The 72,089-nt window shown below is 40.3% G+C and overlaps 2 protein-coding genes and 1 non-coding gene across 3 annotated transcripts in view; 1 reads left to right on the top strand and 2 right to left on the bottom strand.

Annotated features, from left to right (window-relative positions):
* The window catches only part of LOC131251630 (universal stress protein A-like protein), a 10,453-nt gene extending 5,479 nt beyond the window's left edge, over positions 1-4,974 (top strand). The window contains exons 3-4 of the mRNA XM_058252469.1: positions 3,503-3,621; positions 4,785-4,974. Coding sequence (XP_058108452.1) covers positions 3,503-3,621; positions 4,785-4,875 — 210 coding nt within the window. The 3' untranslated portion in view covers positions 4,876-4,974. The remainder of the gene's footprint in view (positions 1-3,502; positions 3,622-4,784) is intronic.
* Positions 4,975-21,073: 16,099 nt separating this feature from the next.
* Positions 21,074-38,282, bottom strand: LOC131251631 (glutamate decarboxylase 1-like). The gene is made up of 7 exons (XM_058252470.1): positions 38,127-38,282; positions 37,582-37,786; positions 25,334-25,534; positions 24,888-25,102; positions 23,291-23,544; positions 22,890-22,942; positions 21,074-22,097 (listed from the first exon to the last, which is right to left on the bottom strand). The coding sequence occupies exons 1-7, from the start codon at positions 38,210-38,212 to the stop codon at positions 21,630-21,632; spliced, it is 1,482 nt and encodes a 493-aa protein (XP_058108453.1). The 5' UTR covers positions 38,213-38,282; the 3' UTR covers positions 21,074-21,629.
* A 12,051-nt stretch (positions 38,283-50,333) lies between these two features.
* LOC131252353 (small nucleolar RNA R71) lies at positions 50,334-50,440 on the bottom strand. Its single transcript, XR_009174378.1, has one exon. It is a non-coding gene; the product is annotated as a small nucleolar RNA R71 (small nucleolar RNA).
* Positions 50,441-72,089: the final 21,649 nt, after the last annotated feature.

Consider the following 72,089-nt stretch of genomic DNA (forward strand, 5'->3'; position numbering starts at 1 on the left):
CATGAAATCCCGAATGGTCAAGAGGGAACTCCCCTCCACTTTAGAGGTTTCAGGGTGGTTCTCTGGTGCCATAGGGGCAAGGATTATTTTTCGATTATCCTTGACGAATACGTAGATATTATTTCATCCTCGATGGGTCGCATTACGGTCCGACTGCCAGGGTCGACCGAGTAACATATGACAAGCTTCCATATCGACCACGTCACAAAGTATTTGATCCTTATAATTTTTGCCAATTGAAAACGAGATAGTGCATTGTTCAGTTATCTTGGTCTCATTCACCTTTTTTATCCAGCCAATAGAGTATGGTGAAGGATGTTTCATCGTTGGTATCCACAACTTGTCCACCATTACTCTCGAGACGATGTTTTCGCTACTACCACTGTCTATGATCACATCACAGACCTTTCCGTTGACGGTGCACTGAGTACGAAATCTAGTGTCGCTGCGGATGTAATTCCTTTCGTGGGGCATACAGTAATTACCTCACAACTAGAAATTCGCCACGATCCTCGCCCGTCACTTCATCACCACCTGCTATTTCTTCAGTGGTTTGTTCATGTTCATCAAAGCGATGGTCTTATTCTGCGGCCTCATCTTCAGTGCCCCCTTCGTTTATAGTCAAGTGCGCTGCGGGACGTTGAGGACAAGTGTTCGATAAGTGGCCTGGTTGGCCACAGCAATAACAATTGTTCGACCTTGGCTGAGTATAAGGATTTGGAATCCTACTCGGACCTGCTGTTATAGGTGTTGCACATTGAGGTCTGGATGAGCCGTTCCCCGTATCACGGTTTGCGGTTGTAGGAAGTTGAGGTACTGGATCTTTTCCTCGTGGCAGCACTGGATCCTGCGTGAGACCCGTTATGGGGGGTCAATTTGAAGGATATTGACGAGCAGGAGCTCTTGCAAGTTGTGTTTCTACCCTACCCGCCAATTGAACTGCTTCATCCACGGTCCCGACTGGGTACATCTGAACTCGATCCTGAATTATCGGTCGCAACCCACCTATAAATCGTGCCACCTTCTGTGACTCAGATTCTGACAGATCGTTTCGTGTAGCCAACCGTTGAAATTCTTCAGTGTAATCTGTGACAGTTCGATTTCCTTATCTGCAATTTTGATATTGCTGGAATAATATCTGCTCATAATCACTGGGGAGAAATCGTGATCGAAGAAGACGTCTCGTCCATGGCCATGATGAGATGGGTGCCTTGTTCTGGCGGGCTCGTGAGAGTTGTAATTGTTCCCACCATGCAGAAGCACCAGATTTTAATTTAAATGCTACCCATTTTACCTGTTTATGATCTGGCACGTCCATGTAATCAAAATATCTCTCTACTTCGGCTAGCCAATTGAGAAAATCTTCTATACGTAATAAACCGTTAAAACTAGGAAGTTCAGCCTTACCTCGATAGTCTCTTTCAGCACGATCTAGATGATCACCTCCATGGATTGGTCGTCGAGCAAAACCCTCATTAAGGTCCTCGTCGCTAGAACTTGAATCATCTGGTGTAGCCCTATGGTTTGCCACTGGTAGTGCTCTACGAAAATCAGGGTTGTGTCGTACAGCAACCATGGGTGGTGGAGCACCGCCTAGGGCTCGGGGCGGAAGTAGCGCATCCGCAAGACGGTCAAGAGTTGCCTGCAGCCCTTGCATTGTCAACTGACTCTCCCGGTGGAAAGCTTCCATTCTTTCCGAAAGATAACGAATCTCTGGATCACCGTTCACAGGATTTTGATTTATACATTCGTTGTTTGCCATCGGCCTGAGGGGAATCCTCGCTTTGATACCAATTGACACAGGGATGAACATGATGAGGATAACTACTCCGAATCCACGGAGCTTCTATGGACTCCTCACAGAGACTTCTCGAATCCACGAGGAAAGAAAGCAGAAAATAGAAATAAATTCTAATAAATTCGAAATTGATTAATTGATGAATGAAAACGAGTTTACAATCCTTTAAATAGGGGTACCAAGTAATGGGAAAGAAATTAGAATCAAACTACAACTCAAACTCTTAGAATCCGCGACTTACTATAAATAGTAAACTTACTATTTATAGACGGTCGTGATGTTTACTAGTGCGCAAGGTTTTCGGCCAAAAATAGTAAGTGTCCTATTTGGCTTCACCAAACCATTCTCCTAATTATTCTAAGCTCTTTTCACGTTGGGCGCAACTCCTAAAGCCCGATGGATGAAGAGTTATAATCAAATTAAAACTTACTATTTATAGTAAAAACGAAATTAAAACAGGGAAACGACCGTCGATCCAGGGGTTTTTCGTAATTCCGAGCTGCGCAACCCGGCATATCAGGGTTGGTTGGCTTCAGTAGCTCGTTCTATCCCAAAATCATATATTTTACGTCAGATAATTCATTCCAGATTGCAAGATACGCCCGATTTAAGGTTCGATGGTCTGGATCACTTCTGTCGTCGACCGGGCCTTTTCTGATCCATCTTGGCCATGTAATTGTCCGCGACCCGCTCTACATCAAAAACTCTTTGGGCCCAACTTTTACTCTGATACGAAACTTTAGTGGGGTTATGTAGCTCGCCCATTACTCTTAGTGCATGAGGAAAGGCACGAGGGACTTACTTGGGGTAAGATACATGGGTGCAAGTGGAGAGGAAGGAGAGATGGCAAAAGGGTGTGGCCATATTCAACTGTAGGTGATCCATTATCAACTTTTTCAGTGTTGTGGCTTACTTGAGGTTTAGACCTATTTTATTTTCAAATGCACGTTTTAATATAAGATAGAGCACTAGATATACAAAATGAAATTCATATCGTCATGATAATAGACCCCATAGCTTTCATTGCACTATTCCCTCGTAGTATTATAAGCATTAAACCAATCATTAGATACTGTTTTTTGCGAGTAAAGTCTAACCCAAGTCTCTGGCCTGTGAAATCAGTGGTGGATCCCACACAAAACTAAAGGTGGGTTTTATATCCAACTATTTCTTTGGACCTTATGATCAGTCGTACTTAGTAACTTGAGCAAAATCAGGGAGAGGGAACCTAGATTTTTGAGAGAGAAAAGAAAAGTTACGATACCATGTGACGCTGGATACATAGGCACTAAAATGGTACATGAACAATATGTTATTGTGTAGAGAATCCTAACCCTTAATTCGTGGGCACTTATTTTTTGTTTTTCATTTTTGACCGTCCAGTAAATCTCCAGCAATCTATCAGTCAGGATACAAAATTAAAGTAGGCTTTGGTTCATGAAACATCGAAGCTGATACACATAAATGAACATAGACATAGATAATACACAGCTTGGATAATTATTTTGAATTACTTGATGCTTGTATGCAACTTTTCAGTAATTTCTAGATGCATGCATATCATCCATTAGACTTTGCTACTTTAGACTATTTCTCCAGAGAAAAAAGTATTTGGGTAAAATGCAAACCATTGACTTGCTTTGGTGGGTGGCCCACATGAATCATTTTAGTCCCAAAACATTTAAATAGATGGTGTTGGAACAGGTGAAGGTGGTGTCCAAGATATATTGGGGTGATCCAAGGGATAAGATTTGTGATGCTGTTGAAGACCTTAAGGTAGACTCGCTTGTGCTTGGGAGCAGAGGTTTGGGCGTGATCAAAAGGTAATACACTAAATATATGTTGTGTGTGTGTGTGTCTATATATATGTTTGGCATACGTCCCATTTGGGTGTTGCAAAACATGGGCCACACCATGAAGATTGCCGTGCACAACGAACATGATTGGTTAACCCACTAGGTGGGCCACACTGGCAAAATAAATGAAATTTGATGGAGTGAACGGGTGTAGTCTACCTAAGAATAGATAGACTTGATTTTCATGCTAGGTGATCTTCATGGTATGACCAATTATTTATATACGTGAATTTCCTATAACCATAACTTACAGGAATCACCGGTAGCCCTAAGTTTTATTGAGCCCACTCTTATCTAATTTGTGCTATATCTACTCTGTGCTGTTCGCTCATGACAGTAGATCCAAAATCTCTAAGTGGGCCACACAATAGAATTAGTGATGATGGAAACACCCACTATGGAAGAATCCAGATTCTCTACTTGCCACAAGAAGGAAAATCCTGCTTGTTGCAATCTAATTGGACCACATCATCACACATGACATTTAATGCAGCTGCCCTTACAACATCAGTAATGATGTGGACCTATCACAATGCATGAAAGCAAGATTTTCTTGCTTGTGGCAAACAGAGGATCCGGATTCACCATCAAAACCTCTCTACGGGCTATAATATTTATGTGTCATCTAGTCTGTTCATAAAGCGATATTTCTCACCGGGGTGAAGTAAAAAAACTCAAATATCATCCAGTTTGGAATCTTTGGTGGCCAAAGAAGATTTTAATGGAGAGAATTCAGTCCCCATTGTTTCTTATGACATATCCCACTTTTACTTTTGAATATGCATGATTTATGAGAAAATGTCCTATGGGTGGACATTGGACATAACACAGATACCACGGTGGGGCCCACTGAATTTAGAGATACAAGCAAGTGGGTCCCTTATGCACTGCTATATATCCCATATGCATGAGATGGAATGAAAGATGAGAAATGCCATGTACGTGATCATTCCTTTCATGTGTCTACGTTTGCTAACCAACGCTTTTCATGTGACGTTCTTAACCTACACATATCTTGTGGGCCTCTCTTCTTTTCTTTTTTTCTTTTTTTTTAAATTTTTTTTAAATTTCTTTTTAATTTTTTTAATTTTTAATTTAAATAACTAAAATGGGGTCCCTGTTTTATGCAGGGTTTTGCTGGGGAGTGTTAGCAACTATGTTGTGACAAATGCGACGTGTCCTGTAACAGTTGTAAAGGGGGCGGTCATGTCCAAACCCTAACTTAATTATCTTGTACTACTTCTCTGGTATTGAGAGGGAAGTAATCTTGACGGTTTATCAAACCTGGTGTTGCGTATGTATGAACTTCTTCTGGTGTCCTCTTTTGGGCTTTTATTATCTTTCACTATTTTAAGTTTAAAGGGGAGTAAAGAATTGAGATGTAGTGGGGAATTAGCTCCTGACGGGTTGATCAGCGAGACTTGCTAATGAAGTTACGTCACTAAGTTCTGTGGGCCCCACCCTCTGTGGGCCCCGCATTATATATATATATATATATATATATATATATGGAAAAGGTACCATGCGCTCGACCTCACAAGACCATCCCATGAGGTTGAGTTGTGTGGGCCCCACCGTGATGTGTTTCGAACATCTACCCCATCAGTCAGATGCACCATTCCATCGTGGGCCTAGGTCTCAAAAATCAAGTCAATCCATGACTTGTGTGGGCCACACCACATACTGAAGTGGGGAGGGGCTGTGCACCATTAAAACATTCATAATCATTTTTTGGGCCCACTGAGATGTGGTTTGCAAATCCAGCCCATCCATTATGTGTGTCCCACTTGGATGAGGGTTCAGACCAAGTTTCAGCAGCATTCAAAACTTAGGTGGGCCCCACCAAGTGCTTTTATATGTTTTTGGCATGTCTTTGCATGATTTTAGATGGTATGGCCCACTTGAGTTCCGTATAAGGCTGATTTTTGGGATATCCCGTAATCTAGAGGGGACCCATCAAATGCACAGTGTTAATGGTTGAAAAGGCCAAGCTATATGTCCTAGAGGGGGGGTGAATAGGACAATGCCAAATAAAAACTTATAACAGCGGAATAATAAAGAAAATGATAGCCAAATTAAATAATAATGCAGGAAAGAAAAACAACCTCAAAATTCAGATCTTGAGAGGTTAATACAAACGTTATTCTAAGGACAACCTTACACCAAAAACAGAGTTTATGGTAGGACAACCTTATTTCTAGAAAGGTCTTTGTATCAAGTCTCAAATCGAAGAGGAATACAAAAACAAATATGAACTGAATTGAAATAACTTGTAATTAAAGATGTATTGTTCTAGGGACAGCCATACACCATAAAAATGGCAGGGCAACCTTGCTGGAACAACTTTCAAATGAAATTGAAAAACAAGCTTATAAAGGAATAACAGAAAGTAAATTCTAAGCTATTACAACATTCTCACAAAGCTTGAAATAATTACAACATTCACCACCATACATACATCCCACAAAAAGAATAAAAAAAAATTAAAAGAATAAAATAAACAACCACAACACAAAGGATTTATAGTGGTTCGCCTGTGTGTTCACCAACTGTTATCCAACAGCCACACAAAAAGCTACTCCACTCCTAATATCCTCACACAGGGGATATTAGCGTTCACTAAAGATAGGTTTTCCTAGGTTCACCCAAAACCCTTACAATTGTGTCTTTGTATGTGGGCTTACACAATTAAAAACCCCACTTCTGGAGTTTTCTGGCTTTCCTCGGATAACCAATATAACAAGATTTTTCCTGCAAATCTTGAAAGAAACCAAAATAATAGAAAGGAATTTCAATATGTAAAATACCGAATATCTTCTTCGTTGTAGCAGTAGAACCAAATCAAAGTAGATGATTGAATGTCCAAGTTCAATGTCCAGACTGATTACAATGGTTCTAGTTCTAATAGATTTTAAATTAAACCAAATAGGGCTTGCCTTAATTGATTTTGATTCCAAAGAAAGGGAATAACAATTCCTCTTTTCAAATCAGATTGGAATAGCAGAAACAAAATCAATTAAAATAAAGCTAAGGAAAGAAGATATTAAATAAGCACACTTAGCTTAAATGGAGCACAAAATTATCTCTCAGAAGTTCGACGAAGATTGGCTTGAATACTATAATTAAATCGATGATTTCTTCTGAGATTCGTGCTCTATTTATAGGTGAGAAGATCAGGTCTTCGACTGGTCTAGAGTGCTCTTCGACTAGTCGAAGCCATAACAGATATTTGAAAGATTAGGCGGGATAAGCTCAGACTGTTCTACGACTGGTCGTAGCCCTCCTACGACTGGTCGTAGGTCACCTTCGACTGGTCGTAGGTCCTGCAAAAGTTCGCTGGTCTTCGAGTCGTAGATTCTACGACTGGTCGAAGATCAGTCGACACTGTTCCTACGACTGGTCGAACAGATTCCTGGACTAGTCGAAGGCTAACAGATTTTATCCGGAATATGTAACAAACTTACGACTGGTCGAGGATTTTCTTAGACTGGTCGAAGCAAGTCTAGGACTAGTCGAAGAAGCCCTAGGACTAGTCGAAGAACAGACCAATCACATGTAAAATAACATTCGGTTTATGTATCCGAAATGACCTACTTCTAAGGTCATCCTATGGTCACACAAACCTCAATCATGAAGTATGGACATTGAAATAAGAGACCATGAAGAATGAGCCTTGAAGTCTTGATGAAGACTAAACCTTGAAGTAGCTCAATCATGAAAGTGGCTTGAGTTTCAGCTTGAGTCTTGATTTCAGCTTGACTTTCAACTTGAGTCTTGAGTTCAGCTTGAGTCTCAACTTGAGTCTTGCCTTGTACTTTCTTTTCGGCTTGAGTCTTGTTTTGTGAGCAGCTCTTGCACTCAAGATCTTGAGTCTTGTACTTGAGAGCTTTGCTTGATGTGAGCTTAGCTTGTTCATGTATGTTGATCCTTGAGAGAGCTTCACTTAAGCAGGTTATATATAACATAACAGTGATTTTGGCACCACAAATTTGACAACAAACAGGGATATAAACTATAGCACTTACAATCTCCCCCTTTGTCAAATTAGTGACAAAACACATAACCAAACAAAAGTAAAATAACTGGTTAATACATGCAAATCAATATTCAACATTCAACATTCAACCAGTTTCAACATTCAACAAGATCAAACATATCAACATTCAACAAGATCAAACATATCAACATTCAACAAGAAACAAGATCAAACATATATTCTTCTTGACACCCCACTCCCCCTGAGTAACATAACCAATGCTACTCTTCTCACAATCACATTAACAACAAACCATTCTCCCCCTTTTTGTCACAATATGACAAAGGAGAACTAAATAAAGGAATGAGAGTAAACATGAGGAGGAAATAGAGTATAGCAAAAGAGTCATAGAGATACTCAAGATAGCATCACAGATATCCAGCATAAATATTACATGAAAAACAAATATCCAGCATAGAATCCAACTCAAACTCAATCAAACAAGAGCAAAGTAATAAAGTTATTACATACCAAAAGTCTCATAGAAACTAGTCAGAATTAGAACTTGAAGATGGAGCAGGAATAGAAGGATCAAGTTGGTGCATGCCTTTGTTCAAGCGCCTAAGATATTTGCGCATATACTTGAATTGCAAATCATGAGCAACAGACATGTTCTCCAACTTAACATTAATATTCTCAACTCTACCTTCTAATGCACTCAGACGTGCATCAATATCAGATGGTACAAAATCTGGATCATTAGCTGAGTCAGAATCCAGTTCCTCAAAAATATCATCCATATTAATATCAACACCAGCTTCTTCAGGACCACCATCAACACCACCACCTTGTTCAGGAAGCAGATCCAACTTCATCTTATTAATATTTGTATTGTTGAAGATCAGATGATGGATTGGTGCTTCATCAACAGGCATATCGACTAACATATGAGTAGCCAATACGTCATAAAGTATGCAAATGGAATGTCACTATGACCAGGATGGAGTCGAAATCAAGAATGAAATGACAGATTAAGGAAGGTAAACAAATCTGAGTACCATTTGAGATAGCATGGATAACACGAACCATAAATGAAGTTAAATCAGATTTATTACCCGATCGAGGATACAGATTAGACACAAAGATTCTGTGAAGAATTCTGTATTTGGGTAACAAATACCTTGTGGGGAGCGCATTCCCCTTTTGAGTCCATTGAACATCCATATTACACAGGTCTCTAGTGAGCATGCGTTTTTCAGCCATTGAGGGTTTATCAGTTAAATTATGAATTGGAATACCCTCATCATTCACAGGAATTTCCATAAGGGCTGAAATTAAATGACAATCAACGTCAAATGGCCCTTCTCTAGTAGAAATTTGAAAAGTTAAATTATCCTGTGAAAATGCACTAATACATGAAAACATGGATTGGGCAATGGACCAGTATGCAGGCCCACCCCAATGCAATAAGTTAGTCCAACCTACAGCTTCAAGCATAAGAAGGATGTCAAATGGAGCAATATGATTGACATCAACAGGATGTTCAACGATAACCTTACGAGATCTAATGTCCCTAACAAATGATGGATCATTATTGGGAACAAGAAAATGACGTTTAGATATAGGGGTAGATCTGGAGGAAGAAGAAGGACCACGTGAAGTAGTTTTCTTACCTCTAGAAGCCATTTGCAACAAGGATTTAAAGGAATAAAAAAGTTGCAAAGGATTGAGAAGAGGGTTTGCTCAAAACAGATTTTTCAAAATCTCAACCCCAAATCTCAATGATTTTCAAGATAGAAAGCTTCAAGAGAGAAAAGGAAGCAATCTTGACACAAATATGTAAGAAAAACGAATTTGGAACACTAACCTTGAAGAACTTGAAGGATGGGTTCGACGAGTCGAAGTTCGGCTCCAAGGAGAAGAAAGAAGAAATGAGGAAGAAAGTAAAAAATTCCCAATATGAAGTGAAATCCGTGCTCCACGACTGGTCGTGGGTATCTACGACCGGTCGTAGTACGACCGGTCGTGTATACTCACGACTGGTCGTACAAACCCAAAAATTCAATATCTTGCAATTTACACAAAAATTGAAATTTAATCTAGCAAATATATACAATAATATACAAGAAGGCATAAATTATCAATTTAAAATGCACATGCCAAGATCAAATTTCATCTTTTTGAACCTGCTTTTATCAAGAGGTTTTGTGAAAATATCAGCACGTTGATCTTCAGTAGGAATATATTCTAGAGATATAACTTTTTCTTCTACTAATTCCCTTATATAATGAAATCTAATGTCAATATGCTTAGTACGAGAATGCTGAATAGAATTTTTGAAATATTTATCGCACTGGAATTATCACAATGTAATAACATAGAATCTGTTTAATTCCATAATCACTTAGCATTCGTTGCATCCAAACAAGTCGTGTACACGCATTACCAGCTGATACTCAGCTTCAGCTTTTGAAAGTGATATAGAATTTTGTTTCTTACTAAACCAGAACTAGACAATTTCCAATAAAAAACAACCACCACCGGTTGATTTTCTATCATCTAGATTACCATCCCAGTCAAGTACCCAACTAATTGAACATTGGTTTCATGAGGATACCGAGACCGAGATTAACCAGTATTTGCGACATATCTAATAATTCGCTGGACCAGGAATCAAGTGAGATTCTTTTGGATCGGATTTAGCAGAAATACCAACACTTAGAGAAATATCGGTCTACTAGCTTAGATATAACAAACTACCAATCATACTCCGATAAAGTTTTGAGTCAACATTTTTACCATTCGAGTCTTTTGATAGTTTCAGGGTAGTACTCATAGGAGTATCGAAATTCTTGCCATTTTCAAATCCAAATCTCTTAATTAGATTCAAGGCATACTTAGATTGAGAAATGAATATTCCTTCAGATTGTTGCTTTACTTGCAATCCAAGGAAATAAGTCAATTCCCCAACCATGCTCATTTCAAACTGTGATTTCATCAAATCTGCTCAGTAGTCAAGTCAGTAAAATTTGATCCATAAATGATATCATCAACATAAATCTGTACCATTAAGATATGATCATTTTGTTTTTTAACAAACAGAGTTTTATCAACAGATCCCATTTGAAAATTATAAGTTAAAAGAAATTTCGTTAGTTTCTCATACCATGCCCTAGGTGCTTGTTTTAATCCATAAAGTGCCTTTTAAGCCGATATACATGATCAGTATTTTTGGAATCTTCAAATCCCATTGGCTGTTCAACATAGACTTCTTCATGTAAATCGCCATTTAGAAAAGCACTTTTACATCCATCTGATAGATCTTTATCTTTTTAAAACATGCAATGGATATAAATAGTCTGATAGATTCAAGACGTGCTATCGGTGCAAAGGTTTCATCGAAATCAATCCCTTCAATTTGAGTATAACCTTGTACCACCAGTCTAGCCTTGTTTCTAATTATATTTCCACATTCGTCGACTTATTTTTGAAAATACATTTTGTTCATATGATGTGTTTATCTTTATGTCTTGGTACGAGATACCAAACATCCTTTCTTATGAATTGGTTGAGGTCATCTTGCATCGCAACAATCCAGTTCTCATCTTTAAGCTCTTCTTTTACGTTAGATGGTTCAATTTGGGATGTAAAACATACATAATTACATATATCCTCAAGTTGTCTACGGTGCGAACACCGGTGAGAGGGTTTCCAAGAATTTGTGTGGTTGGATGATCTTTAACAGTCCTCAACTCAGAATCAGTTTGATTTGATGAAGTATCAGGTTTATCAATGATTAGTACTTCATCATTATCTGAATTAGAAGTTGGTGTGTTTAAATGATCATCAATGACAATATTAATGGATTCTTGAATCACACCAGTCCTTTTGTTCAGGACCCTATAAGCTCGACTGTTTAAAGAGTATCCTAAAAAAATACCTTCATCACTCTTCGTATCGAACTTTCCCAAATTTTCACGATCACGTAAAATATAGCACTTCCGCCAAAAACTCGAAAGTATTTAACAAGAGGCTTTTTATTGAACCACAATTCGTAAGCCGTCTTATTATTATCTTTTTTGTGTAGACTCGGTTAATAATATAGCAAGCTGTGTTGACTGCTTTGACCCAAAGATTTTTAGAGAGCTTCATGCTATTCAACATGACATTAGCCATTTCTTGAAGCACCCTATTCTTCCTTTCTACAATTCCATTTTGTTGTGGAGTTTTGGGAGCAGAGAATTCATGTAATATTCCTTGGTCGGTACAGAACTTCTCAAAATTGCTATTATCAAATTCAGATCCATGATCACTACGAATTTTACTGATTTGAAAGGATTTTTCAGTTTGAATCCTTTTGAGAACTTTTCTTACTTCTTCAAGGGTTTCAGATTTATCCCTTAAGAAGACTACCCAAGTGAATCTGGTAAAGTCATCAACTATTACCAAGATGTACTTTTTCCCACCTCGACTTTCTGTTCTGGTAGGTCCTATCAGATCCATGTGGAGAAGTTCGAGTGGTCTTGATGTGGTATTTGAATTCACCTTTTTGTGTGAGTTCTTTGTTTGTTTGCCTATCTGGCACTCACCACATATTTTATCTAATTTCTGAAGTTTGGGTAAACCTCTTACAAGTTCTCGTTTGCTCAATCAATATAGATTTCGATAATGTACATGTCCAAGACGTTTGTGCTATAAATCAGTCTCGTCTGTATGGACCATGTAACATGTTTGATTAGATGAGTTGGATTCGCTAATAATATAGCAATTTTCAGACGTTCTACGTCCAGTTAATATTACAGAACCCTTATTATTTAGTATTTCACAGCTTTGATTAGAAAACCGAACATTATGGTTATTATCACATATTTGTGATATACTAAGCAAGTTGTGCTTTAGGCCTTCAACATATAAAACATTTTTAAACACTGGAAGATTAAAAAGTTGAACCGTACCTTGGCCTAAAATCTTGCAGTTGCTTCCATCACCAAATGTGACTGAACCATCAGTCATATCTTTCAGATCGGTGAATAAGGCTTTGTCACCTGTCATATGCCTGGAGCATCCACTGTCTAGGTATCACTTTGAATGACTTGTTGCTTTGAAAGCAGTGTGAGCAACCAAGCAGGTGACTTTAGGAACCCATTTCATAACCGTTTTGGGTTTAGGAACATAGTTGGTCTTCTTTTGTGTATACTTGTAGGAATGACCTATAGAGTTAGATTTTAATAGCTCCTTGAGTAAATCAACTATCTTTTCAGCTAGTGGATTTCGATTCGATTAAAGTTGACATGGTTGTTTCTAGGTTTTTGAAAAGTTTTTGAATTTTTAGAAAAATCTTGATAAGTACTTTTCCCTTTTGAGTTTGAGGACTCTCCTTTAACAAACATAGGAGGAGTATACTTTTGTTTAGGAGGTTGATTTTTATCATAGCCCAAAACGGATCGATCGCCACATTTTCTTGATCCGGATAACAATTTTTCTAACTTTGGATCACCTTGGGCATATTTCCATGTGTCCTTTAAACTCAGAAGAGAGGAAACTTCAGTTTTAAGTTTCTCAATTTCAGATTTTAAATCAACAATTTGAGAGTTTTTAAATTCCAAATCGCATTTTGATTTTTCAAAATTATCTGAAATTTGTGATTTTTCTAAGACAAGCGATTCAAAACAATTTTTGAGTTTAGAAAAGTTTTCTTTTTGAAGTTTAAGTTTGACAGCAATTTTACAACTTTCCTTATATAGGGCATTGTAAGCATCTTGAAGATCATCTTCATTTTCACATTCACTATTCAGATTTTCTTCACTTGTAGAGTCATTATCTGAAAATGTGAATTTGGCTAGAGTCATAAGAGCTTTGACCTCATTGCCCGACTCGGTTTCAGAATCTTCTGATTCAGAAGAACCTTCAGAATCAGATGATTCATCCCATGTAGCCAACATACCCTTCTTCTTGGGTTTGTCCCTTTTAGGATATCTATTTGCTAAGTGCCCATATTCTAGATAGTTGTAACATTGACTATCTTTCAAAGATTTTCGAGATTAGGGTCTAAACTTCTTTTTGTCATTTGATTTTTGAAAATCAACTCTTTTCTTGCTTTTGAAAATTTTATAAAATTTTTTAGCTAAAAGAGCCATGTCATCTTCTGAATCAGAATTTTCTTCTGAACTACATTTAGAAGATTTTAGAGCAATAGATTTACCTTTAGGAGCTTTAAAGTTTAACTCGTAGGTTTATAGAGAACCAACTAATTCTTCAACCCTCATATTATCCGTATCACGAAGTTCCTGGATTGCGGTTACTTTAGAATTGAACCGTTCAGGAAGTGAGCGTAATATTTTTGCACATACTTTACTTTCTGGGATTTTATCGCCAAGACCCCACATTGAGTTTACAATGTCATTCAATCTAGTATAAAAGTCCATAAACATCTCATTTTCCTCCATATGAATTTCTTCAAATTTGGTTGTGAGGAGTTGGACTTTAGATTTTTTGACAATTGTAGTACCCTCGTGTGTCATTTCTAATATATCCCAAGCTTGCTTTGCAGTATCACAAGAGATGATTCTTTTGAACTCATCCGGTGATAGTGCGCAAGTAATTACATTTAGTGCTTTAGCATTTGCACTACTCTCACTTTTCTGAAGGGTGGTCCATTGGTAATATGGTGTGGTTTTCATAGACTTTGAACCATCAACCCCAGTAACTTCCATGATAGGAGGATTCCATTCAGTCACTGTGGCTTGCCACACATTTTCATCCATTGATTTGAGGAAGATCCTCATTCTGGCTTTCCAATAAGCATAGTTGGAGCCATCAAAGGGTGGAGGCCTAGTGACTGAAAGGCTATCAAAATTTGACATCCGAATAGCTTAAATCGTTAGCTCAGAATTAAATCCAAGAATTAAAAGGAGCTATTAGGCTCGATACCACTTGAAAACGCCAAGCTATATGTCCTAGAGGGGGGGAGAATAGGACAATGCCAAATAAAAACTTATAACAGCGGAATAATAAAGAAAATGATAGCCAAATTAAATAATAATGCAGGAAAGAAAAACAACCTCAAAATTCAGATCTTGAGAGGTTGATACAAACGTTATTCTAAGGACAACCTTACACCAAAAACAGAGTTTATGGTAGGACAACCTTATTTTTAGAAAGGTCTTTGTATCAAGTCTCAAATCGAAGAGGAATACAAAAACAAATATGAACTGAATTGAAATAACTTGTAATTAAAGATGTATTGTTCTAGGGACAGCCATACACCATAAAAATGGCAGGGCAACCTTGCTGGAACAACTTTCAAATGAAATTGAAAAACAAGCTTATAAAGGAATAGCAGAAAGTAAATTCTAAGCTATTACAACATTCTCACAAAGCTTGAAATAATTACAACATTCACCACCATACATATATCCCACAAAAAGAATAATTAGAGTAAAATAAACAACCACAACACAAAGGATTTATAGTGGTTCGCCTGTGTGTTCACCAACTGTTATCCAACAGCCACACAAAAAGCTACTCCACTCCTAATATCCTCACACAGGGGATATTAGCGTTCACTAAAGATAGGTTTTCCCAGGTTCACCCAAAACCCTTACAATTGTGTCTTTGTATGTGGGCTTACACAATTAAAAAACCCCCACTTCTGAGTTTTCCTGGCTTTCCTCAGATAACCAATATAACAAGATTTTTCTGGCAAATCTTGAAAGAAACCAAAATAATAGAAAGGAATTTCAATATGTAAAATACCTGAATATCTTCTTCGTTGTAGCAGCCCGGTAGAACCAAATCAAAGTAGATGATTGAATGTCCAAGTTCAATGTCCAGTACTCGATTACAATGGTTCTAGTTCTAATAGATTTTAAATTAAACCAAATAGGGCTTGCCTTAATTGATTTTGATTCCAAAGAAAGGGAATAACAATTCCTCTTTTCAAATCAGATTGGAATAGCAGAAACAAAATCAATTAAAATAAAGCTAAGGAAAGAAGATATTAAATAAGCACACTTAGCTTAAATGGAGCACAAAATTATCTCTCAGAAGTTCGACGAAGATTGGCTTGAATACTATAATTAAATCGATGATTTCTTCGAGATTCGTGCTCTATTTATAGGTGAGAAGATCGTGTCTTCGACGTCTAGAGTGCTCTTCGACTAGTCGAAGCCATATCAGATATTGAAAGATTAGGCGGGATAAGCTCTGACCGTTCTACGATTCGTAGCCCTCCTACGACTCGTCGTAGGTCACCTACGACCGGTCGTAGGTTTCCTTCGACGGGTCGTAGGTCAAAAGTTCGCTGGTCTTCGAGTCGTAGATTCTACGACCGGTCGAAGATCGCGACACTGTTCCTACGATCGGTCGAAGGATTTCTGGACTAGTCGAAGGCTAACAGATTTTATCCGGAATATGTAACAAACTTACGACTGGTCGAGGATTTTCTTAGACTGGTCGAAGCAAGTCTAGGACTAGTCGAAGAAGCCCTAGGACTAGTCGAAGAACAGACCAATCACATGTAAAATAACATTCGGTTTATGTATCCGAAATGACCTACTTCTAAGGTCATCCTATGGTCACACAAACCTCAATCATGAAGTATGGACATTGAAACAAGAGACCATGAAGAATGAGCCTTGAAGTCTTGATGAAGACTAAACCTTGAAGTAGCTCAATCATGAAAGTGGCTTGAGTTTCAGCTTGAGTCTTGATTTCAGCTTGACTTTCAACTTGAGTCTTGAGTTTAGCTTGAGTCTCAACTTGAGTCTTGCCTTGTACTTTCTTTTCGGCTTGAGTCTTGTTTTGTGAGCAGCTCTTGCACTCAAGATCTTGAGTCTTGTACTTGAGAGCTTTGCTTGATGTGAGCTTAGCTTGTTCATGTATGTTGATCCTTGAGAGAGCTTCACTTAAGCAGGTTATATATAACATAACAGTGATTTTGGCACCACAAATTTGACAACAAACAGGGATATAAACTATAGCACTTACAATGGTCGACACGCATCATGGTGGGGCCCACACAGCTCGACCTCACGGGAGCTTACCGTGAGGTCGAGCTTATACAGAACTCAGGTGGGCCATACCATCTAAAATCATGCAAAGACATGCCAAAAACATATAAAAGCACTTGGTGGGGCCCACCTGAGTTTTGAATGCTGCTAAAACTTGGTCTGAACCCTCATCCAAGTGGGACACACATAATGGATGAGAACCACATCTCAGTGGACCCAAAAAATGATTATGAACCTTTAATGAAAGGTAACCCCTCTCAACTTTTGTATGTGGTGTGGCCCACACAAGTCACGAATTGACTTGATTTTTAAGCCCTAGGCCCACTAGGGAATGTTTCATTTGACTGATGGGATAGATGTTTGACACGCATCATGGTGGGCGCACACAGCTTGAACTCATGGGAAGTTCCCCTGAGCTCCACTGCATAGAACCTTTTCCCATGTGTGTGTGTGTGTGTGTTTTATCCAAGCCATCCATCTATTTTTACAGATCATTATAGAGCAGGAGCCCAAAACTGATGGAGATCAAAATCTCGAGTGGACCACACCACAACAAAACACTGGCGATTGAATGCCCACCATTAAAAACTTCCCACAGCTCACTGTAATGTTTATTTGTCATCCAACCTGTTGATTAGCTCACGTAAACTTGGATGAAGAGAAAAAATAAATATCAGCCTAATTCAAAACTTTTGTGGCCTCTTAGAAAATTTTAATGGTGAGTGTTTAATCACCACTCTTTCCTGTGTTATGGTCCACATGAGATTTTGATCTGCCTCATTTTTTGTCCCATAATATAAAATAGTATGGAAAAATGGATGGATGGCGTGGATAGGACACATACATCATGGTGGGGCCCACGTAGTACTGTCGGTAGCCACCTGGCTGTCAGTAGGCACTGCGCGTCCTTGTTACGGACACTGTCAGTAGCCCGGTTTTTCGTACATCATGGTGGGGCACACGTAGTACTGTCAAGCCATGGTTTTAGAACTCGGATCAGTCCATGTGACTCGTCCGAGTTGACTCGGACTCCGTAGCACCAAACCCGCCAGGAATCAGGCAAGTCCGGACTCAACTCAGGACTGAATGAGTTGGAATGAGTCACTGGACCTTTAAACCATGTTTGCACCAGTCTGGTCAGAGGCTTGAATATCTTTGCACGTTGGGTTAGATTGAGGGTCAACCCAAGCCCAACCTGAGCTCAAGGGGACCTAACCCACAACTTGACACAAACCAAATTCTAAACCCAGACGCCCAACCCAAGTTCCTCTCTACTTGACCCAAACTGACCAGAACAGACCCCATCTGACCCAAATGCATGTAATTATTCTCAACCCAAACTTACCCAATCTGAATTTGCTCAACCTGAACCCAACCCAATTTCAAGGGTTGGTGCTTTCCAACCCGAATTCGGGTTGGGTCAATACCTGAACCCAAGTTGCAGCCCTATCTACCATGGTCCCACAAATGGGCTCTTCTGCTTTGGTACATATTTAGATGCTTGTGGGGCATAAAGAAATACCATATAATATACAGGTTTAAAAATTAGAGTGGCAGGTGGATTGAGCAATTCTAAGTAAATCATTTGAGTCACTGAACAAGGAATCAGAAGCAATTATATATCCTGATTTCACATGTAAATATTATTAGCAAAAGAAGTACACATTTGAAGAGATAAAGAAATATGTTGGGATGAAAAATATTAGACTTACCAGTTTATGTCTTGATTTGAATAGTCAATCTTTCAAAATAGATTTGCTCTCATTTTCTAGATATTCTAACAAGCATATATATATATATATATATATATATATATATTGTCTTCAAGATATAATGATCTCGTAAATATGTAATTCAACACAAAGATTTACACCCCTAAGTATTGAATATATTTTTTAAAGTTGACTATGATATGGCTCTTAATTAATTTCAAAAGGACAAACAAAAGAAGGTAGAGATAAGAATACTAGGTTATGAATGACTTGATTTAGGAATGTTTTTCTTTTCCTAAACCATTTTGTCTAAGATATATAAGAACTTGTATAGAGACGTGTTGTGTTTTTCAGAGTAATATTCTTGTGCCTCTTCAAGACATCTACATAAGTATTCATATATACGCGTCATGTGTTATTATTAATAAATGTTCTTTCTTACGGCAGTTATTTCTTTATGTGAAACGAAGGCAACCTAAATCCTACTCAACCCAACTTCTCACACATGTAGCAGTAATTCCGCACATAAGGCCATGTGTTAAGCACACTTAACCAACACTATATCTAAAACTTTAAATATTAGTGGGAACCTTAGAGACTAGTGGGTTAAACATCTTGCTAGACCCTGGCTTACTTACTAACTGTACTATGGCTCAAATGAGTCTACCCCAGGTATCAATATGTAGATATGAAGCGCAAAGTACACCTACTAAAGTGCCTAAATAACTTTACAGCTAGCCCTCACCTTGTGCGATCAGTTTGAAACCCAAGCTCTTATTAAAAAAAAAAAAAAAACCCTCCTCTTACCAATAATCTACATGAGTACTTTTAAGAAAGTTTTCACAATGATATATTTATTTATTTTTAAAAAATAAAGTATTTAAAAATTATATAAAACTAACTAATTAATATAAAATTTACATATTTATACCCTTTTTCAAAAACATTTCAATAAGTTGCCTCGTTAATTTAATTAATTATTATCTAAATGCCTTTTGTTCAATTTTCTAATGGTTGTCGTGCCAACAAATGAGTCATGTAGGCCCCATCATGATGATTTCTTGAAATATATTTTGACCACTAAGTGCTTCACTCCATATTACACCCAAAAAACCTAAGCTTAGCCCCATCCACGATTCATGGACCATAAGACTGGAATGTCCAGGAAATGCTCCCCCTCCAAACTGTTTCCCTTGCTATAACCCGCTTAAATCATAGATGAGCCTGATTTTTAGGCCTCAAGCCTACATTTTAGTATTGCATCTGATAGTTGGAATGCATTTCATATGATCATCACGGTGGACCTTTTAAACATCAAAAGTGAAATTTTCTTTCCCAACTATTTACCTAAATCATTGGTTAGCTTGATTTTCTATTTGCTCTCAACTTAACATGGGATTATATATCTAATAGTCAAAGTAGACCTCACATACACATCACGGTGGGCTCCATAATAAATAAAGGGTAAATTTTATTTTATTTTTAAAAGATAAAACCTCTATGTTTTTCACCCACCCTTGATTTTTGGTAGGACCCACCGTGATGTATGTAAAATCCACTCCAACCATTAGATAGGTAATCCCACATCAGGCCTAAGGCCAAAAAATCATATTCACTTGTGATTTTGATGGTCCATACCAAAGGAAATAGCTGGGAGAGAAACGTCCACCCTTGAATTTTACAGGGCCCACCATGATGATTTTATAAAATCCACTCCTGCCATTAAAATTTTAGGATTGAGGCTCAAAATTAGGCTCATCTATAATTCAAGTGGGTCACACTAAGGGTAATAGTTTGAAGGGTGAGTGTTGCCCTTTGCATTGTTTCAAGTTACTTGGCTCATTTGAATCATAAATGCGATGATTTTGTACCACCGCTCTTAACATGGGGTGAAGCACCTAGTTGTCATGGTAGATTTCACATAGGCATCATAGTTAGGCCTACTTGACAATCACCCATTTGGTCATAAGGCAGTAGTTAAGAAATGTAATAAGATGCTAGTGGGATAATATATAATTATATAGATTAATGAGATAACTTATTAAAAATCTTTCTAAAAAAGTTACCAGAATGTAAATTCTATATTAATTAGGTATTTTTTGAAATTCTCAATATTTTATATAATTTATTGTTCATATTAAAAATACACCAAACATACCATTGTTGCAAGAGTGGATCACTTAATATTCAAACTTCAAGCCGGATGCAATCCCTCCAAGAAAGATTAATTTTGGAGGCAATTTTAAATCATGCCTTTGTTTTTTTCAACAATGTAGACATCCTATCTGAGGCTGTCAAGCTGATTAAATTCAGTTAACTCACCCAGTCAAACTCAGTTAACTCATTAATTAAATAAGTTAATATCTAGTTAACTCACCTAGTTAAACCAATCAACACATAGTTAACTCACCCAGTCAAACCCAGTTAAGTTTAAATGCAACTAAGTGTATGTAAAGGATTACAGTGGATCATGGCCGTCCACCTAGGTGGGCCCTGCCTTGGGTAGCCCTTAGTTCAAACGTCACTCTAAAAGGACAATCTTACCATCCTAGTCGTCCATTTCTCTTACTTTAGGCCATTGTATATCAATCATTCACTGTTTTGGCCTTTTACATTCAAATGGATGGCCAACCAATCGAATGTGTAGGACATTGTTTTGAGTGTATTTTTAACCATGGTCCATCTATGGTGGGCTCCACATGAATGATGCAAGCTGTCTCTATCATAATATGATAGGGAACACTCTCTACTATATCATTTTGAAGTCCATAACATAAAATAAATAGGGAATGATCACATTGGTTCAAAAGCATGATAATTACCCAGCTGTGAGGGGCCCACCGTGATGTGTGAGTGTCATCCAACCCGTCCATTAGATGTATCCCTCATTTCTAGCATCATGGCCCAAAACCCAACCTGATACATTTTTAGGATGGACCACACCAAAGGTAACAATAGGGAATGTTTGGTAGACGATGCCTACCATAGAAATTTTCAGATAGAATTTGTCGTCCGCCGTGTTGTATATAGACCATCCATCCCAGTCATCAGATGCTTCCCTAAAGGATTAAGAGGTTTACCGAAATTAAAGAAATCCAAAGTTTAGGTGGGCCACAAAGATTATATGGAATATTTTACATTTCTCCGCACGGTGTGTCCCACCTAAGCTTTTGATAGAGATTATTAATGAGATATACGGTTCCCATGATGAGTCTCACCAGATGCACGGTTTGGATTCTACTTAAACATCACGAATGGGCCCCGCACGTCATGCTTCTAACATACGCCGCTGGTCTTCTTGTCCTTTACGACTTTCCTCCAGAAGGTCGTAATCTCCCTCTGCGTCTCTAACGCCGTCTTCTTAACGCCCTGCGCAGTCCCATCCTCGCACGTGCCAGTTAACGTCAGTTTAGACGGCATGTGATCAAGCTCGTGCAAGACCTTCTGGATATCGATCACGAGCCGCTCCGCAAGCGTGCGGCTGAAGTCCTCTCGCACGACGACACGTAGCACCGTCACGTGCTGGGCGTCAGGTGGCATCGTGTAGGCCGGCACGATCCAACCGAAACGGCGCAGATACTCCGATATCTCGAACTCGTCGTGTCGGGTGTTGTCCTTGAGAGAGAAAGCGACTAACGGAACGCCGTTATCTTTGGAGACGATGTTAAAACGGCCCGTCTTCTCCAAGCCTTCTTTCAGCACCATTGCCTGCTCCTGGCAGTTCTCCATGATGTTTCGGTACCCCTGCCACGTGTCAATCGATATGAGGGTGCAGTCAGTATCTTTGTTTTGGTAGACCGCGGAACATTTAACTATTTAAACCACCGGTACCGTTTTCAGGCTCGGTGACTCGGATGACTTGTCCGGTTACGAGCCGAGTCGGGGGTGAGTCTGTCCGAGTTTTCTATTTTTACAAATAGAAGCCATTATTCGGTAATCTAGACCATTGGTTTGTTGATGAGCCGACGTGTGTTGTTTCACTTGAATGTGTATTTTTTCTTTCAACCATCTATGGGCCACCGATTTGGAAATTATTTAAAGGGTGTCCCATCGACAGCAGCCTCTAATATATCAACGGTTTGGATTGCCCAACCATGGTCCCCACTTGCCAAAATTAAGACTCTGTGGGCCAGTTCTTGTTATTTATAGGGAGATGGAACTCAGCTGATGAGGTGGACAATGGGCCAGATCCTACCCTAAATATCGCCCAAGGACTGGGCCAAGCTTGAAATCTTGGGCTAGTGTTGCTGGGCGGCAACAGTCGAATAATGAATAGCCCAATCCGGCCGTTAATCTGGTCCAATCATCAATTGGGTCACCCATCATACAAAAAGAATGAAGGGCTTAAAATAAATTAGTGGATCTGATCATGTGTCATTGATCCAATCCATTCATTTGGTGGGACTACATCACAGGCCAATTAGTTAGTGGGCTGGGCCTACAAATCAATCCACAAACAAACACCGGCCTTTATGGGCCAGAAAAATATGGGCCTGGGCTGGCCCAGACCACTTTCAAGTTCTTTGAAATGCTTACCTCAAAACCTAACCGGATCAGTTGATAGTACTGGGCAATAACCTGACTTGACCCTGCATATGGAAAAACCCTAAAATCAGCACCATGCAATGTATGGAAGCTTTTGCTAATTTTATAAGAGGGGCCCCACTAAAATGCACCACAGGCTGCATGGTTATGATTAACGATTCGTTCAACTCAGATATGATTCGTCCGAGTCAACTCAGACCTGGTCGAGTCCAATCCAGTTCAAGACCATGAGTCCATTTTGAAAATATAGGCGAGTCAGACCCTTAAAATCTTACTAAGTTGAGTTGACTTGCAGAGTTTTAGAACTATGCTTATGACGTTGCAATTCGGACTGAGTCACTGAGTCATGGTGTGTGATTGAGCGTATGTGTGCACGTTAGCACGACACGTACCCTTAGAGAAGTTGAGAGTGAAGGTTGGTTGATCAGCTCCAAGGTAGTTGATGTGGAAGATGAGTTCCTCAGGTAAGTCTTCCTTGCTCCTCCATATGACCCATCCGATCCCGGCATAGACCAGCCCGTACTTGTGTCCGCTTACGTTGATGCTCTTCACCAATGGCAGGCGAAAATCCCATTCCAGATCGGGGTACAGGAAAGGCGCGATGAATCCACCGCTCGCTGCGTCGACGTGGATCGGAGTGTCCCATCTAGAACAAAGAAAAACAGACATACATTGCTCAAGTTTCCAACTTGTGACATGCATGGAGACTCGTCCGAGTTGACTCGGGCTCAGTTGAGTTTGATCTAGTTCGATTCCATGACCATGAATCAGTAATGAAAATAGGTCGATTCAGACGATGCACGTCTCAACTCCGGAGTGAATGAGTCACCCCAAACAGCCAGTGACCTCATCTGTTATAGTCCACTTAGCAAATAACTTCCAATGCTTCAAATGCATGCACATCTGGCCCGACCAATGAGTTTTCCCCACCATGATGATCATTTTATGCAAAATTCAGCTACACCCACTTATTAAGTGGACCACATTTATTGTACTATTTATCAATGGCTATAAAAATATTTCCTATAGTGTAGCCCACCAGATAAGTAGATGCAACTGATTTTTGCAGTAGACGATTCTGATGTTGAGTCTACCCTATTGAAAGGGTTGGATGTTTCATGCAGATGATAAATAAAAAATTATCTGCCAGGTGGACCATAACCTATAGTCTAATCAGTTTTATCAGACGCTCCTAGTTGTGGGGTGGGACACAGTCATGGTGTTTGTATGCTATCTTCCCCTTCCACCATGGTACCCCTTATGAAAATGGGATGCCTGAAAATTCCAATTCATCTGACCATTAGATGGGACCATATGAATGTGGAGGTTTTTGGATGGATGTTCCTTGTTTTGTGCGGTGTACCTCACCTATTAATTGGATCAACCAGATTTTTGGGGCATCCCATTTTAAAAAATGAACTGCTTTGATAGAAGAGGTTTTTTTTTTTTTTTTTGTTAGCTTGTTAGTACAACCCCACTGTTAGCTCACACTTTACTGTTAGCCACCCCTACTAGGACCGTTGTCAAGATCTCAGTGTTGAAACAAGGTACCTTTTTATAGATGAGTTAGATATTTTTATACTGTTAGCCACCCCCCACTAGGGATCGATACCAAGACCTCAGTGTTGAAACGAGGTACCTTTCTATAGAAGAGTTAGATATTATACAAATACCATGGTGGGCCCATATTAAGACATGCAACTAGTTTTGTTTGAGCATTTCTTATACACAAGCTTCAAAGTTGTCTCACTATGAAAATGGGTTGCCCTAAAAATTAAGTCGATCCAATGGTAAAAATGAAATGCTTCATGTGAATGTGGAGGGTGGTGGTTTATGGTGCCCCGCCAGAGTATTAATATATATACTAGTTTTGAGCTGTATGGGAGTTTTACATTTCCTGTATATATTTTGTTAATTTCATCTTAATAAAACACACTTTTTCTAACTTCTGATCGCAGTGACATACATGACATTAGCAAAATAACGTACCCCGTTTCCTTGTTCTTCTCCACCAAGAGATTGTTCAACAGCTTCACATCTTCGAATTCCCCATTGAGCGTTGAACCCAAGATTGCGGCGACACAAATGGTGTTCTCATCGACCATGTCCACCGCTTTCGCAGGGTCCATTACATAGTAACCCTCACTCAGCTTCACTTCCTTCAACTCCACCTCGAAATACCTAGCAAATTTCTCCCAGCAAACCTACACCGATCAAATCAACAAAAGCGCGCAAATTATGGCCCATTAATCAGGTGGTCCACATTTATATGATGAATGTGGACCAGCTAACATATTTTTCTAAGTGTTCATCCTCTTTGTGCACAAATGACCAACCTCAACAGATTGGCCTAGTTGTTGGGCCACATCCCATACATTGTGGGCATGAACTGAATCATATGGTTGGATTTCTATACACTTTGATATGAATGTTACCTGGACGTTGGCACCGGTAACAATGTTGGGCTTGTCGTGGGGCTTGCCCTCGGCCTTTCTCTTGTTCTGCCATCTTCTCTTGAATGCCAATCCGGCCAACATGATAGCTTCCGATGATCCGACTGTCCCCACTCCGACCGCGGTCTCTGATTCCCCAAGTGGGGCATTGAAGAGATGCGCAATGATGTTCACGCACCGATTCTACAAGAAAAATGCAACGCTAAGCATGTTTTCATATACATAGAAATTTTTCCGAGCATGCTTTTCATTATATGAGCGAGGGTAAAATAGAACTCGACTAGCCCAACCTATTTGAGTGGATCGGGTTGGGTCTTAAAAATCCTCAACCCAATCTTAAGTTGGGTTAGGCTTGGATTGAGGCTTCCAATTGCCTAATCCAAATCAAATTCGATTTATGACTAACTTGCATAAGAAATGTAAAATCATAGTTTGCATGAAAAATAAGTTTATAATTAAAATAATTTATACTGTTGTGGATTTTATTCTATATACAGTTCATGATCTAAAATACCTACACATGAAACTAAATTGTCAGTACTTGAAAAATAAGATGCATTATCAGAACAACTGGGCCCACATATTAAGTGGACCAATGTTCTTGATTGTATGAGTGGTGATTAATTATAAAATTTATTTCGCTAGTATGAATTGAAGTATAATAAGAATTACTTTGCTAGTATTATTTAATAGTTAAATGTTTGATTTTATGTATTAGTTATCTGATCCAAATTTACTATAGTTGAGTATTCAATATTTCTTATTGGGCTTAAAATGAATTTTGATCAGGATTCGAACTTAGACCTTCAACATATCTAATGAGTCCCAACCCGTGTAAGTTGTACCCTTATTATGAACTCGAGCCGGGCTGAGGTTTGTCCAAGCTAAGCCTATTGTGAGCCCTTCACCTCATGCGAAGAATGTATTAACATTGGAGTTATTTTCTAACTATTTATTTTTATTTGGATATTTGCAAAGATAAAGTCTCCAGTCCAACTGATTGGATTCTAAGTTAGAGTCCAACCAATGAATGATAACTTCTAACTTTTCATGTGCATTTAACATCTAATCAATCTAGTAGGTTGGCCCCACATGAGGATACCATATGCAAAAATTAGCCACACATTCATTAAATGAGATTACCACCCTTCTATTTTGTTATTTATCAATGGTTAGATATTGTTTTCTATGGAGTGGCCCATTAGATGACTACAAATTGATTTTACACGAAGTGATCCTCGTGGTGGGCCCAACCTATTCGGAGGATTGGATGTCGTGTTTACTTGATAGGTTGGAAGTTATATGTTGGGTAGATCATAATATTTGGTTTGTTGGATTCAAACCTTTGTAAATTGTAAAAATCTTTTAAAATTACAAGTAAGAAAATTTCTATGGAGATTTTCAAATTTTAAGGTTTTTCTCCAGATATTATATGAAAAATCTCACTAAAAATAAATTTTTTTATTGTAAATTAATAAATAAATTTAAAATCTAAATATATATTTACAACACAAATTCCTTGAGAATTTTACTGTATTTTAGTAAATATTACAAGAATATCACAATAATTCATAATATGTTGATATTTTGAAAAGATCATGATAATATTGTCGAGTGTTTTTATTAGGAGATTTTGAAAATCTTAAAGATATTTGTCACACTACTTTCGATTTATCTTGTCTGTTCATTTGTTTCAGTGCACATTTTAAGGGCTATCATACAAACATCACACCTTTGACAAATATGAACCATTTGATCAATAGTATGTATATGGACGGATAAAATTGAAGTCCAATTAACAATTTGGTCCATCTATTTGTTAGGGCCCGTCATGGATGGGTTATAGTTCCAAAGAATCACTTTTGTTATGCAATTCTAACCATCCCATCAATGGCTTCAAAAATGGATGGCTGTAGAAAATAAGGCCAAATCAAAGATGGATCAGATCATGTGATCAATATGATTTTTGTATGGTACCCCATGAAATGTGTTCTGACCTTAACGTAGGGTCTAGATTGATCAAATGGACCATCCAAGTGAACCGATGCAACTGAGAGCACTATAACTTGTATTGCTAACAGAGCACTGGAGCATTTCTTTGTGGCCCACTGTGATGTATGTGTCTTATCCATCATATTCAGCTGTTTTTTGAACTCATTTTAGAGCATTTATTAAAAGCTCAAGTGGACCACACCATACAGAACCATTGGAATTGAATACCTATCATTGAAAACTTATCGGCTCATGTATTTTTTGAAGAAAGCCGTCGGCATTGGCATTGAACGAACAAGTGCAAGTGCCAGCGAGCCTCACTCAATTCCTCATCGGATTCAGAATTGCGGGAGGGTATAACTACATTTAACTCATAATAACAGCTTTAGAACAAGAGAGTATTAGCGTTCAATACTCCTCTGTTTACTAAAGACATCTACCAAGAAATTATCTCTTTTATTATTATTATTATTATTATTCTATTCCTAACCCCCCTCAGTGGCTGGGGGGCTATGTTCTCAATCGGCGATGAAGAACTCACCCAAGAAACTTCCCTTCAGTGAATGCAAAAGCACACTTCGTTAGATTTATGCAAAAGGTATTTGAATATTACAGCCTGCACTGATGCAGACTGGGATGGATCACTTGGCATAATCATCTATATCTATGTGACTTTATGAAGAGGTTAGATGATAAATAAATATCATTGTGCGCCTTAAAAAGGTTGTAGCAGAGGACATCATCATCCCCACAGCCTTCTATGCTGTGGTCCACCTAAGCTTTGCATATGCTTCAATTTTGAGGCTGGCCCCTAACATGAGCTAAAAAATGGCCGATATAAATAAGACACGTACATCAAAGTTTGCACCTCACGCCCTACAGAGTTTACTTGCACGCAATCGGCTCTCACAAAAGAGAGCCCATTTACATACCATGCATGTGTCAAAATGGCACATGTGTGCAATTTAATCCATTCCCAACCATGTAAATGCTCTTAGTCATCCCACACCGTTGGCTTATTTGAACCTTATCAGACGTGGATCCGGGTCTTCAAGAAAAACACAAGTTAGCAAAAGGTGGACGCCTAATTAGCTACTGACAGTATGAGTGGCCAAATGGGCTATTGAACCACCATAATGTATGTGTTACATCCACACCATCCATTGAGATCATTTTAAGGCATAGCTAAACAACAAAACAAATCCAAAGCTCAAGTGGACCCCACCACATTTTTTAAAAAAAAGTTGGGACTGAATGCCTACCATTAAAAACTCATTTAGGGCGGCGGAAGTTTTCGATCAAGGTGATATTCGTGTTTTCCTTTCATCCATGTCTGGATCTCATATAAGCATTATGGTCGGGCCCAGGAAGGTTTTAATGGTACACACACACCCCACACACTCATGTTGCAATGGGATTTCACCACCTATGGATACTTGAACCCTTGACCGAGTGTTGAAACGCCTGAGAGTCTACCACCGAAGCAAGAGTAAGGATCCGACCTAACATGACCTTAAAGCCCTAAATCATTAGACAACCACTACCTAACCTTTCCTCCTTTGGAAATAGGGTCACTCAAAATCCACAAGACACCCACTACCTAATCTTTCATCTTTTAAAGTAGGGTCACTCAAAATTAGAGCTGGGCAGAAAACGCGACCAATCCAACGGATCCGACCCGATTCGAACCGAAGGTCAGGATCGGGTCAGATTGAGTTGGCCCAGTCAGATCCGACCGTTAATTGGATCGAGTTCGAATCAATGGTCAATCCGGACCGATCAAATCCGAAATCCGATCCGATCCGATTCGATCTGCACAATGTTTATTCAATACTATTTCTTGTAATGTTGTCCACTTGAGATTGGTATATACCTTTTTTTTTTTAATACCATAAAATGATCTAGAAAAATAGATGGACGGCATGGATGAAATAAATACATCATGTTGGGTCCATAGAGCACCGACTTACCATCCATTGACTGGTGGCATGGGGAGTAGCCAATCCGTCTTCTCGGTTCTCATCCGCGGCTCAAGGTGCCTCAAGCACTGCGCTCCCTGACGACAAAAGCGGATTTCAAACCAAAGCCTTTCACGTGAAGCTCCTGCGTGGGATGCTAGGTGGGTCCCACCATGATGTTTGTGATAAATCCACACCGTCCATCCGTTTTGGGAGCTCATTTTAGGAATGCGGCCAAAAACGAAGTATATTCAAAACTCAAGTGACCATTACAAGAGGAAACAGTGTAGATTCAATGACCACCTTTCTCGATTTTCCCTCTCGTCCGGCCCACTTGACCTTTGAATCCACCTATTTTTTAGTATCATGTCATAAAATGAGCTCTCGCAACTGATGGATGGTGTGAATTTTTTACAAATATCATTGTGGGCCCACATAGCATCCCAATGCATGGCTGGAAAGAATCCTTGTCCCAAGAAAAAATTTTGGACACGGATTGCCAGGTGTACCACGCACCAGCCCAGCTGGTTTGGCATGTTGTCGTCAGCAAGTTCTGTGGGTCCCATCATGAGGTATGTGTTATATCTAAACCGTCCATCCACTCAGCGGGCTCATCTTAAGGCTTGAGCTAAAAAATAAGATAGATCTAAAGATCAAGTGGACCACACTGCAAAAAGCAATGGGGATTAAACGTCTACCATTGAAACTCTTTTAGGGTCAAGAAGATTCGATCCGAACCATACATAACCCGATTTGACTTGATTTCCTTAACCAAGTCGGACATGGTTCGGATCAGGCCAGCAGTGCAACGGATTGGATCGAGTCAGAGGACCCAGACTCGATCTCAGATCGGATCGAGTTCGGGTCAGGCATTGAAAACTTCGGACCGAGTCAAGTTGGGCCCAATCCGGTCTGACTAGACTCAACTCGATGCCAACCTCTGGGGGCCATAGCTGGAATGATAAGACGCTCTCTCTTTCTTATTTCGTAAAAAGATTTGGATTTTGACCCTCACTTGGAATGAACTAGCCAACAAGCGGTTGTTAGAGACTGAGCCCGGTCCAGTACATTTTTGCAATGGATTAGGTGAGGTCGCCGCATGGTGTGATTTGATTGAAACTCCTGATTCTGTAGAGATGGCCGACCAAGGGACGAGGATTTCTTGTGAAGGGCTTTAGTAGGAAGTTCCTACGCTCGGATGCTTATGTGCGGGTCACTGTGATGTTTATGAGAAATCCATACCGTCCATCTATTTTTAGAGATCATTTTAGAATATGAAACTAAAAGTTAGATGGATGGAAAACTCAAGTGGGCTGCACGAGAGGAAACAGCGGAGATTCAGTGACCACCGTTTGAAACATTTGTCTGGCCACGAAGTTTCATATCAAGTTAAGTTTCTAGTGTTTTCAATTCATCCTAGTGGGAATGAACTTATAAACGGTTTGGATGGCATATAAACATCAAGGTAGATTCAGGAAGGTTTCAACGGTAGGAAACTCTTCCCTCGTGCCTTGAGTTTTGGATCCACATGATTATAGACCCAATCCAGAATCCGATCGAATCCAATCTAGATCCGATCAGTCCGGATTGACCATTGACCCGAACTCGATCCGATCCGATCCTGACCTTCGGTTCGGATTGGATCGGTCCGATTTCTGCCTAGCTATACACCTGATTTTTGTATTAAATCTTTAAATTATCTGGAAAAACGGATGGACAGTGTGGATCTCTCACAAACATCTCGGTGGGCCCCACCTCGCATCCGAGCGTAGGAGCTTCCTGGGAAAGGCTTTCTCAGGAAATCCACATAGTTGAAGTGTCAAAGTTGTGTGGTCCTAGTATTATATCCACACCGTCCATCCATTTTTTTAGAGATCATTTTACGGAATAACCCCAAAAACTAGGCAGATCCGAAGGTAACGTGGACCACACTACGTAAAGAAGTGGGGATAATGACTCCCAGGGTAGAAACCTTTGTAGGGTCCACTATGATGTTTATTTGCCATCCAACCTGTTCATAAGGTCACACGGACCTGGATGAATGGAAATCACAAATATCATCTTGATCCAAAACTTCTGCAACTCAAGATGGTTACAACGGTAGGCGTTCAATCCCCCCGTGTGGTCCAATTGAGCTTTGAATCTGCTTTTGTTTTTAATAATAATCTAAAATGATCTTGTAAAATGGATGGACGGTGGGGATAAACCACATATCATAGTAGGGCTCACAAAACTCTACCACGTCGACACGCCGTGCAATCTACCTGAGACGGATTGGCTACTCCCCTGCCACTAGGCCGGTGGCTGGTGGTCGGTGCTCATTAGGCCCCACCATGATGTATGTGTTTCATCCATTCCGTTCATCCATTTTTACAGATCATTTTAGGGCTTTATACCGAAAATGAGAGGGATATAATCTCAGGTGGACCACACTACAGGAAAACCATAGTGATTGGATATCCACCATTAGAATCCTCCTACGGCCTACTTTCATTTGACATCCAATCTGTTGATTAGGCCATACAGACCTAAATGAAGGGAAAAAACAAAGATCAGCTTGATCCAAAACTTTCATAGGCTCCAAAAAGTTTTAAATGGTCCAGGGTCATTCAACACTGTTTCCTGTAACGTGGTCCAGTTGAGATTTTTATATACCTAATTTTTGTTCTCATAGCCTAAAATGATCTATAAAAATAGATGGACGGAATGGATGAAACCGTCAAATATATTCTCACCAATCCGATATTAATTCATAATACATCTAAATAAAAATATATAAGTTAGACAATTTAATTTGACTTATTTGTATACCACCCGTACAATTTCTAAGATCATGTGTATCGTCCATCAAACTCTTTTAGAGTATCAAAACTTTTCTAACATTATTGATTGACACGACTTGCAAGGGTACACTTCCCCCTTCAAACCAAACCTCTCGGCCCACCATCATGTTTGTGTTATATTCACCCTCTCCAGCCGTTTCCATACCTCATTTGGGGCATGATATCAACATAAAAGAGACCCAAAACTCGAGTGGGCTATTTGAATGAGGACTCAACAAGCACCTTTGAAATCTTAATGGGGTCACAGGAGATTTAGATCAGGGTTGTATTCCCCCCTGTGGCATGTAAATATGATGGTTGGTCTCAAGAAGGTTTCAATGATATGTGCTGTCATCCTCATATATATATATATATATATCACTCTTTAATTTGTGTTTGGAATAAAGATTTAAAATCAACTAATGAAATAGATGTATAGAGTTGATATTTTATGATGGCTTATGTAGTTTTAAAGTTTTAGGTTACACTTATAGGCAAGTCTCGTCCATTATTTAATGGGGAATCATAACATCTGTCCTAATGTATGAAATGCAACTTGGATGTATGCAGGTCCATCATAACATCTCGTCCATTATTTAAAGTTTTGTATAGAATTATGATCATTTTTTTGCCTGCAGTGTGGCCCACTTGAGATTTTGGATCTCCTCAATTTTTTGCCCAAGTAAATTAGGTACTATGCCAGCGAACGCAGAACATGCTAGGGTTCGGAGGGCCCACCGTAATGTATGGGTTTATCAACACTATTAATCTATTTTGTCATATCATTTTAAGATGTAAACTAAAAATATAAAAAAGTTTTAGATCAAATTAATATTTATGTTTTGCTTTATCCCAGCCTATCCGGCTGTATGAACAGGTTGGATGGCAAATAAACATCATAATGAGACCCAGGAAAGTTTCAATAGTAGGTGATATTATTACTGTTATTTCTTCTTTGGTTTTTATCTTAAAAAGATATGAAAAAATGATGGATGGTATTGATAAAAACATAAATGATGGTGGGGCCCTCAAGAGCCCCAGCCTGCTCCAAGTTAGGGATTTTTTTTTTTTTTTGTGCTCATGTCTTGCCATGTGCTGGCGAAATGGATGGATAGGTAGATTTCTCACTAACATCACGATGGCACCATGTATCTTCCTTCCACATGAACCATACGTTGGCCAGAGCACAGCTAATCATCATGCAGTATGTGTTTGTAGAATCCAACCTGTCCCCACCACCATAAAAGCCCACTTGATCATTATAGAAGACTAATTTTTTTTGACCATCCACACATTGATGATGAAATGCCAAAAAGAAAAAGACGAACGCAACCATTTGGTGGTTCCCACCATAGAGAATGATGGACAACCGTCCATAAAGTCCAAATTTAGGTGGTGGCCCACATTATGGCTTTTGACCTGTCCAAGCGATGAGTAGGTTACATTTTGAATGGGGCCAACTGCAAAAAAAAGATGGATGGACGGCATGAATTTTTTTTTTTTTTCAAAGGATGGTTGATAGCATGGATTAAAAAAAATGTATGAATGGGATAGATAAAACGCATCCATCATAGTAGGGCCCACGGAGCACCAACAGCCAACATGATGAGTCTCTCTTTCTTTGGATACCTTGAATGTCCACGTGATGATGGGGCCAACTGGGGGATCGTACACCGTCCGCGTCCTCATGACGCGGATTGCGTACTACACCCGCCCGTCCCTAGCTCGGAATGGGCAGTTATTGGGCTGACCCACCTTGATGTATCTGTACATCCAAACCGTCTATCCCTTTTCTCAGATTATTTTAAGGCATTAACACAAAAATGAGGCAGATCCAATGATCAAGTGGACCACACAAAATGATAAGCTTGGTTGCGTTAAAATGCACAAAGCATTAAATGTGAGTTACATTAAATGCAAGAGTCATCCTTGGAATGGTCCATTTAAAATAATCTGGAAAAAGAATAAACGGTTTGGATGTACCAATACATCACCGTAGGCCCGCCCACAGAACTGCCCATTCCGAGCTAGGGACGGACGTGGGTTGTACGCAATCCGCATCCCAAGATAAGTCACGGGGCTCGACTCTTCTGGAAGCGGATGGGCTGATGTACCTCACAGCAGCTGTTGCTGTAGGTACGTGTCGTGCGGGGACGGGCACTGAGGCTCCTCGAGCACCGAGTTGTACGAACGGTTGAAAAGAAATCAAAGTTATACGGCATAGTGATTTATTTATTATATCTACACTGTCTATCTATTTTTAGAGATCATTTTAGAGTATCATACAAAAAATAATCATATCCAAAGATCATTGGACAACACCAAAAATAGGAGATAGTGATTTTCACCGTTAAACAAATCGTAGAGGCCTACCATAACGTTTATTTTCCATTCAATCTGTTCTTAAGGTCACAAGGACCTGAATGAAGAGGAAAATAAATTTGATATTGATCCAAAACTTCTATTACCCCAGAAAGAGTTTCAATGGTAGAAGTTCAATCCCCCACTGCTTTTTGCAGTGTGGTCCACTTGATAGTTAGATCTGTCTTATTTTTCGTCTCAAGCCTTAAGACTAGCTCGCCAAATGGATGGACGGTTTGGATATAACACATACCTCATGATCAGACCCACATAACTTGCTGACGTCAATACTGTGGTGCACCAGCCATTCCGCTTCGGACTCTTCAGTGTTAGTTTTGTACGAATTAAAAAGTGGTGGCGAGTATATTCAACAGACAACGCGTTGCCGTTTTATGGCCGTCCAAGTTCTCCAAATTTCTGACCAACTATGAATAGATGAGTTAGCATTAGTTGATCAGTATTCTTTATCTGCAATGGGAACTACAATTTGAACGGTCGGGATGAAGTCAAATTAGTTGAAAGGGAGTCATCGCCATTTTTTAAATGGCACAAAACTAACATTAGAGTAAGCGCCCGTAGTTATCCCATTCGGACTTACGGTACTTACTATATATTTGAGCTGTGAGGGGACCATTTCTGATTTCATGTATGATCTGAACCGTGCATCTAGTGTACCTTCATATATGAACCGTACATACGAAGTATAATACGTATGTAAAACTAAATTGGGAACAAAAAATGGATAAATGAACTAAATCATATATATTCACTTTCTGTCGCCCATATGAATCCTGAAATGGCCGTATTTTACGATGGGTCACCTAATCCTGGTAGGATGCACCTGATGAATCAGTTGGATGACATGCATACAACACGATGGACCCCACATTTTATCTGAAAGTGCCCACGGCGTCCCCCCTATCCAGTGTACCCTATTTTGTTCGTTTTGGTGTGGCCCACCTGACTTATGGATCACATTAAGTTTTTGTCTCCATGCCTTACACATACGGTTCATCTAATGGACGGGTTGGATGGAATTCCCACATCACAGTGGGCCCTACAAAGCTCGAAAATATGGCAGTCAACACATGTTGAATGCGTGTGATAATTTCCCACCGAAGGCTATGCCCGGACCATAGCTCTTAGACCAGAAGCGACTTGCAAATGATCCCAACCGTTTATATGATGAACGGGGGATTCCGGAAATAAAACTTTCAGATTGGATTTTTTTTGTAGTACATTGATTGAAAGTCAGAATCTCTCAATCTTAAAGATTTTGGAGGTGGACGTCATCATCTGTATATCTTGCCAGTAAACGGTCTGGATCACTCAACATGATCCCAGATCCAACGGCTATAGTCCCCAATATCCTATCAAAATACATCGAGATTCGTTGTGGCAAACATCCCTACTCAATGCCTTTAAAATAAAATATTGGTATTTGATTAAATTAAGAAATAATATTTAACGATAATTTAATAGTTGGTATCTGCCCCCACCAACTACGTGGTTGGCCCCACCACACTCACCTTTCCATTATTAGACAGTGGTGATGAGCTCATAGAATGATAATATAAACTATACGCAGTACAACGCATCCAATCATGCTTCTTAAGAAATATATAATATAATAAAAAAGATTAAAAAAATATTAAGCTTTCAGGATAAGGATTATTTGACCCTACAATCTTAGCCGTTCAATTGGAGAACTTTGGTTTGATGTGAACCGTTTGACTTTTTTACCACCCGTTTTGTCATCCTCTAAAGTCCTTCAATCAAAGATTTGGATTATCCAACTAGTCTGATCTTTTGCCTAGAGTTCATCTATAATATAGTTCAACAGATTAACGGTTCAGATCTCGAATATCTATGAGATGCGTAGGTGGATGCCGTGCTGAATGTAGTGGGAATTTGAGACTGCAATGTTACATCAGAGTCATCAGGACATCTGAGCCACCGAAAAGGTTGGCCCCACATTCAAGATCATTGACCACAAAAACGAGGTCCATCCATTCATAAGGTAGATCACACGTATGCACTGAGTCAATCTGTTGGAGGTGCATCGCTTTCTACGGTTTTCCTACACAATGCCCCACTTGATGAACGGATTGGATTGATTTTTTAGGCCAGTGTCCCATGGGGTAAGGCCATCCTTTTAGACGGCTCAGATATCTTATACACGTGCCATATTGGACGTATGCAACTCAATGGACCGTACCTATTGCCATCCATTCATTGGATGTGAACATTTCTCAGATATATATAAAGGTCAGACTCATCTGGCAGGTCAGCAGATTGGATCTCATCCGACTGGGCTCGTGGAGTGGGGCCTACCCACATCTTATAGGTGGGGCCCATGTACATGGTCAGCGAGCGGATTAGGTGAAACCTGAGACCCCTGACTGTGGGGCCCACTCTGATGTCTGTGACTACATCCACTCCGTCCATATGTATTGAAAGCTCATTTTAGGGCATGATCCAAAAAATGAAGCAGTTCCAAATCCCAGATGGGCAATAGTATAGGAAACAGTGGTGATTGACCATTAAAAACTTCTTGTGGGCCACAAAATCTTTGGATCAAGATGATATTTGTGTGGTCTCTTCATCTGGGTGTTTGGATGGTAAATAAACATCCCCATGAAATCCATGAACTTTTTAATGGTGGGGATTCATTCAAGACTGTTTCCTATGGTGTGGTCCACCTAAACTTTTAGTTATTTTCATTTTTGGGATCTTACACTAAAATGAGCTTCTAAAATGGTTGGACGGTGTGGATTTAAGATATATACATCATTATGATCCCCACAGTCAGGGGTCCTACCCTCCTCGGTGGATCTGGGTCTCACCAAGTCTGCTCCCACGAGCTTACCGTGGAAATTTTTTTCTTCTATGAAGTTGTCATGGATTGAAGACTCGACGACTCGGGTCGACTCATTGAGTACTGAGTCGAGTTGGTACTCGGCCGAGTCAGGCGTATTTTCAATGTTGACTCCTGACTCAACCGTGACTGAGTCGACTCGTACGAGTCGCATATGACTCTAGCGAGTCAGCAATCCATGATCTAGATGGAATGAGATAGGAGGAAATAGCAGCATGCCTGGAGCTCGGTGGTGACTGGATATTCGTCCATGTCCACATAGTTCTTGTTAATCGCGGCCATGATCAGCTTATCGCACTCAGGTTCCATCCACGTAGTCACAAAAGAGGCCAAATTCAACCGTGGATTACCATCCAACATCAGCTCATCGTTGATGATCTGATACGCTGCCTCCTTCGGTATTGAGTTCTCCCCCATCTTGAATCTGTGAACGGAATCGATAACGATTTTAAAGGTAGTTTAAGGTATGATCACTACTAATAAGTTGTTCTTAGCAATGGAGATGTGGTTTGCTAGTGCAACGTGTCACAGTTTTGTAACATCCAAGCCGCTCATCATCTGGGCCCACCTGTTTCACTTAGAAATGAATGGGTAAAATAAATTTGGAAATTTTGTTACAAAAATTGTGGCCCATTTGGTTTGTGCACCGGTGTGATGCTTTGATCATGGAATCTATTATGTGGGACGCAACTGTTGAACGGCTTGGATCTCACACAAGTGTGCCAGTTTGACACGAATGGTAGATATTGACTAGGGAGATGTACCTGGGAAGTGAGTCTCGGACGTATCGTGATGCAAAGGTGGAGTGGATGGAGACATCTGACTCGGACGCGGTCTTTGAGAGAACCATGGTTAGAATAGAGAGAGAGAGAGAGAGAGAGAGAGAGATGGGAAGGGAGAGATAGGGCCCTGTTTATATAGTGGGAGCTGACCATCCAACTAGAATTAGGTATCATTTAATTGGCGCCGCTTCGGTGGATCCCTGGATCCACCAAGGTCGGTGGATCTCTGACTGTGGGGCCCACTTTGATGTATTTTACTTAAATCCATGCCGTCCATCCGGTTTGACAGCTCATTCTAGGAAATCATTCAAAAAACGAAATAGATTGAAATCTTAGGTGGACCATATCATAGGAAACAGTGGTGATTGAATATCCACCATTAAAATTTTCTTGGGGCTACTGGATTGTTTATTTTCCATCCAACCTGTTGATAAGGTCACCGAGACCAAGATGAAGGGACGACAAAAATAACAGGTTGATCCAAATCTTTTGTGGCCTACGAGAAGGTCTTTTTATAGTCAATTACTATTGTGTTCCTATGGTGTGGTCCACCTGAGATTTGGGTCTGTTTTATTTTTTGGAACATAAGCTAGTATGAGCTGTAAAACTGAATGGACGGTGTGGATTCAAGGAAAATACATAACTGTGGCCCCACCGTTAGGGATCCGCTGAAGCCACGCCCCATTTTATTGGGCCATTCACATTTGGTACGTCATCACCATTTTGCGGACGCCGATTGCCGAGAGCCTTTCGCAGGAACTTCCTGCTACAGCTAGGTGGGCCCACCGTGATGTTTGTGCAGAATCCAACCGTCCATCCATTTTTCAAGACCATGTTATACATGGGCTTAAAAATTATGCAAAGCCAAAACTCAAGTGGGCCGTAAGATAGGATTGAACGTCCACCGTTGAAACATTCATGAACCACTCAAGTGGGATATTTTTTGTGTTTTCAGTTCATCCCAGTAAGAATGACCTTATAAACGGTATAGATGGCATATAAGCATCACGGTGGACCCTAAGGAGGTTTCAACGGTAGACATTTACCTATCTGCTTTTTCTGTCTAGCTATCAACTTGAGTTCTGGATTCGTATCATGTTAAAGCCCACGTCCTAACATGATATGGAAAAACAGATTGGCGAGGTAGATTTCCCACAAACGTAATGGTGAGCCCCACCTAACCTCCCATCGCATGGCAGTGACTACCCCATTTTGCATCTTCCCACGGATTGGGTACTGATCTCAGGCGGACCATATTACAGGAAACCGTGGTAATCGAATATTGAAAACTTTTAGAGGGCCACGAAAGTTCTGCGCGAAGCTAGCGTTTGTGTTGTCTCTATGTTTGTTTTTGGTTTTTTTTTTTTTTTTCAAAATTTTAAGGATAAATTTCATTTATAGACAAGCATATGATGTACATTGTACTCATTCAGGATGGCAACCACAAAAAAAACCCAGACCTCTCATATCTTATCCTCTAAATGTCAACAGAAGCTAAAAGCCAAAAACTCGGGATGCAGCAAGAAGATCCCCCAGCCAACCCTAGAAAAGATCACAAAAAAACTGCCACGGACCGAGGAGCAAAACTTTATACACAAAAGGATCGAAGGGCCCCCAACCCAGTCCAGTCAAGGACGAACAGATTTGTGTTGTCTCTTCGTCTCTGTCTTTATGACCTTATCTATAGGTAACATGGCAAATAAACATTTTGGTGGACCCATGAAGTTTTTAACGGTGAGGATTCAATTACTATTGTTTACTGTGGTATGGTTTACCTAAGATTTTGAGCTGCTTCATTTTTGGGATCATGAGCTGTAAAAATGAATTCAAATGTGGATGCAAATTTGCCAAAGTATACCTTACACAGACAATATGTAAAGGATAACAACGAGTGTTGATTGTGACCGGAGACCCTCCCTCCGAAACCTAATTCAGATGGGCCAACTAAATGTAGAAGCCAAACCAAAGTTAGAGTTTTTGTTACTTACAGTTGCAATGGGTGTATTTATAGGATTTTTAGGTAGCTTATAGACCTACGTATCTTTAGTGGGATCCACTGGATTCACTTGAGGGTCCTTATTTGAATAGAAATCTATATCCAAAAGTATCGTCGAGCCCACCTTAATCAGTATTATTTTCGGATAGAATCGTGTTATATCTTTCCTTTATTGATTAAAGGTGGGATTCTTTTTGAGTTTTTCGTCCCGCCTTTAGTCGAGGTCAATCTAGACAGTTTGGGAGATAATTCACATCATTAAGTTCTATCCTTAATCAACTTAGCTCAGGGTCAGATTAGAACTCATCTCTCTATTGGGAAAGTCACTTTCTCTTATGATTAGTTTCATTTTCCGTACGGGTGACCAATTCGATTTTCCCCACAACAGTTACCCCCCACTTCCAAGCTCGACGTGCACAAGCTTGGGAAGTAATAACCTAAACTGGTATGGAAGCAGAGAATCAAATTTCAAACTGCAAGTAGCACGATCATTTTCTTTTACTTGAAATTTCAAGTCGAACTCAGATTTGTCATTTCATAATTAGGGCGAGAGTAGAAAAGACAATGCCCGGTGTGAGACTCGAAAAGATATGATGGTGATTGCGAGATACGAGGGGGCACACATTAATTGGCAAGCATCGTTCAGCCCCTGGACTAATCGCAAATGGACAGCTATCGCCTGAGTCATAATGGTCCAGCACTTTTGTAACGCCCTGAAAATCAGCAGAGTACATAGACTCTGATACCGAGTTCCCTGGTGTTAACTAAATCAAAAGGCACGTGTGACTTAGTTTAGATTCATATTCATTTTACACACGAGCAATCAAAGTAGCGCAATTCAAATTAGCGGATCGAAAGCGAGTACAGATAACAAAAATCTTAAATATACGACTAATAGTCAAAAATACAATTCCAATAATAGTGATTGCCCAAAATGGGGATTATACAAGCCACAATGAACATACCATAAAATTTATATATAAAGCATGTCCGATCGGAGACTCTAACATATACATGCACAAAACAAAAATAAAAGCAAAGTCTTCTAGCTTTGTTTGATGCTTTCAAGGCATCACAGCGAAAGTGCAAGCTAATCTAAGCATACCCACCTGAGGCCTCAATAGAACCTTCATTAATAACAATGTCTAGTTGATGTTTTAAAATACCATCCCAGGTGGGAGTGAGTAGCTAACTCAGTGATTCCATTAGTTCTAAGTTACACATGTTGTCAACCCAATCAGTGCAGGTAATGATAAAACAAGAAATCAAACATTTTCTAAATATTATTGTTAAATACATGAACGAGATTTTGTAATGACACATGCACATTTCAATCCAACACTTCCTCACACGCGATTTCAACGCCTATTTCGCAAATGCCAAAACTCCCTCACAAGCAACTCCAATGCTAAATCGTAAAATCATATCTAATGCAATGCAGTGAATACGTATGTTAGCCGAGTAATTATTAAGTTTCATTCATTTAGCATATTGGCAAAGATATGATACCGACGTTATATTGTGACTCTTTATCCAGATCACATGACTCATTGCGGCACATAACGGCTCCTCACCAGTGTCCATTGATCCAAATTTAGGTATCATCCGTTTATATCACGAATCAACATTTCTAAAGGTACGACATGATACCCAAATGTATGATGATCAACTCGGTATGAGTCGTCACCTAAATACTGAGTATGATCACTCAGTTCCAAGGCACGGGTTTGTCACATAAAATCAAAACACATAAAGGAAAGGGCTCGTCACCCAATTTCATTCATGCATGGGTCGTTCGAACAGTACTCTAACATGGAACCATCGACCGGGTAATTTGAAGGGGATCGTTCGAACAATGTTTCATCACCTCCATGAGTGCTCACTAGTCACTATAGGGAGGCCCGTCATCCCGGCATATGTCGACGGCTCCAACACGGTGTCCCATACCATCATGCCCAGCTCATGAGTCTTAGTAGGATCGTATCGCATTAGCGGTTATGAATGAACTCATCCATAGGGAATAGGGTATCGTATATTCGATTTGGTCGTGTCATACATTCTAAACATACATAATCAGTCGGCTAGCGGATTAATTTGATTGACTTGAGAGAACCTCGACGTAACAGATATTGGGTGCAAGCAACCTGTGTAGTCCAGCTACCGTCGGTCATCCATATTCAATCTGGGTCGATCAAACAAGCTTAGGGTGGCCGACTTAACTCGGGCCGCCCTTTGGTTTGGGTGATTTACCGACTGACCCAATATCCTAAGCAATTTTAAACATTGTTAAGGATTAACAATTCATTGAATAATCACAACAATATTTCATATGAAATTTAAATTTAGCAACACAACCACCTGAGCATTTCATTGAACATATGAGCATCAATAACATATCACAATCACTTAGGCATTTCATTGACCATGTGAGCATTAATAAAATCACACATTCACCTACGCATTCCATTAAACATGTGAGCATCAATAGAATAATACACGCAATTACTTAGGCATTTTATAAAACATGTGAGAATCTATAAACAAATAATCACACATGTTTCAATTTAAATTGAAATGTGAATATGTTTGCATACACCAACCTATCTATAAACAACAAAATCATTAACTGAGACTCTCAAAAGTCGATAAATGATAACCTAGAGATGATGATCCGCTCTTTGTGATAATCCGCTCGACTTACGGCTCATGAAGGGTTATAGTGTTAGGAAAATATCATTAAAAGACATAAATAAGCATATAAGCTTGTGAGATTAAAGACAAACTGTGAGACCTGTATCCTGATTAACCTTCCTTAAGCTTGATTTTCTGTGTCGACCTACATTTTAATGGACCGGATTGACGAGTTCTAATCGATTGCTATGTTTTAGTATTGCAATGACCCAAGACTTATACCCAAACGACCACACTAACACTGTGATTTCAACGTCGCATGGCACGTTCTATATTAATAGTTAGATCGAAAGATATATGCCTCATTAGAATCAATGCATGGCATGCACCGTACATGTGTGCACACGTGATGTCACGCCCCGAACTCAGAAACCGGGCTCACAAAATTTTCGAATGTCGAATCCGGCGCCGACAGCCTCTGTAGTACCCCATTCTTGGCTCCTGACATCTATACACCAAGTTCCGATCCTAGGATCCTATAAGGAGGATTTCAAATATGATTTTGATTCAGTATAAGCATAACCATAAGCATAACCCATGAACAATAACTACAATAATATCATCACAAAATCCACTATGATAAAAAACTTTTAAGTAGAAAGCGTCTGAAGGAAAATATAAGATAATGCAAATAACGGAAACTCCAAAAGCTCGAATGCACACTCCTGCTGCTCATATGCTACGGCTGCGTCCTGGCATCACCTGCACGCATCGATCGTGTATAAGCTTATAGAAAGGTTAGAGGGTGGTATAAGTGTGTGCGCAATATAAGCGTGCTCAGAATGTAAGGTTAGAGAAATGCGGAATCATGCTGATGAGTACATGAATGCAATCAGTCGTACCAAGGCTATGCGGTACAAGATATAAATGTTATCGGCCATGTCAAGACCATGCGATACGAGATGCAGTTCAAGTATGCTAAACCTCATCATATATCAGTACAGATCTCATTCTGGATAATCACCGGGGTCTAGTACACTCTACGCCAGCTTGTCGCCCCTATCCGGATGCATAACTGGGAGAGTGGAAGAGACCTCACTATCCGCCTGCCAATATTGGGCCTGACTCGTCGATAGCGGACCGATTCCTCAAGATGGTCAAACTCAACCTAGAAATTGCCCTCTCACTTAGGCGGGTAAGGTCACACCCCTTTCCAACCGACCACGACACAGTGGGAGACGCGGCCTACTGGTATACGGCCCTCGCACGCTTATGTATCCACTGTCTACTGGTACCATCAGGTTCAAGAATTTTCACCTAGGAACATCTATGGCGCCCGGATGCTAGAAACAGTATTTTCGGTATCCAATCCAACCACCCACGATGTGTCTGTGGAGGCTATGACCCTGATGTCACTAGGGCATACAATAATCACAATCACACAAATGTCAGTGCATGAATCACCCCACCAGACATGCAACAATCATGTGCGTACCATGCGCTCATGTAGGGCAACTCCACCTATCAGGGAGCTCATAAACAATCCGCCCGTAAGCATATGCTATGATCAGTCACTCCTCATATCAGGCATATATATGATGTGTATGATCATGAATCATGGATCTATACTAAACATGTTATATGGTGATGGGCTCTGTGCATAGCGAAAATGGGCTTAGATGGCCTACACACTACCAGTATGGGCCTATCAATGGGCCTTAGGGAGAGTGACAATGCGGACATTTAACCAGCATTATCCATATAATGTGGACGTCAAACCATCATTGCTCCTAAGGCAAGGCCCGTTGCAAACATCATTATATACATCATGGAGGAATCACATATTGCAATGGACCTAAATACATCCCATTGAGCCTTAAGTACATCAAATGGGTTGTATCACATGGGCCTTATGTTCATCAAGTGGGCTGTATCAGTGAGCCGCACCAACGGGCTTTATGTACATTGCAATGGGCCATTCACAATGGGCCTTATACAATTCAAGGTGGGCCTCAACAATGGGCCTCGCGTATAACAAATGGGCCACACCCAAATATAAGTGGTGATAAGGATTTTCACCATTAAAATTTCTAAGGGTTTAATGGTGGACGTTCAAACCCACTATTTTCTATAATGTGGTCCACCTAATCTTAGATCTGCTTTATTTTTAGTCTCAAGCCTTAAAATGATCTTTTAAAAAATGGTTGGACGGCTTGGAAGCAGCCCATGCATTATGGTGTGTCCCATAGGGATGAGCGGCATAAATAAATCACATACCTCATGGTGGAGGTCCCCATTGATGAGAGGAGTGGGTACAATACATACATCAGTGGGTCCCATGTGGGACCCACCATAATGTTTTTTTTCCACCCAACCTGTGGAAAAGGTCACACAGACTTGGGCCTACCATAATATTTGTTTTCCACCCAACCTGTTGATAAGGTCACGTGGACCTGGGGCCCACCATAATATTTGTTTTCCATCCAACCTACTGATAAGGTCACGTGGACCTGGGGCCCACCATAATCTTTGTTTTCCATCCAACCTGCTGATAAGGTCATGTGGACTTGGGGCCCACTGTAATGTTTATTTGTACCCAATCCGTTCACGAGGTCACACGGACCCAGGTGAAGCAGAAAAAAAAATTTCATATTGATATAAAACTTCCGTGGAAACCCAAAAAGGGTTCAATGGCAGACATTCAATTCAACCGTTTCCTGTAACGTGGGCCACCTAAGTATTATATACAGCTGATTTTTGGGGGGCCCATTGTCCCGAAGGGGACCTATCAAATGCACGGTGTTGATGTTCTAACACATCATGGTGGGGTCCACGGCTGGGACCCGTGGTCCCAGCCCAGTCCGTCAGCTCGCAGCAGCCGCCTGCGCTGCACGGTCAGCAGCAGCAGGCGCTGTTGCTTGTATACTATTTTTTTTTGAAAAACCATTTTTCTGTGGTAGGGCCAACATCAGATTGATCTAACCCAGCCATTGGTCCCCACGGCTCAATACAAACCCATTAAGTCCAATGCTGGATGGGTTTTGGTATATAGAAATATCAGGGTGCAATTCAAAGATGAGGATACTATTCTTCATGCTATGGCCCGCCAGAAAGTCGGATTAGCTCCATCTTTCTGCTCAACGCATAAAATGAGCTGGGGAATAGACGGAGTGGATTATATACATACATTAAGGTGAGGCCCACGTAAGAGTGGCCTTCCTTAACATGTGTTAATAATATAAAATTATATATAATATATGTGTGTGTGAGAGAGAGTGAGGGATATTACCGTTATCAGCGACCAACGTCTAGCGTCCAGAGACGCTGGACAGACGGATGACCGTGGGCCTCACATGCATGGACGGTTTTGATGAAACACATGCATCATGCGGTGGGGCCCACATAGTACACACACCATGCTAGCCGCCCTTGCTAGGGATCGACACCAAGACCTCAATTGCTGAAATGAGGTATCTCCACTCAGTCTGCCAGTTAAGCTATGAATCTGGGTGTGTGTACTGCACAGTGGAGTCCCAACGTCCACGATGGACAGTGCAGATAGAACATAAATTAGTGGGGCCCACTACATCAAAATGGATAGAGAGAGAGAGGGAGAGAGATACAGTGAGTTAGAGAGGAGGGACCCCGCCACTATGGGCCCTCCATTTCTTACATTCATACATCAAACAGGTCCCACCACATGTGGCCTAAAAATATGAGAAATAACGGTGGATCACCCACCTCTAGGCCTTCTCCTTGCTCCCTTAGGCTTGTATGCTCCTATGCTCGACTTTTAACGGTGGATGATGGAGTCTTGATGGTGGGGATGAGAGATGAGAGGGTGAAAAAATGGGCCACACTTGTTGCTCTTAGAATTGCTAGGGAAGGCTTAGATGTATGGAGCTTGGGAGAGTAGAGATAGAATGAGGGAAAGAGAGAAAAAAATATATTAAAGGGATGGGTGATGTGGTGGTTGAAATGAAGAGGTATGGGTGAGTTTGAATTTTTGTAAAAAGAGGAATGGTGAGGGGAGAGAGAGAGTTGACTTTTGAAAAGGTAGGGATGGGTTGTTGTACTTGAGGTATGGCTATACTTGACATTGATTGATGGGAGATATCGTAAAGATTCCCTCGATATTCGTAACGCGCGGCGTTCTTCGGAATGAACGCAGGCCCACATCTCCTAGCCTGGGTATCGGTTTGGTGTGCGAGTCGCGGCGTTGGAACCGCGATGATGGTGCGGTCACTAAGGTACAAGTTTCGAATCAAGCCGACGTTGGTATGTGGGACCCAACTTAGGATTGTACACAAACGTCGGATATGGGTCGAGGATTGCCAGAATTCGACCAGAAGGACCACGGGAGCCTACGGAATGGTACGTTCTAGGACACGGGTCCTACACGTGACATGGGGCCCACTTAGTATAAAATGTTTGGAATAGTAAAAAGTCACTTTCAAATTTTTAAAAAATATATATATCTAACGCATTTATGCCTCACCCTTACCGCGTCATGCCTATCCCACGTCTCATCACCTCTATATTCAATGATGACCATGTCGTCCCGTGTATAAAATCATCTCCCGTCCGTCTCAACGATTGCGTGAAAGAAATCTAAAGGAAAAAAGAAACGATACAGAGAAAGAAAATATATAGTTGAACGAGGGATTAGACGAGATTAGGGAGAAGGAAAGGCGACCTCAACTCTTCACATACATCCGGTGTCCAAATCAACCGTTGAGGTGAGTGCACAGGTCATTTACCCATTGTCTTGATGTTGGGCCTGTTGAGACTCAAATATTGCATAATTTTTCTCATTTATATCTTGGTTTTATGAACATAAATCATCTTAATATTCTATTTTACTCATGTATGTGTTGCAAGGTGAATTTAAGAGCTTGGATTGAAAAATGGTGTTAAAAAGTAAGAATTTGATGCTCAAAAATCACCAAGGCAGGGGATAGATCTTATGAGATCAAGATTGAAGAATTCACATGCCAAAGATCCAAGAAAACCAAGCGAGGAATGAAGAGAATCGAAGATTTGAAGTGAAGAATCCTGAAATCGTCCTAAAAAAGTGTATTATGAAGCTGTGAAGTTTATTTTGGAAAACTGCGCAACAGGAAGTCTGTTTTAAACGAACTATGCAACGAGAAGTCTATTTTGGAAAAATACGTATATTTGAGGCGTTTTCTAGGGTTTTCAACTTTGTACGAAGATTGGAGTTCCCTACTTATAAATAGGGCCTCCTAGGGCATTCTAAAACATGATTCAAAGCATTCAAGAGCAATATTTAGGATTTTTTTAAAGAGTTTTTAGTTTTATTAAAGCTTTATAAGTTGTTTCTTTCCTTTTAGATCTTTTCTATTTTGCAATTTTTCTTTTTTTCTTTCTTGTTGCTTTTTATTTCTGCAATTTAATTATGTTTTTCTAAGTTCCCTCTAGCCCAAGCTAGAAGGGAAGCACATGGGTTTAATATTTCTTTAAGTTATGATGATTGATTGCTTTAATGATGAGAAGAATGGTGTATGCATGTTATCTATTATTTAGGTTTTATTTTTTATCCTTTTGTAAGATCCATATGTTTCCATCATATGAGATCTACATTGATGGATAGGCTTACCCTAGATTAATCAGATTTCCTAGATAGGAGATGTTCTCAACCTGTTATATTTCTTTGATATTCATTATCCTATAGATATTGAATACTTAAAATCACTGGCGCTTGAGAATATATGTCAATGGTGCAAATCCATTATTTTCTAATCTTTTATATCATTTATTAAAATATTTAAAGTGTTTTATTTTTCAATTAGGCTGACCATAGTGCTCAGATCCTAGTTGTGTTATTCAAGTCATCATGATTTTGGAACATTAACCTATGTGTGGAACTTTGAAGCTTGGGTGTTTTTTATTCAATTGAATTACATTCATTCAAAAATCCAAAAATCAAATCATCAGTTTAGTTTTTATTACTTAGTTTGTTTTGCATTTGATTTTTTTCCTTCTCACAATTCATCTCCCTGTGGGATCGACCCTGTATTCACAGGATATTACTTATGAACCTCTGCACTTGGAGGCAAGCAATCAAGTTTTTGGCACCGTTGCTGGGGAGAGACTGAGATAGATCAGATCTGTGCAAGATAGCTAAGGTAAGTTTTCTTCTAAACCCTCCAGATTTTCTGTAGATTTTATTATTATTATTATTATATATATATTTTTTATTTTTCTTTCTTCTTTTCTTTTTCTTTGAAAATAAATTCAGTTGGGTCTTTCAAGCACTAACTATGACATAAGGTTGCCCTGCTTGGGATTTTATCACCCAAGTGCTATGGTTGTCCTATAGTTGCTGTTTGATCACAAAGATCATCCGCTGAATCTATTTTTCAGATTAGCATAGTTTAATTTCTCCATTAGTTTTACTTTTATTTATTTATTTATTTTATTATTTATTTTTAATTTTTTGTGGACTGAACCCTCATGGTCGGCTCTGCCACCTGAGTTGTTAATTTATTTTGCTTTGTGGACTGAACCCTCATGGTTGGCCCTGCCACCTGGGTTGTTGATTTATTTTGCTTTGTGGACTGAACCCTCATGGTTGGCCCTGCCACCTGGGTTGTTGATTTATTTTGCTTTGTGGACTGAACCCTCATGGTCGGCTCTGCCACCTGGGTTGTTGATTTATTTTGCTTTGTGGATTAAACCCTCATGGTCGGCCCTGCCACCTGGGTTGTTGATTTATTTTGCTTTGTGGACTGAACCCTCATGGTCGACTTTGCCACCTGGATTGTTGATTTATTTTACTTTGTGGATTGAACCCTCATGGTTGGCTCTGCCACCTGGGTTGTTGTTGATTTATTTTGCTTTGTGGATTGAACCCTCATGGTTGGCCCTGCCACCTGGGTTGTTGATTTAAGTTTTTATTTTTATTTTAAGTATCATACTTACTATTTGAATTAGTGGTATTTGTTGTGTGGTGTAGATGGTTTATGTCCTGTTGGAGTAGGGATCAAAACAATCGACTCTCCTCTGAAGGGGGACTAGTTCCAGGCCTTGATCATTCATTTAGAAGAGGTACTCAACATCACTTGGATTCCATGGCAGACCCAGTTGATAATCCAAATCCAAATCTGCCAGATCCAACTATAAATCAAAATAATCCTCCTCTTGAGGATGAAAATGAAGTTCATAGGAATGTGTTAAACCAACCACGGACTTTACGTGAACATTTACACCCTGAGAGATCAACTTTACCATCTTGCATAGTGTTCCCTGCTCACACAGGGAACATTGATTTTAAACCAGGTGTGATTCAATTAATTCCTAAATTTCATGGCTTAGATTCTGAAAGCCCCTACTTGCACCTCAAGGACTTTGAGGAAGTAATTGTAACGTTACAAGTAAACAATGACAATAGGGATGTACTTAAGCTTAGGTTATTCTCATTTTCTCTAAAGGATCGGGCCAAAGCATGGCTCAACTCTCTAAGACCTAATACCATCACTTCATGGCAAGCCTTAAGTAGAGAGTTTTTGAAAAAGTTCTTTCCCGAGCACAAAACAAATGCACTAAAACAAGAAATTATGTCATTCTCCCAAAAGGGGAATGAACTATTTTTTCAAGCTTGGGAGCGCTTCAAAGACATTCTAATTACTTGTCCACATCATGGTTATGAACCATGGCACTTGATTGATGCTTTCCGAAAGGGGCTCATCATGGATACCCGTCAGTTCATAGAGATGATGTGTGGTGGAACCTTTCTTGACAAAGATCATAATGAGGCTTGGGATTTTCTAGATATGTTAGCAGAGAATACTCAGACATGGGATGTCTCTGCTAGATCAAACCAAACTAGACCCATTCCTAGAGAGAAAGCGGGAATGTATGTCCTAAGAGAGGAAGACGACCTTAATGTAAAATTTGCTACATTGGCTAGAAAGGTCGAAGCCTTGGAAATTAGGAAGGTTGATATGGTTAAAGCAAACACTTCCTTAGGTAATTTTTGTAGCATTTGTGGTGGTACAGACCATGACACAAAGGATTGTCCAATAATCTCAGTTGTACAAAATATCACGCATGAGCATGATCAAGCAAATGCTATAAATAATTACCAAAGGTCAGTTATGCAACCATTGGGAAACACGTACAATCCAAATTGGCATAACCATCCTAATCTTAGTTGGAGGAATGAACCACAAATTAATGTGCCCAATGTACCTCAAATGCTTCCACAAAATAACTTCTTTGGGGCACCTAACAATGCACCATATGTACCCCCGCCAAAGCGATCATCTGTGGAGGATGCATTGACCACATTCATGAACTCTCAAGCTCAAATGAATCAGTCTCTAATCCAATCAAATCAGGAATTAAAGACAGCTGTGGCTAGGATTGAGACTCAACTAAATGCTAGGGAAAAAGGCACCCTTCCTTCTCAACCTGTGTCAAACCCTAGAAACACACATTTCATTAGAGACTCAAATCCAAGTGAGCTACATCATGAACAAGCTAAGGTCATCATTACCTTGAGAAGTGAAAAAGAGGTCGATAACAAGATAATGCAACCGGTAGAAATACTGGAGGATGAGCCACTGTCTCAAGAAAATGATGAACCGGTTATGGTTCAAGAGCCACAACAACAAAAGGATAAAGAGACTAAGTCATATGAGCCTCCAGTTCCATTCCCATCTAGACTTCGGAATCCAACTGTCTCCATGAAATATCAAGAAGTGTTGGATGTGCTCCAAAAGGTTACTGTCAATATTCCTCTACTTGATGCCATTAGACAAATTCCATCATATGCTAAATATCTCAAGGACTTGTGCACTGTAAAGAGGAAATTAAATGTGCACAAAAAGGCCTTCCTTACTGAGAAAGTGAGCGCTATCATTCAACAAAGGGTTGTACCCAAATACAAAGACCCGGGAAGTCCCACTATTCCTTGTATTATTGGAAAATTTCAAATTGAGCATGCTTTGCTAGATTTGGGTGCAAGTGTCAACTTAGTACCTTATTCGGTTTACAAATAAATGGGGTTGAGCGAGCTTAAACCAACCACGATTACACTCCAACTCGCTGACCGCTCTATTAAGGTACCAAGGGGAATTTTAGAGGACGTGTTAGTCCAAGTGGAGAAATTCTACTTCCCCGTGGATTTTATTGTACTAGACACTGAACCATGTGTAAATGCTAGCGCTCAAGTTCCCATCATTTTAGGCCGCCCATTCCTAGCAACTTCAAATGCAATCATAATTGCAGAAATGGAATGATGAACTTGTCTTTTGGTAACATGACTCTAGAGCTAAATATTTTCAATCTATGTAAGCAGCTCATTGATAATAATGAGATCCATGAGTTGAATTTTATGGACTGCTTGATAGAAGAAGAGGAATTAGAACCTAGTCTGACTGAGGAATTGATTCAAGTCATTGGAGACTTGAAAAATTCTGATTTAGAAAAAGTGTTTACTGAAATTTCTGATGATAATGAGAGCACTATCCCCCAGGACATTGGTATGTACCAATGGAGACCACGCACTCAAATCCTATCTATCGAGGACTTGTGACCTCTGCCATCACCAACCAATGATCCAATACTTGATTTAAAACCACTGCTAAATGAGCTTAAGTATGTATACTTAGGTGAAAATAAAACTTATCCTATGGTGATCTTTTCATTTTTAGAGAAGGATCAAGAGATTAAATTGTTGAAAGTTCTAAGGGACCACAAAGGAGCCTTGGGCTGGACCATTTCTGACATCAAGGGTATAAGCCCTTCCATTTGCACCCATCGGATCCACCTCGATGATGACGCCAAACTAATTAGACAACCTCAAAGGCGTCTCAATCCAAACATGATGGAAGTTGTAAAAAATGAGGTAATCAAATTATTGGATGTGGGAATCATCTACCCAATATCCGATAGTGTTTGGGTGAATCCAACTCAAGTAGTCCCAAAGAAATCTGGAATAACTATTGTGTAGAATTCTAATAATGAACTCATACCAACACGTGTCACCACTGGTTGACATGTTTGCATTGACTATAAAAAATTGAACTAAGTCACAAAGAAGGACCATTTCCCTCTACCATTCATTGATCAAGTTTTAGAGAGGGTAACAGGTCACTCATTTTATAGTTTTCTTGATAGATATTCTGGATATAACCAAATAGAGATAGCCCTTGAAGACCAAGAGAAAACCACGTTCACTTATCCATTTGGCACATTTGCTTTCAAACGGATGCCATTTAGATTGTGTAACGCACCGCAACTTTCCAACGGTGTATGTTAAGTACTTTTTAAAATATGGTTGGGAAGTTTCTTGAGGTTTTCATGGACGACTTCTCTGTATTTGGAAGTAGTTTTGAGGAATGCCTCAACAATTTATCTCTTATCTTATCTAGGTGTGAAAAGAAATACCTTATCTTAAATTGGGAGAAATGTCATTTCATGGTTCAAAAGGGAATTGTTTTGGGCCATGTTATCTCCAAAAATGGAATCGAGGTAGATCGCTCAAAACTCGACATTATAGCTAATCTACCTATCCCCCGAACTATTAGAGATATTAGATCACTTATAGGGCATGCTGGTTTTTATAGAAGATTCATCAAGGACTTTAGTGCCATTACTATACCCTTGACTAATCTTTTTCAAAAGGATGTTCCATTTAAGTGGACAGATGAGTGTGCAAGTGCCTTTAATAAAATTAAATCATCCCTTACCACTGCACCTATTAATCATGCGTCCACCAGATTGGACACTTCCTTTTGAACTAATGTGCGATGCAAGTGATTATGCCATAGGGGCTGTTTTGGGCCAAAGGAAAGATAAACGGCCTTACGTTATTCACTATGCGAGTAGAACTCTAAACTCGGCCCAAGTGAACTACTCAACAACTGAAAAATAGTTACTTGCAGTAGTTTTTGCTTTGGATAAGTTTAGGTCCTACTTGCTGGGATCCAAAGTGGTCATTTTCATGGATCACTCGGCTTTAAAATATTTGTTATCTAAGAAGGATGCAAAGCCGAGACTTTTGAGATGGATCCTCCTACTCCAAGAATTTGACTTAGAGATAAAAGATAAGAAAGGAGTAGAAAATGTAGTGGCCGATCACCTTTCTAGATTGATGTTAGATGATTCCACTGAGGAGATACATATCCAGGACACTTTCCCTGATGAACAATTATTTGCGATCTCTAAATTACCTTGGTATGCGGATATAGTGAACTATCTTGTAACGGGAAAAATGTCATATCATTGGAAGTCACAAGATAGAAAGCGTTTTAAAACGGAGGTTAGGAACTTCTTCTGGGATGACTCGTATTTATATAAATATGGGACTGATCAAATTTTTAGACGTTGTGTCCCAGAGGATGAAGTTCGAAGTGTTATTTCTTTTTGTCACATGGAAGCATGTGGTGGCCATTTTTCTGCTAAGAAAACCACTGCAAAAATCCTGCAGTGTGGTTTTTACTGGCCCACCATGTTTAAAGACACCCATGCTTTCTGTGTTGCTTGTGATAGATGTCAAAGGTTGGGAAGAGTGTCCTGGCGCAACATGATGCCTTTATCCCCAATTTTACCATTGGAGATTTTTGATTGTTGGGGTATTGATTTTATGGGTCTATTTCCATCTTCTTTTGGATTTCTTTATATATTGGTTGGTGTGGACTATGTTTCAAAGTGGATTGAGGCAGTTCCAAGTAGGACCAATGACAACAAAGTGGTCATATGATTCCTCAAGAAAAATATTTTTGCTAGATTTGGAACTCCAAAGGCCATCATTAGTGATGGCGGGTCTCACTTTTGCAATAGAACATTTGAGGCTTTGATGAAGAAATATGGCATCAAGCATAAAGTGAGCACCCCATACCACCCACAAACGAGTGGGCAAGCTGAGATTTCTAATCGGAAAATCAAACACATTTTAGAGAAAACTATAAGGCCAGATAGGAAGGATTGGTCCCTCAAACTATCCGACGCTTTATGGGCTTATAGGACTGCTTATAAGACCCCGATTGGAATGTCTCCATACAGATTGGTGTATAGGAAGGCTTGCCACTTGCCTGTGGAATTGGAACATAGAGCCTACTGGGCAATAAAGAAATTAAACTTTGATATGGATCAAGCAAGTAGACAAAGGAAATTAGAGTTAAATGAATTAGAGGAGTTGAGGAGAGACTCCTATGAAAATTCTAAAATCTGTAAAGAGAGGACCAAAGCTTTTCATGACAAAAATATCCTGAGGAAGAATTTTGAACCTCAGCAAAAGGTCCTATTGTACAATTTCCGTCTCCAGTTCTTTCCGAAAAAGTTAAGATCAAGATGAACAGGCCCCTTCATTGTAAAGAATGTTTATACTCATGGGGCTCTTGAAATTGAGAATCCACGTAATGGCAATGTGTATAAGGTTAATGGTCAGAGATTGAAGCCTTATGTGGAAAACTTTCATTTGGGAGAGGAGTTTGTCCCTCTTCATGAGCCAGAATATTCAGAATGATGCTCCTGGTCTGACGGAGCATTTGTGTAGGATTTGTATCATATTCAATTTTTTTAGTGTCACATAGCAGGTGAGTTTTTCATGGCAGGTACTATCCACCCTTTCTTTTATTTTTATTGTTCTCTACATTACATTATCACTACATTGGGGACAATGTAGATTTTAGGTTGGGGGGTGTGGATAGTCATCCATGTGAAAGTTTTTTTTTTGGGTGGATAGTCATCCATGTGAAAGTTTTTTTCGGGGTTTCGGTTTATTTTATTATTATTTTTATTATTTTTAGGTTTCAGTTAGGTTTAAGTTTATTTTTTTTTAGGTTTATGAAAAAAAAAATTTCAACATTTTCAAAATAATATTTTTATACAAGAATGTGAACATGATATTATACGAATTCCAAAGGCAAAGTTAATATTTAGTATATGTTGATAGTAGTCTGAATTCTGACAACTGAAAATTATAAACTTGAGTTCAATTATCTAATCACTAGTTTAAAGTGAGTTGTAATTTGATGTACTGAATTCACAATACACCCTAGCTAACTAAGTAAGGAATATGATATGTGAACTAGAATAATAATTTTTGATTCAAACAAGGTTGAATGAACTAGTACCATTGATATATGTCTAAAAGAGAGAATATTAAAGGAAAAAAAAGAGTGATGGAAAAAAGAAATTTTTATTATAGAGCATGAATGCAATGACCATAACAATCGTGTCAGTAATCCGGAGTAAGAATACCTAAGTATCCATTACTGTTACCATTACAAGTACGATACCTTAGGTTATGAAGCAAACCAGATGGGAATCTTCATCTAAGAGTGGTCTATAATAATGAGGATATGATGATAAAAGAAGAAATGTCATAAAAAAATGAGATAACTAGAGATTTCATATTCTTGGGATGATTGAAAGGAGTTAGGATAGGGAACATGCATATTTCTCAAAGTTAGACTAGTGTTACGAAGCACCTAAGGATATTGGGTCATAACTATTCTAAATTTTGATTAGGTCTCTGAACTCAAGGATGTAATGGATTAAAAAATTAAGATTCTAACTAACTTCATATATAGGGTAAGTATTGTTTTGTTTTGGAATTCATATGATGAATGGAGACATAATTGTATAAATTTTATAGTGTTGAAATATTTTTCTTATTTTCAATGTTTGTGGGTAACATTTCTGGAAACCCTCACGAGACTATAACTCGTCCACTAGGGGAAACCTAGGGGTTTAAAGGCTTGTTGCATATGCTAAATGCAATCGAGATTACTTACGAAAGTGGTGTAGTTAGAATTTTATTTTCATTTTAATTTTATTTCTAGAATTATTTTTTATTCTTATTTTTATTTTTCTTGGCTTATTTTGCTCGGGACTAACAAAATGCTGGTTGAGGGGTGTGTTGAGACTCAAATATTGCATAATTTTCCCCATTTATATCTTGGTTTTATGAATATAAATCATCTTAATATTCTATTTTACTCATGTATGTGTTGCAAGGTGAATTTAAGAGCTTGGATTGAAAAATGGTGTTAAAAAGTAAGAATTTGATGCTCAAAAATCACCAAGGCAAGGGATGGATCTTAGGAGATCAAGATTGAAGAATTCACATGCCAAAGATCTAAGAAAACCAAGTGAGGAATGAAGAGAATCGAAGATTTGAAGTGAAGAATCTTGAAATCGTCCTAAAAAAGTGTATTATGAAGCTGTGAAGTTTATTTTGAAAAACTGCGCAGCAGGAAGTCTGTTTTAAACGAACTATGCAGCGAGAAGTCTATTTTGAGAAAATACGTATATTTGAGGCATTTTCTAGGATTTTCAACTTTGTACGAAGATTGGAGTTCCCTACTTATAAATAGGGCCTCCTAGGGCATTCTAAAACATGATTCAAAGCATTCAAGAACAATATTTAGGGTTTTTTAAAGAGTTTTTAGTTTTATTAAAGCTTTATAAGTTGTTTCTTTCCTTTTAGATCTTTTCTATTTTGCAATTTTTCTTCTTTCTTTCTTGTTGCTTTTTATTTCTGCAATTTAATTATGTTTTTCTAAGTTCCCTCTAGCCCAAGCTAGAAGGGAAGCACATGGGTTTAATATTTCTTTAAGTTATGATGATTGATTGTTTTAATGATGAGAAGAATGGTGTATGCATGTTATCTATTATTTAGGTTTTATTTTTTATCCTTTTGTAAGATTCATATGTTTCCATCATATAAGATCTACATTGATGGATATGCTTACCCTAGATTAATCAGATTTCCTAGATAGGAGATGTTCTCAACCTGTTATATTTCTTTGATATTCATTATCCTATAGATATTGAATACTTAAAATCACTGGCGCTTGAGAATATATGTCAATGGTGCAAATCCATTATTTTCTAATCTTTTATATCATTTATTAAAATATTTAAAGTGTTTTATTTTCCGATTAGGCTGACCATAGTGCTCAGATCTTAGTTGTGTTATCCAAGTCATCATGATTTTGGAACATTAACCTATGTGTGGAACTTTGAAGCTTGGGTGTTTTTTATTCAATTGAATTACATCCATTCAAAAATTCAAAAATTAAATCATCAGTTTAGTTTTTATTACTTAGTTTGTTTTGCATTTAATTTTTTTCCTTCTCGCAATTCATCTCCCTGTGGGATCGACCCTGTATTCACAGGATATTACTTATGAACCTCTGCACTTGGAGGCAAGCAATCAGGGCCCATCAAATGGACTCCATCTTGACGTATCTGTTGATATTCAAGTCATTTTTTCATTTTTCCATAAGGTGAGACCCACCTGTCCATACTACCTAGTGTGGCCAACGTATGGTCCACTTAGATGTGCATATTAATTATTCGTATATATAGGTTCCATAGTGGTGGAAGTTCATTTGATGGTTGAAATTCCATGTTTCCTTTTTCCTCTTCATTTCCCTGTTCTTGGGTTTTAATGGATATGCAAAGCTCAGTAGGCCGACCATGAGCTGGCCAACCTTATAGACGGAGTTGATCACTTACTTGGACCCTATTTATGTATTTACAAAAATAAAACCAACATAGGTATTCACTATGCATGCAGAGAGATTGTCTACATCAACAACAGACCGAGTAAAGTTTTTACTTATAGGACCCACCTTGAGGTTGGTGTTAAATCTAGACTGTCTATCTATTATGCCAGATCATTTTATGGCTAGGGCCCAAATTTTAGTCGGAGTTTGATTATAGATGGGCCACACTGTAGGGAATAGTGGTGATAGTAATGCTCACCATTGAAACCTTTCTAGAGATTTACCAATGCATTTATTGCCATGCTCATAAAGTCATATTGACATGTATTTGGTGAAAATATAACAAAAGAGGTGGCCTCACTCATAGGACTCACATGTTATATGTGTGGCATCCAATCCATCCATCCATTTTACTAGGCTATTTTAGCCATTGGTTCTAAACATTGGCTTGACCCATATATGGGGTGGCCACACTATAGGAGATAAATGAGATAAGAATGTCTACCTTTGAAAACCACCTACTATGACATTTATTTCCATGACTTTTTCAAAAGAAGATATAAGCTTAAGGTGACATCTCAAATAATAGTTGGTCCACTTGTGGGACCCACCATGATGTATATGTTTTATCCAAATCGCCCATCTTCTTTGTCGGATCATTTTATGGTTGAAAACCAAATATGGGGTAGATTCGGACCTCATGTGGGCCACACCGTAGGAAACAGTGGTGAGGGTGACGCTCACTGTTGAAGCCTTCCCATAGATGTACCATGGCATTTATTTCCATGCTTGTAGGTTTCTATGCGCTGTGAAAACACAAAACTAAAGAGGTGACCCCACTCATAAGGCCCACTTGTTGTATGTGTGGCATCCGAACCATCTATCGGTTTTGCTTGACCATTTTAGACCTTGACCCAAAAGTGGGACATATTCAGATCTCAAGTGGACCCGGAATAGAAAACAGTGAGGATCGAATATCTTCCGCTGAATCCTCCCTGAATCCACTGCGCTGTGTGTGTGTCCCATATACACCTTATATTCGTTTTGACAAACCGGGGCCATCTTTTATTTACAAGAAATCCACACTGTACATTTATTTTCCAGCCCACTTTTATGAAGGAGCATATCCAAGCTCTAGTGGGACCCACCTTGGTTTTATACGTCCAGTAGAGGGGCCTGCTGGACCTTGTAACATCCAACCTTTGATGGGCTGTAGGGGCTGTGAACGCCACGGTTAATGTATGTGTTCTGTACCCACAACGTGAGAGTACAAGTAGGGCCCACCGATGGAACTAAAAGGGGCCCACCATGATATTTAATCCACACCATTCATATACTTGGTCTGATCATTTTAGGCCATAAACTCACAAATCAGGCTTACCCATAGTTGAGGTGGGTCATGCAATAGAAAATAGTGGTGTCAATGATGTCAACTATTGAAACCTTCTTTGGGGCCACCTTGGTGTTTATTTTCCATTAAACCTGTTGATAAGATAGATAGACCTGGAAGGAAAGAAATGGACCCCACTCTAGTAACCATAAGTGGTGATAATGCCTCTCACCGTTGAGACCTTATTATAGTCCAATGTGACACATGAGTTTTATATACACCTTCCATCTACTCAACATATCCATAGGACATGCTACTTTGTTTGTGCTTAGCCATACCATCTAATGGGTGTGGGCTACTGTGTGGCCACATTAATGAATGTATTGAATATCCACAATGCCTATTTATTTTGTCAGCTCATTTTAGAGCTTGGACTCAAATTATGGTGAAATGGTAGTTCGAGTGGGCCACACCACCAAACTATGGGTTGTTTGACCGGTCGCCTTGTCATCCTTGTTTGGGGCCACCATGATACTTACCTTGATGTATATATTACATCATCATTGAACATTCATTTTGCTAAATCATGTTATGTGCAAAAGCCTAAGTGTGGGGCTGATTCTATTCTCAAGAGGACCACGACAGGATTGGCTGACTCCCATTTTCTTCATATTAAGCCATTCAAGACGGAGTATCTCATATATTATGCACCCTATATTATATACATGAATGAGAATATGTGTGTGTGTCAAGATTGGTAACATGCTATTATACCTGACCCTGATAAGGTCGACACTAATATTATGCTTGGTAAAAGGCATATCATGCTCATTCATATACTACACGCACCATCTGTATGCTTGTTATGGATTCCGATTGATCATAGCATACGCTTTTCAGATTGATATACTTAGGGGACCTGCATGAGACAGGGTCGCCCGCATGATCATCATATGACTTGATGCATGACTTGAAAGTGTGATTCGTACATAACGCATTATGTGTGGCATGTTGCATTTACTCCCTAGCGACACCAGGGAAGTAGTTGTGCAGTCGGGATATGGCTGGCGTATATGAGTATGGACACCGAAAACTATTGAGGTTATAGGGTGTCACAGGCGTCCCTGGGTGAAAATCCTTAAACCTTGTGGTACCAGTAAGATGCTCAAATGTCTAGACTGAGTGGAGTCATGAGCGCATGATGGCTAAATACTGATATGCCGCATCTCCCACTGTGTCGAGGTCGATTGGAAGGGGGTTTGACCTTACCCGCCCGGGTGAAGAGGGTTATATGCTAGGTTGAGTTTGACCAGCTCGTGAAATGGGTTTGCTATCTGCGAGCCGGGTGTGTTTTCGTATACCCCTGACAAGGAGGATAGTGAGGTCTCTTGCACTCGCTTGGTCTTACGCGCGATAGGCGGTGGTAACCAGTGTCAGAAGTGTACTAGACCCCGGTAATGATCCAGTTGTGAACTATTATGAGATGTGGACTAGACAACAGGATTGGCAGGTGACATATAGTAACCATACATTCATGTAGCACTTGAGATTGTAGATGTGTAAATATAATTAAGTGTTATACAATCATGGGCCTTATCCCCAATAGGTATGAGACTATTTGAGATTAGGAGTCTATCATCCTGGAATTACTTTACATGTTAGGTATGAAACTAACATGTGTTGTAACCCTGGGTGTGAGGCTCCTACCGGCATACGACACTACGCAATACGACTCGTTCCTTCATCATGCATTTTTATATTGCATTACTGTATACGGCATTTGGCTCGATGGGCCTTTTACTTTGTATAACCTTGGTATGACCGTCAACATTAATGACTTGGCAGCATAACTCTTCATCATTTCCACATACTCTGATATTGTTATACTTGTCATACCTATTATGCACGCACACACGCACTCTCTAAGCTTCATAGTAAGCTTACGCACGTTGTTTACTTGTAGGTTATGCTAGACAACAGCAGTAGTGAGGTCAGAACTTAGCGTAAGCTAGGAATCAAAATTGGGGTGTCATAGAGGCCGTTAGCACCAGATTCGGTTTACGGCAAATGAGTGCCGAAAATTGGATTTGGGTGTGACACAAACACCTATTAAAGCCCTAAATTACAAGTGGAATTCAACATTTACCTCTAATCATCATCGGCAAAACTCTAACGACGGCTCTTGTTATGACGAGGAGGCTAGAGAGGGGATGAGAGGTGGAGGTGCACCAATACTCATACTCCAAGCTCTCTCTCTCTCTCTATCACGCCCTAAACTCGGAAACCGGGCTCACAAAATTCTCGATCTCCGAATCCGGTGCCGACAGCCTCCGTAGTACCCCATTATCGGCTTCCAACATCCATACGCCAGATTCCGATCCAAGGATCCTACAAGGAGGATTTTCTAATGTACATTTAACTCGTGATAAGCATGACCACAAGTTTACCCAAATCACAAAGGCAAAATTATCATCACATATCCACTAATATAATTATTTGAATACAATGCTAAAAGAAAAATATATATGTCAAAATCAAAGCTCCAGGAGTCCTCTGCACGCTTCAAGCTCAACGCTGCTACAACTTAACGCCACCTACACGCATCTATCGTGCATAAGCTTATAAAAAGTTTAGTGGGCAGTGAAAGTGTGTGAGCAGAATATGCGTGCCCAGAATGTAATAGCAGAGTTAACGGAGATACCGATAAGTCCACAAGCCATATAATATCAGAGTAAGCAAAAATACTAACAAGTCCATGAGTCATCTAGTATCAGAGTAAGCAATATAAACCAGTTATGCAAATGAGTCAAAGAGAGACAAATATCAGATGGTGAGGGTACAATGCAATATGTAAATCCTGCTAAGTCTGTCTAAGTCATATAAGTGCAGAAACATAGCAACCCAAAATGCCATATGCTGCGGATGTAATGCAATATGTAGTACGAATGACCATGCAGGAATGTGAAGTCGGGATGATAGTACGTAGTATCGCAGGCTACGGGGTCCACCACAAGGACTTCTATCCAAACCAGTCCCATACTTAAATTTGGATAGTTAGACCCAATGTGGTAAATTCCTGATCTCATGTTAGTCGCGCACCCCAACCGAAATCCTGGCCATTACTAAGGTACATGTAACAATTAGTTGCGCACCACTAGCCCGAGTGGATAGTGAATGAATAAATGAATGAGCATGCAACTCCTACTCAATAAGTCCACATATCAGTACAGTTCCTTTTTGGGATCATCACCAGGGTCTATTACACTCTACGCTAGCTTGCCGCCCTTATCCAAGCACACAACTGGGTAAGTGAAAGAGACCTCACTATCTACCTACCAATATCGGGCTCGGCTCGTTGATAACGGACCCATTCCTCAATCTAGTCAAACTTAACCTAAACATTGCCCCTTCACTTAAGCGGGTAAGTTCACACCCCCTCCCAACCAACCACAACACAGTGGGAGACGCGGCCTACCGGTATATGGCCCTCATGCACTCATATATATCCACTCGATCTCGACATTGGGGCGTCTCCTGGCCATAGAGGTTTAGGAATTTTCACCCAGGGACATCTATGGTGCCCGTATGCTGGAACTAAATATTTTCGGAGTCCCATCTGGCCATCCATGATATGCCTGTGGAGGCTACGGCCCTGATGTTGCTAGGTCGTACAGTAATCACAATGCAAGATGCATGAGTCATACAATCCAGTCATACATCAATCCTGCGCATACCGTGCGCTCATGTGAGATAACCTCCTCCTATCAAGGAGTCTCATAACAACCTGTCCAATGACATATGCAATGGTTAACCACATCTCATAACAAACATGCAGATGATGCTTATGGGCATGTATCATGATGTTATGCTGTCACATACTCATAATCAGTATTAATAACTGACATCGACAATCGGCCTCGACAATGTGGACATTTAACCAACATTGCTCCCAAGGAATAACCCACATAGAGCTTAACATATAGTGGACCCATGACCTCACACAAGAACCTAATACACAACACAATGAGCCTTACTCAAGGGTCACATACACAACAGGTGGGCCCTGCTCATGGGCCTCAATTACATGACATGTAGGCCCCACACATGGGTCTTATATGCATCAAATGAGCTAAGTATCTGGGCCTCGAATACATCAAATAGGCCATGTATCATGAGCCTAATACATATCACAATGGGCCTTGCCCGTAGGCCACGAATTCATCACAATGGGCCTTAAACACGGACTGAATACATACCACAATGGGCCCCAAATATGGGCCGCATATACGTCACATGGGGCCTCAAACACGGGCTGAATATACATCACAATGGGCCTCAAATATGGGCTGCATATACATCACATTGGGCCTCGACAATCGGCCTCGATATCTGGCCTTGACAATTAGAATAGGCCTAAATGATCAGAATCGGCAATCGGCCATAATAGTCAGAATCAATCGATAATCGAAATCGGTAAATCGGTCATGATAATCGGCCTCGATCGCTAATCAAAATCAGCAAATCGGTCACGATAATTGGATCGATCGATAATCAGAATCAGCAAATCGATCACGACAATCGAATCGATCGATAATCAGAATCGGTAAATCGGTCACGGTAATCGAAATTGGTAAGAATGAGCCTAACAAGACCTAATGGAAGGTCACAATGTGGACATTAAACCATCATTGCCCATCAATGTGGACATTTAACCGACATTGTTCCCAAGGAGTGGCCCACGTAGAGTCAAACATATAATGGGCCCATGGCCTCGTACAAGGGCCTAATATACATCATCATGGGCCTCACCAAAGGTCACGAACAAATCACAGTGGGCTGCATGACATGGGCCGTGCTAATGGGCATCACACACATCAGGTGGGCTGCATCAATGAGCCTAATACCATGGGCTTCAAATACACAACACAGTGGGCCTCATGGGTGGGTCACAAATACATCAAGGTGGGCCTCATGGATGGGCCATAAACATATCAAAGGTGGGCCTCATAGATGGACCATAAACATATCAAAGGTGGGCCTCATATACGCCAAGTGGGCCGCATCAACGGGTCGCACCAATGGGCCTCACTCAAATGGGTCGAAATACGTCATGTTGGGCCTCCGCAAATACAACATGTTGGGCCTCTTAAAGGGCCTTATCAAATGAGCTCCAAGTACATCACATCGGGCCTCACCAAATGGGCCCCAAATACATCAGATGGGCCGTATCAAATGGACCAAGTCGAATCAATGGGCCATATCAAATGGACCAAGTCAAATCAAATAGGCCGCATCAAATGGACTAAGTCGAATCAAATGGGCCTCAACAATGGGCTTTATTTTCATTAAGTGGACTCACTGTAACATTTATTTTCCATCCAAGGTCACATGGACCTGACTTAAGAGGAAAAACAAATTTCATACTAATCCAAAACTTCTATGACCCCAAAATCGGGTTTCAATGGTAGCCGTTCAATCTCACAGATTTTGTATTGTGTGTCCAACTAATAGACGGCGTGGATATACAACATATTCATCAAAGATAGACCACACGTGTTGTACATGGACAACACATAAAATGGATACAATAAGTTGGTCCCATTGATCTGAACAAATGGACGGCTTAGAGAAATACATGTATCACAGTGGACCCTTAAGATGGACGGCATGGAATGAAGCACATGCATCAAGGTGGGGTCCACGTTCCCTTATTGGATGGACGAAGTGGATTACATATACATCACGGTGTGCTGCACCTACCACCGTCCAAATACAGACGGTGTGGGTATAAGATACTTACATCAAGGTGGGCTTGCACCTCAAAATGGGCCCACCAGATGAACAGGGTGAACATAAAATACATACATCATGGTCAGTCCCCGCAGCACCGTCCAAATGGACGGTGTGCATATTCTGCACATGCATCATGGAGGGGCCCACGCAGATGAACTGATGGCATGGACGAGATCCACACATCAGTGGGTCCCACCGTCCAGATAGACAGTGTGGATTCCACACACCCACAGAAACTGCTGACGTCTCATTTAGCAGCTATATAGCTGGTGTGTGATGTACACCAGCCAACCCTCTTCTACAGAGGTGGGTCCCACGTGGGGCCCACCATAACGTTTACTCTCCATCCAATCCATTGATATGGTCACACGGACTTGGATGCAGGGGAAAAAAAATTTCAAGTTGATCCAAAGCTTCTGTGAACCCAAACAGGGTTTCGATGGTAGATGATCAATCCCACCGTTTCCTATGATGTGGGCCACCTGGGTTCCAGATCGGGCTGATTTTCGGAGGGGGCCCACTTCTCTAAAGGGGGTAACAAATGCACGGTTTAGATGTTTAACACATATCATGGTGGGGCCCATAGCTAGGACCTGTGTCCCCCTGCCAGTTCGTCCGTCAGCCGCAGCAGGCGCTGCCTGTGCACCTCTGGCAGCAGCAGCGTCTGCTGCATATATTATATATATTTTTGAAATCGCATATTTTCACGATTTTTCATGCGTGGGGCCCGCATCGAAAGAATCCACCCCGCCCACTGGTTCCCATAGCTCAGGACAAGCCAAACAAGCCCAATATCCAATATATTTTGGTGTATAGGAACGACAGGGGGTATTTCAATGGTAGACACGCCGTTTGCTTAGCTATGACCCGCCCAAAAGCCAGATTGGCCCCATTTTTTGGCTCAACGCCTAAAATGGTCTGGGGAAAGGAATAGACGACATGGATTAGATGTACACATCAAGGTGGGGCCTGCATGAGCAGCCCACCTTAAAAACATAATTATATATACATTTTTTTACACCCCACTGTCGGTTCACTTTTCACATCTCAGCCATGTCTAGCGTCCCTGGACGATGGACGGTTTGCATTCAACACATGTATAAGGTGGGTCCCATGTGTGGGGACCATGGCTGGTGGGTCCCACGTGGACGTGGCCCACTTGATTTGGACCAACTTGATATTTGTGTTTTCCCATCTCCCTAAGGTAGGGCCCAAATGGTTTGGATGGTTGGATAAGACATACAGCAAGTGGGGTACATCCGGGTGGCACATTGCCACATCTTCACACACAACAAAAGTGAAAGAGAGAGAGAGAAAGAGAGAGAGAGAAGAATCAAGGTACCCACCTAAGGATCTTCTCTTCCTTCTTCCGCCAATGCGATCTAGAGCTCTAAGGGGCACAATTCAATGGTTCAGATCGGCTTTGGATGGTGGGGATGAGAGATAGGAAGGTGGGCCACACCAAGCTCTCTCATGGAGGTTGAGACGTGAGCTGCTTGGGAGAAATGAGAGAGATAAAAGAGATGAAAGATGTGACGTAAAGAGAGAGAGAGAGAGAGGGATGGGTGATGGGGAGAGTTGACTTTAAGGGAGGGGTGGTTGTACTTGGGGATGGGTAAGTGATGAGGTGTGATTTGTACTTGATTGATATGATTGATGTGATTGATGTGATAGATTCTCTTGGGATTAGCAATGTGCAGCATTTTTCTTGAACTGAACGTGGACCCACGTCTCCTGGCTCAGGTATAGGATTAGCAAGCGAAACGTGGCATCGGAACCGTGGCGACAACACGGTCGCAAGGGTACAAGTCTTGGGTCGAACCGATTCTGATATACGGAACATGACTCAGGATCGCGCGCAAACACCGGTAACAGATCACGGGTCACTGGAATTCAACTGAGAAGACCGCGAAGGCCTATGGAACGGTACGGGCTAAGATACGGGTCTTACATAATATGCGATGCGAATAAAATGACCAAGCTGGAGTATGAGGTCGAGTTGATGGTATGTAGTATCGCAGGCTAAGGGATCTACCACAAGAGACTTCTATCTAAACCAGTCCCATACCTAAATTTAGATAACCAGACTCAATGTGGTAAACTCTTGACCTCAGGTTAGTCGCGCGCCCCAACCGAAATCCTGGCTATTACGAAAGTACATGTAACAAATAGTTACACACCACCAGCCCGAGTGGATAGTGAATGAATAGTATGCACTCCTATTCAATAGGTCCACATATCAGTACGGTTCCTCTTTGAGAAATTACCGGGGTCTATTACACTCCAAACCAGATTACCGCCTCATCGCGCGCAACAAGGTGAGTGAAAGAGACCTCACTATCCGCCTGCCAATATCGGGCCCGTCTCGTCGATAACTGACCCATTTCTCGAGCTGGTCAGACTCAGCCTAGCATTGCACCCTCCTCTTGGGCAGGTAAGGTTGTACCCCCTTCCAACCGAGCACAACACAGTGGAAAACGTAGCCTAACGGTATACGACCCTCATGCGCTCATGTATCAACTCGGTTTAGATGTTGGAGCAACCTCTCGAACAAAGAGGGTTCTGGGACTTTCACTCAGGGATATCTATAACACCCAATGTAGAACAGATTTTCGGTGTTGTATCTGGCCATCCACTATATGCCTGTGGAGGCTACGACCTTGATGTCGCTAGGGCGTGCGGTGGTCATATTACAAAATGCGAGATACATGAGTCATACCATCCAGTCATGCATTAAACCTATGCGTACCGTGCGCTCATGTGAGGCAACTCCGCTTATCAGGGAGTCTCATAAACAACCTGCCCTATGACATATGCAATGGTCAACTACACCTCATAACAAACATGCAGATGATGCGTATGGGCATGTATCATGATTCTATGCTATCACATACTCATAATCGGTATTGATAATCGGCTTCGATAATCGACTTATACAATCGGTCTCAACAATAGGAATCGACCTTGACAATCGGCCCAGACAATCGGAATCGGCCTCGACAATCAGCCTCGTCAATCGGAATCGGCCTCGACAATTGGAATCGACTTCGATAATCGGTCTCGTCAATCGGAATTGACCTCGACAATCGAAATCGGCCTCAACAATCGGAATTGGCCTCGATAATCGGCCTCGATAATCGGAATCGGCCTCAATAATTGGAATCGGCCTCGACAATCGGAACGGCCTCGACAATCGGAATCGACCTCAATAATCAGAATCGGCCTAACAAAGGGCCTAAGGGAAGGTCACAATGTGGACATTTAACCACCATCGCCCATCAATGTGGACATTTAACCAACATTGCTCTCAAGGAGTGGTCCTCATAGAGCCAAACGTATCGTGGCCCCATGGCCTCACACAAGGACCTAATACACATCAATATGGGCCTCACTCATGGGCCGCATATGCATCATATTGGGCCTCATGTACATCACAATGGGCCGCAATACATGGGCTAGAAAATACATTAAAATGGGCCGCAATACATGAATCTTATACATCAAGTGGGCCGCACCACATGGGCCTTATACAGTACATCAGGCCTCATCAAGTCATAATGGGCCGCATCACGGTGGGCCACATATGCATCACATTGCGCCTCACTTATGGGCCACATATATATCACATTGGGCCTCATATACATCAAGTGGGCCGCATCACATGGGCCGCACCAATGGGCCTCATATACGTCGCATTGGGCCACATCCCATGGGCCCGAAAACTGATGGATGGCAAGGATAAATATCATGGTGGACAGCAGCCCACGAACGGCGTGCATACAAAACATACCTCACGTGGGTCCTATCCCAGCTGAACGGTGCTTATAAAATACATACACCTCGGTAGGGCCCATCATCCTATAGAAGGTGTAGATAAAACACATTGAACCTTTGCTTCATCTACTTTTTGGGATCATACCCTATAACGATCTTTCAAAATGTATGGACGGCTTGGATAAAACACATACATTACGGTGGGTCCCACAGAGCCCTGACAGGACCGTACGTTTCTAGCTAGGTCCCGGTGGGGTAGTACCAATCCACGCCCCGTCAACGTTTGTATAATAAGCTTAATCTCGAACGATCACGTGTTGGTGCACTTTGATGAAAGCATCCGGCTCTTATGTTTGCCATCACTTACTGAGTAACTCAGAAACTTTGGGGCCCAGATTAAAGTACGTGACTTATCCATACCGTCCATCTGTTTTTCCAGATTATTTTAGGGCATGATCTCAAAGTTGAAGCATATACAAATCTCGTGTGGACCACACAACAGGAAACTGTAGGGACAATGACACATCCACCGTTGAAATCTTCCTAGGGCGCACAGTGATGTTTATTTTTCATCAAACCTCTTCAAAAGGACTCACCGACATGGATGAAGGGAAAACAAAAATATCAGATTGATCCAAAACATGTGTAGCCCCAAGAATTTTTCAACGGTAGGCATTCAATTCCCACTGTTTCCTATTGTGTGGCCCAATAGAGCTTTGGATATGCTTTAATTTTAGTATTCTGGTCTAGATTTTGCTAGGAAAAAGGATGGACGGTGTAGATAAGATACATACATCACTGTGGGCCCTAACATACTGAGTTACTCATTACGCAGCATACAACCCTTAGCAGCTTCTGTGTAGTTGGGATGGCTAAAAAAATCGGACACCTGGCTGCAGCCATCACGCAGGTTAGTGCATGAATCATTATTATTATCATTATTATTTTATTTTTTGTGTGGTCATGCGTTGTTTTCTATGCTGTGGTCGGTTGAGTCATTTTAGGATATTCAAACCGTGCATTGAGTGTGCCCCACCATGATGATGGGATTTTCAAAATAATAAATACTACAAAATCATTAGGCGGGCCACACCATAGAAAATAATGGACAACAACCCAAATGCATAAAAATTCATATGTTGGGTGAGATGATAGTTGAATTGGTCTGATTTTTTTGGCATCTTACTTTCATGGTACAGTGACCCTTTTGGATGGATTCGATGCCATTAATAAACTGCAGTGGGCCCACTCCTCATGTTTATATAATAAGCTAAATCTACAAACGATTGCGGATGATGTGGTAAAAGATTTAGAAAGATGAGGGAAACATCTCATTAAATTTTATTTAATGAAGCGTTTACCTAAAACAAGACGCGGATTTCCTGTCAAAAGGCTTTCCCTGGAAGTTCCTGCCTAGGGAGCTAGATGGGGCCCACCGTGATTTTTGTGATAAATCCACCTCGTCAATCAGTTTTTCCGGCTCATTTTAGACATGAGACAAAAAAATAAGGTGATCCAAAACTCAAGGATGCCACACGAGAGGAAACAGTGAGAATTGAACAACCTACCGTTGAAACCTTCATGGTCCACTTGATTTTTATATGCCATTCAAACTACTTATAAGTTCAAACCCATGATGAACTGAAAACATTTAAATAAAAATAAAAATAAATAAATAAATAAATAATAAATAACCTTAACTTAGCCTGATGCAAAACTTCCATGGCTAAACAAATGTTTCAACATTGGTAGTCAATTTAGACGGGGGCATACAGCAGTCCCGGAGGGGCCAGATGTAAGTCTCAAAGATATATCCACACCATCCAAACCTCTCCATGAGATGTGTCATCTCTACCAAAGTTCAAAAATCAGTCCGGTTAGAACCTCATATGGGCCACAGCTAGAGCTGTGCAATCCTGACCCAATTCGGTGGATCCGACGGCCTGGATCGGTGCGGATCGAGTAGGGCAATTCATATTCAAAATCTTTTCGGGTCGAGTTCGGATCAATAATAATCTGAACCGATCCGATCTGGAATTCGATTTGATTGGATCTGATCCGGACCGCTCCGATTCGATCTGGATCTAGTTTGTATAATGTATATTTCATTATTTAATATTTTACCCACACCTTCCTCTTCTTCCCCTCTCTTCGGCAATCCCAACGACCCATCTCCTCTCCAAGTAACCACCAGCGTCCTCCTCACTGACAGCCATACATTCCATGAGCAGCCCATAGCAGCTTCCACCCATTACAGCAATACCTCAAACAGAGCAACGAGCACAAAGCTGTGCAAGCAAGGCCAGCCAAACTGAAAATACTTATACCTGCATATCACCACAGACATCCAGCAATTCTAGCACGTAATCTGCATCCGTCCTTGATGGCTAGTTCTTAGATTGTGCACCATCTCAGTGCAGCAGAAGAATCTCACCAGCATTTGATCAGCGAACCACTGCCACAAAACCAAAAGCTTGACACCGCCAGTTGCTTCCTAGCATATCGAGCCACAATGAATCAGCCCATGAACACACCACAAGCAACCACTGCTATGACAGTGCAGGACACACATAAAGAAGGGATGCAGAATCCCCAGGATCGGCCGCAAACATCCCTCATCCAGCCAATGCACATAGGCTATAAAAAAAAAAAAAAAAAGAAACTCAAGCTACTAAGCAGAGGAAAGAGGAGTAGAATCTGGCCCCACCTCATATTATACCTGCTGCTAAACCTAGGGATCCTTATGCAGGAGCTCCAAGGGGGGTTAAGTTCTGCTACTACAGCTAAGCCCCACTACCAATAGAACTACCAGCTGCCCCATCATCAGCCCCTCCCATAGCTGGCCAAATAAGCTACCCAAGCCCACCTAAGTGCATGAGGCCTAACACCAAAAGCAGAGCCCATAGAAGACATAATCAAGGGGAATGAGAAGC

This window comes from Magnolia sinica, chromosome 7, assembly GCF_029962835.1.
Source record: "Magnolia sinica isolate HGM2019 chromosome 7, MsV1, whole genome shotgun sequence".
Taxonomy (NCBI): Eukaryota; Viridiplantae; Streptophyta; class Magnoliopsida; order Magnoliales; family Magnoliaceae; genus Magnolia; species Magnolia sinica.

Coding starts and splice junctions, on each gene's coding strand:
- LOC131251631 (XM_058252470.1), bottom strand. CDS start 38,212: ATGGTTCTCTCAAAGACCGCGTCCGAGTCAGATGTCTCCATCCACTCC. Junction 25,103..25,333: donor TTACCGGTGCCAACGTCCAG/GTAACATTCATA, acceptor TGATCGGTGTAG/GTTTGCTGGGAGAAATTTGC. Junction 22,943..23,290: donor CACTCTCAACTTCTCTAAGG/GTACGTGTCGTG, acceptor TTCCATATGCAG/GGTCAAGTCAGGTTATTGCC.